A 60447-nucleotide genomic window follows, 5' to 3' on the forward strand; every position below is an offset into this window, starting at 1 on the left:
CACTCAGACCAGAATTAGTGAGATGTATGGGAAAGGGCAGAAGCTTTTCCAGCTTAAGACACTTTCATGTTGATATTCAGACTGTCCAAGTACATCTCTGTTGGTTAAAAAAGGAACACCTTGAGTTGACATCATTTGCCAGTACAAGCACTAAGCAAAGAAAAGGCCAATATCTAATATGAGGTTCCAATACAGTATGAGGTTTCTACTCATTAACAGAGGTCACTACACAGGTCTGAGACTTCAAAGGCAAGTGCTAAGATTTTGTGTGCGTTTGTCAGCACAGGCCACCATACCTCTATTTTGCAAACATTCCAGAGAGTTGCAGAGCTAAATAAATCTCATACCTAAATGCTCAGTCCACTGAGCCTCTTTGCCAACATGACCTTTTGGAGACCTGCTGTGCTGGTTACTCAAGCCTTCAGTTTTGCCCTGCTTTCCAAGAGATCTGCTGGTCCTGAAAGCTGATCTGGTTACCTGACTCCTGGGACCCTAGAGCTGGGACGTGATTGAGCCATGGTTTCTTCCCCAAATTCCTCTCAGGTGGTGTAGTCCTGGTCTTCTCCTCCTTCTTTCATGAGTATCTAGTGCCAGCGGAGTGCAGTCAGCCACAACATGCCACCGTAGTAATAATGGATGATGGGAAACAGCCTCAACAACCCTGCTGTCAAGCTATGCCATTAGGCACTTACAAACATCCTAGCTCCAGGAGCACACAGAAAAGAATGTATTGGAAAAAACCAAAACAAAACAAAAGAAAACACAAAGCCACAAACCCACAATGATAAGATCAGAACTTGAACTTCTTTATTTTTTCTCCTAAAAAAAGAAAAAAGAAAAAGAGCAGGTTCTGATATTTGTAAGTTAATTTTATATAGTTGTGATCTTAACCGTGGTGTTTAATTGGACAGACTGTATAGTGAAAATTGGAGTCAGGTTTATAAAAATGTGTTCACTCAGCCAACAAAAAACACAATTAAGAAAGAAACCTATAAGGTGGTATGTTTCAGGGTTATTTGTATTGTATATATTTAAATACCCTGGCTGCGTACTTTTCTTTACACTTGTATATAAATCTTTCCCCCTACATTTTTTTACGTGCTGTTTCAGTCATTAACAGGATAACTGGAGGTTAGTTAGCAAATTTAATTTCACTGTTAGCGCTGCAAAGTATGGTGTGTTCTCTGGATTACACGAAGGAGGAAAGGCTCCTTCCTTGGCCTGCTTCCCCATTCTCTTTACCTCACCCACCAGTGTGCCTTTCCCTCCCTTTGTTACTCAGCAGAGCTGAGCAGAAAGCTGTCTGTCAGCAGCCTGTGGCAAGACAAATTCAGAATCTTCTGGTTTGCGCAGCCTTCCCGAGGCTGAATTCACAGTTCCTTTCATCTTTTCAACTGTAATGGGAAGAAAGGGTGGATAGAAAAGCTAAACAAATATTATTGCTAGTTTGTCTTAAGGTAGGGCAGGGAGGGTAGTTTGGCTGACCCTTTGTAGGACATGACTGTCCCTTCTCTTAAGGGATTTCAGTGTAAAAAGTGATAGTGGAAGAAATAAGCATTATGTGAAATGACCAATAGTTGATCGAAAAAAGATTTGGGTTTATTTTTAAGCCATACAGTATTATCTCTGCCATACAGTAATGTGTCACATCCCAGAAAAGGAAGTTAGTTATTAACAGCTAGTGTTCTTCATGGTTTATATTTCGCGTGTTCATATATTTATGTGTTCCCTATGTACTTTTTAACTGTAGGGACACATAGTCCACAAAGACCTTAGCACTGAGGTTTTTTTCATTCCAGCAACTTCCTTTCTTCAGGGAGTATTTATGATTCATACACACTACAGGTACCGTACTCCCTTTTTAATCCATCTGGAGAGGAAGGGTATATCTCAGAGTCTTTAGTGAAAGGCAGCTGAAAGAACTTTCTATCGAATATTGTCACGGTGATCTGAAAAGACGCACTACTGGGTAAAGTGAACTAAAAGTCTTAGTGTTAATGATATACTTGTACATCATTGAGAACTTCTATAGGAAAGCCTCAGAAGTATCCTGGCCTCTTCTGCAGTGTGCTGTGGCTGCTGGTTACTGATACAGCTTAGTGGATCCATAGCAAGTGAGTATGTCATCCAGTCTGATAGTTTGAATATAGAGATAAATATCTGCACGGACACAGTCATGAAGATTCTCTGTTGTGTGAGTAAAGGATATGTGCCTTTCCAACATGCAGGCCTGCAGTGATATCCTGGCTCTGGATGCAGAAACCAGTGAAATGTTTCTTAGGTGCAACTTTTGGAACTTAAAGTGCATCCTCAAGGAAACCATGTCTGGAAAGATGTTTTCCAGGCATCATTTCCAGATCATATCTGAAAAGAAGAGGGATCTGCTATCAATACCTGTATTTTTCCTACTTTCCTTGCTGGAGAAATAAATTCCAGAAAGGCAACTAAATGAAGAGAAAAAAATATTAAAAAAAAAAACAAGAGTAGCTTAGTGTTCTCTGAAAGCCAGGAGCTCTCGTTTTAATCCCACGTTATCATTACCCTTGGGAAGACTTTGCTGAGAGTGAACTGATGTCAGACCCATCAGTGGTCAGTCTCCCTGCACTGGGGTGGAGGGCATATACTGGCTGCTAACTTTGTTATGGTGTCATCCATTGTAATCTGATAATCTGATTAGTTAGAAACTGTGGGGTCTCGAGTGAAATTCATGTGTCACGTAATGTCCAGCAAAGGATTCCTCTGTCTCCTGTTAGTGTAACCAGATGCCTGTAGAGCCAAGGTTCATAACAGTGCTTACAGAAATGCCATCCTGACCTTACATAAGATGCCTGAGAGAAACAGACTCCAGTACATAGTGTAACAGAATACCTGTGCTGGCAGTCATTTAATGAAATGTCCAAAGCTTCAAGTCTTGCAGTGAAATGGCTGGTTCCACACTGTGACTATAACACATACATCATAAGGAGGTGGCACAGCTTTCTTCTCAGAACCAAAAAGGGGACTTAGCAAAGTATTATTGCTAAAGCTTCTCTATCCCCATCCACCTACCACACAGTAAGAGTTTCTACCTACAGTTCTCCCCAGCTTACTCTGTTTGCATTCCTAACGTAGAAATAAACAAACAGGATACATATCTTCACATTCTTTAATGGCTTAAATTTATATAGCTTTTAAGCTTTCTTGAGGGGAACAGAAAGTTTCCCAAGTGTTTGAAATTTCAGCATGCTAGTCCTCCACCTCTCTGTCATACCAGTTGCTTTGCTGCACCCACTCACTTGAACGCTGTCTCTAGCAGAAGTGGACATATTTCTAGACGTTGAGTGGTGGTACTCATAGTCTTCAGGGACTCTTCTGTGTAAGTAAGCTATCTTATGGTGAGGAAGCAATCTAAGCACTCCATTTCTCCGTTAAGAAAATCCAGGAAATGATACTCAGAGAAACCCTCAGGGCAGATGCACTGCAAAATGTAGCCAAATCATGTTTGTAAATTGTTCTGAAAATCTCACATGGCAGGTGCTGTGGAAATCCTTAGGCACCGAAGTCAAACAACTTTGCCAATGTCTGTATGGGTGTGATGTTTGCTCAACTTATTATGAATATTTTTAATGATCTTAATATTGTTTTATTCACTATAGATACTCTTGTCCTGTGCACTCTACACTTGAAATGTTTTCCTGTCTCAGCTTTGTGTTGTCAAGCTGTAATCCAGCAGCCACTAAAGTACCTACTTGATTATAAATACGTGCTCATGGCTTTTGCTCCTTGCTTAAACACTTTTATACACCAGGAATTGATTCACAGAAGGCACCGAAGATGCAACATGACAGTACAGCCATGCCAATCTGATACCTGGGAGCTGCCAAGGACAGTCCCACCCTCTTCTCTAGCCATATGCCCTACGTGCCCAGCACTAGTTTCAAATCCCATGATTTTGTGGTCTCATGAAGAGTCAGTTCAAATCGCACATCCTGTTAAAATGTAACCCTCAAAAAAGATGAAAAAATTTTGAAAAGAGTTTCTGTGGTTCTCCATGGCAGCTATGTCTCTGCATATGTAGAAGGTTTGACATGCTATATAGAGTTACAAGAGTTATGCTACAGAACATAGATCTTCTCCTACATGAGGGGAACTTCTCAGTGATGCTAGTAAGCTCTATTTAGGAGAAAAAAAAATAATAAAAAAGATCTGGATTAGGAGAATGAGACGAAGAGAGAAGCTGACATTGAAACAGTGGGTATCAGTAGCCACATTGACAGGAGCTTGATCTCTTTGTGTCTAACATCAGTCTTCTGTTAGTTTGTGGGAAGGGCATTAGATATCGTGCAGCAAGCCTCCAAGACAGTGTGATTTTCCTTGGGAGTCACTGTTTTAGTTTTGGATGCCAGCTCTATGTAATGAATTTTTATTGTTATTATTGGCAATAATTCCTGGCTGAGCACTGTCTTTTGAATTCTACCCTGGAAACCACAGCTAATTTCTTAATTCTCATCTGTGGTTTATGATTAACATGGATATTTGTTCTCTGGCAATGGGCTATTTGGATGTCTTTCTGAAGCAGATGTTGGGTGAGTGATGCTGCTCGGTGGAGAACTGGACTTTCTTGTTTAGAGTCATTTTCTTTTCTTCCTTTTCCTGGGCCAAACTTACAGGAAGAATTTTTTCTACACAGCTTTATGTGGTGCTGTGTTACAGAGTCCCTGATATAGCTGTGACTGCATTAATGCATCTAATGCACAGCACAGAACAAAGTCAAGAAAAGTTGGTAATCAAGTCACAGCAGCAGCATAGTCTCATTAGCATAATGCTATTTTATTATATTTTTTTTGTCAGGACTAATTAATTGAGATGAACATCAGGGTTTCTTGGGCTTTCCTGATTCTGATTCTAGAGCCAGCTTGGATCGGTATCTTTATGGAGAGCTGCTGGGTGAAGTAGACATATTTTCTGATGATGGTGTGCTTTTTTTGTTTTTGTGCTCTGCCCAAATGCAGAACTTACTTCCCTTCTCTCCAGAAGACATGCCTCCTCTTCCACGTGGAAAGCTTCTCTCTGTTTTATGCTATTCTTATTTCCACAGTAGAGCATTTTGACAAATCCATGATATATCTGTCTGGAAGCTGCAGAGTTTCCAACCTACATTGTGAACTCTGGGTATTGATTCAGCTAACTGTAACTCCAATTCTTTATCTGTGCTGTTCACTATTGTCCTCGTATTTTGTACTTGATTTGTCTTCCATCCGCTCTTTCTAGGATAATGCAATGCAAGTCTGAGAAGGAAAATGTGGGCTTCATCTCGTCAGAGCTAGTTAAAGTACACTCATTACTTCTGTGGCTCTCTACTCAACACCATGCCTCATTAGCCCTCCACAAAAGGTACTATGCTTTGCCAACTTTAACAGGAATAGTTTCTAGGAAACCCATTTTATCTTACTGAAAACCCAATGGCAAATGATTCACATCTAAAATATATGTTTAGATTCCATTTGCTTTTGAAATCAGTACTGCTGAGTGACTTTTTACAGACATGTTCTCAGTGACTTTGCAACAGTGAAAGTAGCCTGTCTGTTTCCATTGCTATAAGGGGTAACTCCTTTCAGGCTTTGCTGTAGCTCTTTGTCTGGGGTGGCAAAAGGTGAGAAAAAAGACCCCACAGGAGTGCAGCCAATATAAAAAGTCCCCATTCAGCTGTGAAAGGTCTCCCTCCAGATTACCCCGCTGCCAGTGTTGAAGATCCAGGTGCACTGAGATACAGCTACTCTAAGTCCCTTAACTCGCAATACAAAATACAGTCTCAACACTTCTTGTTTGATGACATTTGTTTTCCTAAAGCCTCAAGCTCCCATATATAGAAAGGCCTTCAGCATTCCTATTTCTTCCGTCCTAAATTTCTTAGGAATATAAAGGCAGCAAAAAGTATCTCAATGTGAACATCAGAGTTTCCCAAATCTAGGAGGCAAATAAAAGGCATCTCTTGCCCTTGTTTGTTTCCTTTTTTTTTCCATGATAACCATGACTTTTTTTTTAGCCTGATTGTGTTCACTTTGGATAATGAGGTATGGGGAGATGGAAGTCGAATGAGTTCAAGGTTCTTGGGAATTGTTTCTTTGAATTAGGGTCTTTTTTTTTTTTCTTTTTTTGCTTGTTTGTGATTTTTTATGGCCAGAAACTTGTTTTATCCACCTGGGACTGTCCTTCCTCTCCCCTTCCTCCAAATTGCACCAAGCCCCAAATGGCTGGGATGTGTGCAATATGCTTCTTTTTAGTGGATCTTTGTCTTCACAAAGCATGGCTTAGAACTGTCTTATCATCTACTCAATATGCATATGTGCTGTGCATAAAACCCACTGTGTTTCATCATCAATGAGTATTGACTGGTCATTTCGGAGCTGGCAGCATGGTTTAATGCAAGGTGGCCTGAGGACTCAGAAATGACTTTTGTGAGCAGTAGAAAATATGTTTCATATTTGTGTGATTCGAACATCACAATGAATTAGAAATTGATAAATCAGTTGCAAGTAGGAGAGTTGTTGAAAAGAGAACATTCTCTCTGGCACTGAAGTTACTACACGAGAAGGTAATTCTTCCAGAAGTTCTTCTGGACAAGGAAGAACCTCACTTCCATTAGTTATTAATGAGAAAGCAAATACAAAATAAAAAGGTAAGAGACAGTCTTGAGTTAATATATAATAGGCTGGTATTAGAACAAGCACATTGCTTTCCACTGAATAATGTAGATATACATTGTTAAGGTAAGCTGAACTCTTTGAAATGAGGCTCACCCACTAAGTAACTGAAGATAAGTTTGAATAAGCCTGATAAAAACTGAAGATAATATTCAGTGATAAGGCACTTCTTATGAATGTGGAAAGAACAGTTAGTGCTTGGAAGAATACTTTTTCTTTCACTCCCCAAACCCACAGAGCAAGACCATGAAACACATCCTCACAGACAGTACTGATATGTTTTAGCTGGTTCTTGTATATGTTAGTTTGGTATTTCAACATGATAAAAGAAATTAAAAACAGTATTGTATTCTTCCCCTGAATTGTAATTTCCCCCAATAAATTCCATCTTTGACTAGTAAGTGGGCAGGTGAGAATCTGGAAATGATCAGTGATGGCTGGCATTAAAAGAATGAATACATCAAAATGGGTTATTTTTCTTTCACCTGTGAAGTCACTAACATTTCTCCCTAATTTTTGCTTCTAGTGATTCAAGTTGACTGAGGGGCTTAGATGTCCACAAGTATTTTTTTCCCCATTGTGTTAGTAGACTTAATAAAAGATACTGCATTTCCAGTTGCATCTGCTCTCTATATTTCTTTTAACTTCCATTTTATTGGGAAGCTAAGGCCTTGGTAAGTGTAGGTTTTTAACAACATGCTCTTAAACAGATGAAAATTAATATCTGTTTTTTTTTTTTTTTTCCCCAAATTATGTCTAGAGTCTTTGAGCATCTCAAAGGAATGCCAAGGTCTTAAGCAAGTGAAGTCAATGGAGTTGCAATCATGTTATTTCCTTTTGTAGCCTCACCTTCTACCTCTAGGTGTAACATGACTTACTTCATGAGCCTTGAAAGATAAATGTAAGAAGTAGGTGGTCAGTCAAATCTTGAATTGACAGGTGAGTAAGGTGAATCAAAAGGCATTATAAAATTTAAAAAAGACAGCAAAAGACATTACAAAATTTAAAAAAGACAGCAGTTTGATACTGGCAACTCTCATATCTTTAAAGCACGTGGTAAAACTTGCTTTGCATTTTAAACAACTTTTATTTAAACAACTTTTATGCTAAAATGTATAGCAAGCTGAATTAGAGATTAGTTTGCCCTTGGGCCATAAATTGTCACAGGTGTAAAAAGAGAAACTGGAATCCAGGCTGCCTAACAGGGAAGCTTACTTGAGCCTCAGTTCTGGCAACAAATAGCTTGTCTACTTTAACTAGCTCACAAAGAATAGATTTTATTTATCTATTTTTTTATTTATTTTGTTAAGGTAATATCCTGTTTGCTTTATATCAGTAAAAATTGGCTTATACTACTAAATCTAAACTTGGTTTGTTCTTTTGGTTCATAAAGAACTTCCCTTTTAAACAAGTCAAGTGTTATTGTATGCTAAAAAACAGTAGTGTTTCTTCTAAGATAATTAAAAACCTGTTTTTAATAGATAGACTTTGCAGCCAGTTTTCTATGGCTCATTTCATTACACAGATGGTGACCCTGGCTAAGAAAGGTAATGAGGGGCGTACCTTGCCCTTTCCTCGAAAGGACCAGAGGGCTTGTTCACAGATAAGTAGGACCTGCAGAGGCCATGGGAGGTTAGGTACAAACACTACCCTCGCGTGTGGAGTGGTACTACCATAAGTGTCCAAGCAGAGCATGAGCTGAAGAGTGGTGTGGGGCTAATGGGAGTTCAAAAGAGAGAGGAGCCTGAAGACATTGGACTCCTGGGTAAGAGGAAGATGGAATTTCCAATGATTTCTGCGAGAGAAAATAGCTCATATGCATTCTTTAAGCATTTCAGTTGAAACTGTAAACAAGTGATTGCTAAGAAAACATCTGACTGCGTCAGGAGTTCCTACATCAAACAAAGCACAAAACTGAAATCTGCTGCCTCGCACCAAAGAACAACAATACATTTTCCTGGGTTCATTTCAAGGACTGTTTGCCTTGATCTCACCTGCCTGTCAAAGGGAAACCAAAATGAAACTAAGTTTAAAAACCATATCTGCTAGAGCAAAATCTAGGATTAATGTAGTTATAGATGTTCTAGGTCTTGAAAACTTGACAGATCCTCAGGTAGGTAATGGTCTTTCATCAAGTCTGTGATCCTAACCACATCACATAGGGTATTTTCAGTGGAAAGCCAGAGTGAATGTCCCAATAACAGTGAAACAGATTCTGCTACTTTCATTTATATCTTTCATTTCCTCACTCTCTCCTAACAAATGATGAGAAAGCTGGAGAATTAGTGTCCTAACTTGTGTGACGAGGAAAACAGGACCCATATAGTTCTAAAGAAACAAAATAATGAAACAGAGTGAAATCCACCGAGGAAGATGTAGGATAGAAGAAAGACACAGGATATTTTTTGTAATGGAGGCACAGGAGGTTATCAATTAAAGACTAACTAGTACAAGTATATTTATAATACAAGAATCTCCACTCCAAACAGGGAGTTTAAGTACAGGGAAATTTAAGTACTCTTGCTGTGCCAGCACAGGCAGCAGCCCCCAGGAAGGTGGGTATTAAGACCCTCTGAGCTGCAGAGTAAGAGGGAAACATTTCCCCTTGTGAAGCTCCACAAGTGCTCTGTCTGTTTAGCAGCCCAAGTATTTTGTGACTGAAAGCAAACCTGAGACAGGAATGACTATTAAAAATATGAGATAATGTAAATGTTTAAGTCATTGATGAGCTCCCAGGCACACAGAGGTCTGTGGTTTCTGTCATTATTGGTCACTGAAGAGAAGGAAGGTGGGTGAAGATGTGACCCAGGGCAGGTGACAAGCTGTGTCTGTCAGTATCAACTCCCTATAGTTAGGGGGTGCTTACTTGCTAAAGAAAACATGGACAAACTCAGGTAAGAATGAGAGACCTGGTTATCTAGTATTTTCCACCTAGTCCAAAGAGGTGAACTAGCAGAGATTTGTGGCTGCTACAACCTCTTTATAGTATTGGAAAAAACAAAGGGTGATGTCTCTTCGGTGCATTTGTATCAATTTGGCATTCTAATCCAGTAAAAATACATGTTAGAACTGAATACTTCAACATCTACTCTTAAATAATTCAAAATATTGGAAAATGTGGTTGGGGAAAAAGTTGTATCTCTTGATTAGGGCAAGGCTTTTGAACTCAAAACAACAAGGTCTGTATCTTAGTCATGCATTTCCCAGCCCCAAGATTGCTAAAATACCCTCCTGTTCAAATATCGAACAGTGTTCAGGTGTGATACATTGCCCACTGAATTCTGCATTTCTTTCCTTTTGACTCACTAGACTTTGAATCACGTTCAGACTTTGTTCTGTTAAAGAAAAGCAAGCATACCTCAACGGAAAACTTCAGAATTTATTATAGTACGAGTCAGGTGTGAGAATTTCATTACATTGGCTGTGATCCCACCTGTGTGAGGGATTAGCTGAGGCTGAGACGTAACAATGCAGCCTCACCCTATTTAAATTACTGACGCTTTCAAACCAAAATGTCAGTTTCACAAATGGAAAGAGTACAGTAAGGAGGTGAAAACTTATCATGGGGACTTGGAATTACCTTTGGCACTTCATTTTCTCTCTTCTGTGTAAGTTAAAATCTTACTATTTAGCCTTGTGATATATTTAGAGGAGGTCCTGGAGATAGATTTGAAACAATCATCTTGGGAGTGGTGGGGTGGTGGCTAAAAATCAACATAAAATAAATGCACATAATATTTACAGTTACAATTGATTTTTAAATTTCTCTTAAATATGTATATTTCAGTAGGTATTTTAGTGGGGGCATAAAGCTGCAAGTAAATAAAACAATGAGAGCAAAGTATGTGGAAGACTCATCCTAAAAGATGAAACATATAGCATTTGACCAGATTTTCTGATGTTTTTTGGTCTTAAATCTTAAATTTCTTAGTTATGAGACCAGTGAAAGCTCTGTTTTGCCAATCTTTCTTCCCTGAAAGACTCTTTGGGAAAAAATGATAAGAAAATGTGGACAGGGTTATTTTAATTGTGCTGTTCACTCACTGTAATGCATGATTTAGAAACTAAGAGTCCTCCCTTATTTTACTCTTACTGTCTAGCTCCATGTCATTCAATACAGATGAGTGTAAGTTTCTTTAGTGATTATCAGTAGTTGCTATTAAGAATCAAAGGGATACATACAGAGAGTATTGTATTGGGATGCAGCTGTATTGGGATGCAGAAAATTTATAGGTCAGTAGGAGGAATTTTGCAAAATGTGTATAAATTACACACTGTTAAGGATATACTAAATGATACAATAAATGCCACTTTGGTTATACAGATATGTTAGCCAAAAGAAGTTAACTAGTATAGTTCTTTGGTTTAGCTACTTTAGTACACATGGTGCGTGGATCCTTTAAGATTCACACACCTGAAAATAAAGAGCTAGGATATTAACTAAGTGTTGCTAAGGAGCATTACACTGAGGGGAAAAAAACAAAACAAACAAAAAAACCCACCAACAACAGAAAAAAAAACACAACTATATCTGTTTTAGAAGGAAAAAAAAAAACAGAACTCAAAATCAAGATAGAATAAGTAGGGCAAGTAAATGAAATAACTGAACTAGTCGGTATATAATCACAACAGAAAAAGGATTTGATTTTCCCTTTAAAGAAATATGAGGAGGCTAATAAATGTTACAGTCTTCATGCTTGCAAACAACAGTAGTTACTATTGATTAATAATTAGAGGTAAAGGTAAAAAAAACAAAACAACAACAAAAAAAGAATTATGTCCAAAGACAATTAATGATTTGGGATATATAAAAAAATACATTCAGGATAAATGTTATACCATGCCGGAGACAAACAGTGTAGTGAAGATATATTTGGCTAAAAAAAAAATAAAATAAAAAGTCTAAAGAAGACAAAATATATTAAAAATGGCAATCTTTGGAAAACTCATTTTCCTAGTTAATTCTCTAAAATTTTATCATAGAAAAATGTACAAGAAATGCAGAGAAGCAAAAGAACATAGAAAAAAAAGACCACAAAAAATCAGTATACAAAAAGTTGATTAAATTCTATTAAATGACATAGAATAAAAAAAAATATTTTGAAATCAATAAAATAAAAAAAATATAAAAAAGAGAAAGCTGATAAAAATGGAAGGATGAATAGAGAAAATAAATGAAAATGAAATGAAATAATTTCAAATTCCCTCCCCCCCACATCTTTGTCAGCTGCTTCCGTGGTAACTACAGCAGCCGGAGAAGAGAGGACACAGACGGCGTCCACTGTGCCATCCAGGACAGGGAGCTCCCTCAGGGTGTCTGGTGTAAGTCAGGCCACCACTGTTGGCTACACATCCATTAGTCGGGACAACAATGCGACCAGCATGGTCACAGTGACTGGCAGTGCGAGGTCCACTTCTCCGATGTCCAGCATGGCAGGAGGCAGTGACTCACCTTCCCTTGCTGGCACCTCAGCTGCACCGTTCAGCAGCGGGTCAAGCAGCAGCAGCAGTAGCGCTGAGCCGAGCTTGTCAGCCACGTCCCAGCCATCCACAGGCCTCCCGTCCCCGGTTCCCTGGTCCACTGCTGGCACCATGAGTGCTGGGCGGGACACTGTGACGGTGCTCACCACGACTGTCTTCAACCAGGAGCATTCCACACCACATTTTGTGTCCACGTCTTCTTCCACGGCCAGCCCGTTGCCTTCTAGAGCTGTGGCCTCTGCTGGTAGCCCTTCCACGACTCGTACTAGCTTAGGCGAAAGTCCCACCATGGCCCAGGTGAGCGGCACTACGTCTGACGCACGTGACGAGACTTCCATTGCCCTCCTTCCCACATCTTTGTCAGCTGCTTCCGTGGTAACTACGGAAGCCAGAGAAGAGAGGACGCAGACGGCGTCCACTGTGCCATCTAGGTCAGGGAGCTCCCTTGGGGTGTCTGTCGGGAGTGAGGCCACCAGCGCTGCCTACACATCCATGAGTCTTGACTCTAGTGCAACCAGCGTAGGTACAGTGAGTGGCAGTGCCAACTCTGTTTCCATGACAGCCATATCAACAGCAGGCAGTGACTCTCCTTCCCTTGCTGGCTCCTCAGCTGCACCGTTCAGCAGCGGGCCAAGGATCAGCAGTGGTAGCACTGAGCCGAGCTTGTCAGCAACGGCCCGGCCATCCACGATCCTCAACTCTGTTCCTGGGTCCATGGATGGCACTACGACCACTGAGCGGGGCACTGTGACGGTGCTCACCACGACTGTCTTCAACCAGGAGCATTCCACACCACATTTTGTGTCCACGTCTTCTTCCACGGCCAGCCCGTTGCCTTCTAGAGCTGTGGCCTCTGCTGGTAGCCCTTCCACGACTCGTTCTGGCTTAGTCGAAAGTCCCACCATGGCCCAGGTGAGCGGCACTACGTCTGACGCACGTGACGAGACTTCCATTGCCCTCCTTCCCACATCTTTGTCAGCTGCTTCCGTGGTAACTACGGAAGCCGGAGAAGAGAGGACGCAGACGGCGCCCACTGTGCCATCTAGGTCAGGGAGCTCCCTTGGGGTGTCTGTCGGGAGTGAGGCCACCAGCGCTGCCTACACATCCATGAGTCTCGACTCTAGTGCAACCAGCGTAGACACATCGAGTGGCAGTGCCAGCTCTGTTTCCGTGACAGCCAGATCGACAGCAGGCAGTGACTCTCCTTCCCTTGCTGGCTCCTCAGCTGCACCGTTCAGCAGCGGGCCAAGGATCAGCAGTGGTAGCACTGAGCCGAGCTTGTCAGCCACGGCCCAGCCATCCACAGGCCTCCCGTCCCAGGTTCCCTGGTCCACTGCTGGCACCATGAGTGCTGGGCGGGACACTGTGACGGTGCTCACCACGACTGTCTTCAACCAGGAGCATTCCACACCACATTTTGTGTCCACGTCTTCTTCCATGGCCAGCCCGTTGCCTTCTAGAGCTGTGGCCTCTGCTCCTAGCCCTTCCACGACTCGTTCTGGCTTAGGCGAAAGTCCCACCATGGCCCAGGTGAGCGGCACTACGTCTGACGCACGTGACGAGACTTCCATTGCCCTCCTTCCCACATCTTTGTCAGCTGCTTCCGTGGTAACTACGGTAGCCGGAGAAGAGAGGACGCAGACGGCGCCCACTGTGCCATCTAGGTCAGGGAGCTCCCTTGGGGTGTCTGTCGGGAGTGAGGCCACCAGCGCTGCCTACACATCCATGAGTCTCGACTCTAGTGCAACCAGCGTAGACACATCGAGTGGCAGTGCCAGCTCTGTTTCCGTGACAGCCAGATCGACAGCAGGCAGTGACTCTCCTTCCCTTGCTGGCTCCTCAGCTGCACCGTTCAGCAGCGGGCCAAGGATCAGCAGTGGTAACACTGAGCCGAGCTTGTCAGCAACGGCCCAGCCATCCACGATCCTCAACTCTGTTCCTGGGTCCACGGATGGCACTACGACCACTGAGCGGGGCACTGTGACGGTTCTCACCACGACCAACCTCAACCAGGAGCAGGCCACACCAAATTTTGTGTCCACGTCATCTTCCATGGCCAGCCCGTTGCCTTCTAGAGCTGTGGCCTCTGCTGGTAGCCCTTCCATGAGTCGTACTGGCTTAGGTGAAAGTGCCACCATGGGCCTGGTGAGCGGCACCACATCTGACGCACGTGACGAGACTTCCATTGCCCTCCTTCCCACATCTTTGTCAGCTGCTTCCGTGGTAACTACGGAAGCCGGAGAAGAGAGGACGCAGACGGCGCCCACTGTGCCATCTAGGTCAGGGAGCTCCCTCAGGGTGTCTGTCGGGAGTGAGGCCACCAGCGCTGCCTACACATCCATGAGTCTCGACTCTAGTGCAACCAGCGTAGACACATCGAGTGGCAGTGCCAGCTCTGTTTCCGTGACAGCCAGATCGACAGCAGGCAGTGACTCTCCTTCCCTTGCTGGCTCCTCAGCTGCACCGTTCAGCAGCGGGCCAAGGATCAGCAGTGGTAGCACTGAGCCGAGCTTGTCAGCCACGGCCCAGCCATCCACAGGCCTCCCGTCCCAGGTTCCCTGGTCCACTGCTGGCACCATGAGTGCTGGGCGGGACACTGTGACGGTGCTCACCACGACTGTCTTCAACCAGGAGCATTCCACACCACATTTTGTGTCCACGTCTTCTTCCATGGCCAGCCCGTTGCCTTCTAGAGCTGTGGCCTCTGCTCCTAGCCCTTCCACGACTCGTTCTGGCTTAGGCGAAAGTCCCACCATGGCCCAGGTGAGCGGCACTACGTCTGACGCACGTGACGAGACTTCCATTGCCCTCCTTCCCACATCTTTGTCAGCTGCTTCCGTGGTAACTACGGTAGCCGGAGAAGAGAGGACGCAGACGGCGCCCACTGTGCCATCTAGGTCAGGGAGCTCCCTTGGGGTGTCTGTCGGGAGTGAGGCCACCAGCGCTGCCTACACATCCATGAGTCTCGACTCTAGTGCAACCAGCGTAGACACATCGAGTGGCAGTGCCAGCTCTGTTTCCGTGACAGCCAGATCGACAGCAGGCAGTGACTCTCCTTCCCTTGCTGGCTCCTCAGCTGCACCGTTCAGCAGCGGGCCAAGGATCAGCAGTGGTAACACTGAGCCGAGCTTGTCAGCAACGGCCCAGCCATCCACGATCCTCAACTCTGTTCCTGGGTCCACGGATGGCACTACGACCACTGAGCGGGGCACTGTGACGGTTCTCACCACGACCAACCTCAACCAGGAGCAGGCCACACCAAATTTTGTGTCCACGTCATCTTCCATGGCCAGCCCGTTGCCTTCTAGAGCTGTGGCCTCTGCTGGTAGCCCTTCCATGAGTCGTACTGGCTTAGGTGAAAGTGCCACCATGGGCCTGGTGAGCGGCACCACATCTGACGCACGTGACGAGACTTCCATTGCCCTCCTTCCCACATCTTTGTCAGCTGCTTCCGTGGTAACTACGGAAGCCGGAGAAGAGAGGACGCAGACGGCGCCCACTGTGCCATCTAGGTCAGGGAGCTCCCTCAGGGTGTCTGTCGGGAGTGAGGCCACCAGCGCTGCCTACACATCCATGAGTCTCGACTCTAGTGCAACCAGCGTAGACACATCGAGTGGCAGTGCCAGCTCTGTTTCCGTGACAGCCAGATCGACAGCAGGCAGTGACTCTCCTTCCCTTGCTGGCTCCTCAGCTGCACCGTTCAGCAGCGGGCCAAGGATCAGCAGTGGTAGCACTGAGCCGAGCTTGTCAGCCACGGCCCAGCCATCCACAGGCCTCCCGTCCCAGGTTCCCTGGTCCACTGCTGGCACCATGAGTGCTGGGCGGGACACTGTGACGGTGCTCACCACGACTGTCTTCAACCAGGAGCATTCCACACCACATTTTGTGTCCACGTCTTCTTCCATGGCCAGCCCGTTGCCTTCTAGAGCTGTGGCCTCTGCTCCTAGCCCTTCCACGACTCGTTCTGGCTTAGGCGAAAGTCCCACCATGGCCCAGGTGAGCGGCACTACGTCTGACGCACGTGACGAGACTTCCATTGCCCTCCTTCCCACATCTTTGTCAGCTGCTTCCGTGGTAACTACGGTAGCCGGAGAAGAGAGGACGCAGACGGCGCCCACTGTGCCATCTAGGTCAGGGAGCTCCCTTGGGGTGTCTGTCGGGAGTGAGGCCACCAGCGCTGCCTACACATCCATGAGTCTCGACTCTAGTGCAACCAGCGTAGACACATCGAGTGGCAGTGCCAGCTCTGTTTCCGTGACAGCCAGATCGACAGCAGGCAGTGACTCTCCTTCCCTTGCTGGCTCCTCAGCTGCACCGTTCAGCAGCGGGCCAAGGATCAGCAGTGGTAACACTGAGCCGAGCTTGTCAGCAACGGCCCAGCCATCCACGGTCCTCACATCTGCTGTTCCCGGGTCCACTGATGGCACTACGACCACTGAGCGGGGCACTGTGACGGTTCTCACCACGACCAACCTCAACCAGGAGCAGGCCACACCAAATTTTGTGTCCACGTCATCTTCCATGGCCAGCCCGTTGCCTTCTAGAGCTGTGGCCTCTGCTGGTAGCCCTTCCACGAGTCGTACTGGCTTAGGTGAAAGTGCCACCATGGGCCTGGTGAGCGGCACCACGTCTGACGCACGTGACGAGACTTCCATTTCACTCCCTCCAACATCTTTGTCAGTTGCTTCCGTGGTAACTACGGCAGCCGGAGAAGAGAGGACGCAGACGGCGCCCACTGTGCCATCCAGGACAGGGAGCTCCCTCAGGGTGTCTGGTGTAAGTCAGGCCACCACTGTTGGCTACACATCCATTAGTCGGGACAACAATGCGACCAGCATGGTCACAGTGACTGGCAGTGCGAGGTCCACTTCTCCGATGTCCAGCATGGCAGGAGGCAGTGACTCACCTTCCCTTGCTGGCACCTCAGCTGCACCGTTCAGCAGCGGGTCAAGCAGCAGCAGCAGTAGCGCTGAGCCGAGCTTGTCAGCCACGTCCCAGCCATCCACAGGCCTCCCGTCCCCGGTTCCCTGGTCCACTGCTGGCACCATGAGTGCTGGGCGGGACACTGTGACGGTGCTCACCACGACTGTCTTCAACCAGGAGCATTCCACACCACATTTTGTGTCCACGTCTTCTTCCATGGCCAGCCCGTTGCCTTCTAGAGCTGTGGCCTCTGCTGGTAGCCCTTCCACGAGTCGTACTGGCTTAGGTGAAAGTGCCACCGTGGGCCTGGTGAGCGGCACCACATCTGACGCACGTGACGAGACTTCCATTTCCCTCCTTCCCACATCTTTGTCAGCTGCTTCCGTGGTAACTACGGAAGCCGGAGAAGAGAGGACGCAGACGGCGCCCACTGTGCCATCTAGGTCAGGGAGCTCCCTTGGGGTGTCTGTCGGGAGTGAGGCCACCAGCGCTGCCTACACATCCATGAGTCTTGACTCTAGTGCAACCAGCGTAGGTACAGTGAGTGGCAGTGCCAACTCTGTTTCCATGACAGCCATATCAACAGCAGGCAGTGACTCTCCTTCCCTTGCTGGCTCCTCAGCTGCACCGTTCAGCAGCGGGCCAAGGATCAGCAGTGGTAGCACTGAGCCGAGCTTGTCAGCAACAGCCCAGCCATCCACGATCCTCAACTCTGTTCCTGGGTCCACGGATGGCACTACGACCACTGAGCGGGGCACTGTGATGGTGCTCACCACGACTGTCTTCAACCAGGAGCATTCCACACCACATTTTGTGTCCACGTCTTCTTCCACGGCCAGCCCGTTGCCTTCTAGAGCTGTGGCCTCTGCTCCTAGCCCTTCCACGACTCGTTCTGGCTTAGGCGAAAGTCCCACCATGGCCCAGGTGAGCGGCACTACGTCTGACGCACGTGACGAGACTTCCATTGCCCTCCTTCCCACATCTTTGTCAGCTGCTTCCGTGGTAACTACGGAAGCCGGAGAAGAGAGGACGCAGACGGCGCCCACTGTGCCATCTAGGTCAGGGAGCTCCCTTGGGGTGTCTGTCGGGAGTGAGGCCACCAGCGCTGCCTACACATCCATGAGTCTTGACTCTAGTGCAACCAGCGTAGGTACAGTGAGTGGCAGTGCCAACTCTGTTTCCATGACAGCCATATCAACAGCAGGCAGTGACTCTCCTTCCCTTGCTGGCTCCTCAGCTGCACCGTTCAGCAGCGGGCCAAGGATCAGCAGTGGTAGCACTGAGCCGAGCTTGTCAGCAACGGCCCGGCCATCCACGATCCTCAACTCTGTTCCTGGGTCCACGGATGGCACTACGACCACTGAGCGGGGCACTGTGATGGTGCTCACCACGACTGTCTTCAACCAGGAGCATTCCACACCACATTTTGTGTCCACGTCTTCTTCCACGGCCAGCCCGTTGCCTTCTAGAGCTGTGGCCTCTGCTCCTAGCCCTTCCACGACTCGTTCTGGCTTAGGCGAAAGTCCCACCATGGCCCAGGTGAGCGGCACTACGTCTGACGCACGTGACGAGACTTCCATTGCCCTCCTTCCCACATCTTTGTCAGCTGCTTCCGTGGTAACTACGGCAGCCGGAGAAGAGAGGACGCAGACGGCGCCCACTGTGCCATCTAGGTCAGGGAGCTCCCTTGGGGTGTCTGTCGGGAGTGAGGCCACCAGCGCTGCCTACACATCCATGAGTCTCGACTCTAGTGCAACCAGCGTAGACACATCGAGTGGCAGTGCCAGCTCTGTTTCCGTGACAGCCAGATCGACAGCAGGCAGTGACTCTCCTTCCCTTGCTGGCTCCTCAGCTGCACCGTTCAGCAGCGGGCCAAGGATCAGCAGTGGTAGCACTGAGCCGAGCTTGTCAGCAACGGCCCGGCCATCCACGATCCTCAACTCTGTTCCTGGGTCCACGGATGGCACTACGACCACTGAGCGGGGCACTGTGACGGTGCTCACCACGACTGTCTTCAACCAGGAGCATTCCACACCACATTTTGTGTCCACGTCTTCTTCCATGGCCAGCCCGTTGCCTTCTAGAGCTGTGGCCTCTGCTCCTAGCCCTTCCACGACTCGTTCTGGCTTAGGCGAAAGTCCCACCATGGCCCAGGTGAGCGGCACTACGTCTGACGCACGTGACGAGACTTCCATTGCCCTCCTTCCCACATCTTTGTCAGCTGCTTCCGTGGTAACTACGGTAGCCGGAGAAGAGAGGACGCAGACGGCGCCCACTGTGCCATCTAGGTCAGGGAGCTCCCTTGGGGTGTCTGTCGGGAGTGAGGCCACCAGCGCTGCCTACACATCCATGAGTCTTGACTCTAGTGCAACCAGCGTAGGTACAGTGAGTGGCAGTGCCAACTCTGTTTCCATGACAGCCATATCAACAGCAGGCAGTGACTCTCCTTCCCTTGCTGGCTCCTCAGCTGCACCGTTCAGCAGCGGGCCAAGGATCAGCAGTGGTAGCACTGAGCCGAGCTTGTCAGCAACGGCCCGGCCATCCACGATCCTCAACTCTGTTCCTGGGTCCACGGATGGCACTACGACCACTGAGCGGGGCACTGTGACGGTGCTCACCATGACTGTCTTCAACCAGGAGCATTCCACACCACATTTTGTGTCCACGTCTTCTTCCATGGCCAGCCCGTTGCCTTCTAGAGCTGTGGCCTCTGCTCCTAGCCCTTCCACGACTCGTTCTGGCTTAGGCGAAAGTCCCACCATGGCCCAGGTGAGCGGCACTACGTCTGACGCACGTGACGAGACTTCCATTGCCCTCCTTCCCACATCTTTGTCAGCTGCTTCCGTGGTAACTACGGTAGCCGGAGAAGAGAGGACGCAGACGGCGCCCACTGTGCCATCTAGGTCAGGGAGCTCCCTTGGGGTGTCTGTCGGGAGTGAGGCCACCAGCGCTGCCTACACATCCATGAGTCTCGACTCTAGTGCAACCAGCGTAGACACATCGAGTGGCAGTGCCAGCTCTGTTTCCGTGACAGCCAGATCGACAGCAGGCAGTGACTCTCCTTCCCTTGCTGGCTCCTCAGCTGCACCGTTCAGCAGCGGGCCAAGGATCAGCAGTGGTAACACTGAGCCGAGCTTGTCAGCAACGGCCCAGCCATCCACGGTCCTCACATCTGCTGTTCCCGGGTCCACTGATGGCACTACGACCACTGAGCGGGGCACTGTGACGGTTCTCACCACGACCAACCTCAACCAGGAGCAGGCCACACCAAATTTTGTGTCCACGTCATCTTCCATGGCCAGCCCGTTGCCTTCTAGAGCTGTGGCCTCTGCTGGTAGCCCTTCCACGAGTCGTACTGGCTTAGGTGAAAGTGCCACCATGGGCCTGGTGAGCGGCACCACGTCTGACGCACGTGACGAGACTTCCATTTCACTCCCTCCAACATCTTTGTCAGTTGCTTCCGTGGTAACTACGGCAGCCGGAGAAGAGAGGACGCAGACGGCGCCCACTGTGCCATCCAGGACAGGGAGCTCCCTCAGGGTGTCTGGTGTAAGTCAGGCCACCACTGTTGGCTACACATCCATTAGTCGGGACAACAATGCGACCAGCATGGTCACAGTGACTGGCAGTGCGAGGTCCACTTCTCCGATGTCCAGCATGACAGGAGGCAGTGACTCACCTTCCCTTGCTGGCACCTCAGCTGCACCGTTCAGCAGCGGGTCAAGCAGCAGCAGCAGTAGCGCTGAGCCGAGCTTGTCAGCCACGTCCCAGCCATCCACAGGCCTCCCGTCCCCGGTTCCCTGGTCCACTGCTGGCACCATGAGTGCTGGGCGGGACACTGTGACGGTGCTCACCACGACTGTCTTCAACCAGGAGCATTCCACACCACATTTTGTGTCCACGTCTTCTTCCATGGCCAGCCCGTTGCCTTCTAGAGCTGTGGCCTCTGCTGGTAGCCCTTCCACGAGTCGTACTGGCTTAGGTGAAAGTGCCACCGTGGGCCTGGTGAGCGGCACCACATCTGACGCACGTGACGAGACTTCCATTTCCCTCCTTCCCACATCTTTGTCAGCTGCTTCCGTGGTAACTACGGAAGCCGGAGAAGAGAGGACGCAGACGGCGCCCACTGTGCCATCTAGGTCAGGGAGCTCCCTTGGGGTGTCTGTCGGGAGTGAGGCCACCAGCGCTGCCTACACATCCATGAGTCTTGACTCTAGTGCAACCAGCGTAGGTACAGTGAGTGGCAGTGCCAACTCTGTTTCCATGACAGCCATATCAACAGCAGGCAGTGACTCTCCTTCCCTTGCTGGCTCCTCAGCTGCACCGTTCAGCAGCGGGCCAAGGATCAGCAGTGGTAGCACTGAGCCGAGCTTGTCAGCAACAGCCCAGCCATCCACGATCCTCAACTCTGTTCCTGGGTCCACGGATGGCACTACGACCACTGAGCGGGGCACTGTGAGGGTGCTCACCACGACTGTCTTCAACCAGGAGCATTCCACACCACATTTTGTGTCCACGTCTTCTTCCACGGCCAGCCCGTTGCCTTCTAGAGCTGTGGCCTCTGCTCCTAGCCCTTCCACGACTCGTTCTGGCTTAGGCGAAAGTCCCACCATGGCCCAGGTGAGCGGCACTACGTCTGACGCACGTGACGAGACTTCCATTGCCCTCCTTCCTACATCTTTGTCAGCTGCTTCCGTGGTAACTACGGAAGCCGGAGAAGAGAGGACGCAGACGGCGCCCACTGTGCCATCTAGGTCAGGGAGCTCCCTTGGGGTGTCTGTCGGGAGTGAGGCCACCAGCGCTGCCTACACATCCATGAGTCTTGACTCTAGTGCAACCAGCGTAGGTACAGTGAGTGGCAGTGCCAACTCTGTTTCCATGACAGCCATATCAACAGCAGGCAGTGACTCTCCTTCCCTTGCTGGCTCCTCAGCTGCACCGTTCAGCAGCGGGCCAAGGATCAGCAGTGGTAGCACTGAGCCGAGCTTGTCAGCAACGGCCCGGCCATCCACGATCCTCAACTCTGTTCCTGGGTCCACGGATGGCACTACGACCACTGAGCGGGGCACTGTGATGGTGCTCACCACGACTGTCTTCAACCAGGAGCATTCCACACCACATTTTGTGTCCACGTCTTCTTCCACGGCCAGCCCGTTGCCTTCTAGAGCTGTGGCCTCTGCTGGTAGCCCTTCCACGACTCGTTCTGGCTTAGGCGAAAGTCCCACCATGGCCCAGGTGAGCGGCACTACGTCTGACGCACGTGACGAGACTTCCATTGCCCTCCTTCCCACATCTTTGTCAGCTGCTTCCGTGGTAACTACGGCAGCCGGAGAAGAGAGGACGCAGACGGCGCCCACTGTGCCATCTAGGTCAGGGAGCTCCCTTGGGGTGTCTGTCGGGAGTGAGGCCACCAGCGCTGCCTACACATCCATGAGTCTCGACTCTAGTGCAACCAGCGTAGACACATCTAGTGGCAGTGCCAGCTCTGTTTCCGTGACAGCCAGATCGACAGCAGGCAGTGACTCTCCTTCCCTTGCTGGCTCCTCAGCTGCACCGTTCAGCAGCGGGCCAAGGATCAGCAGTGGTAGCACTGAGCCGAGCTTGTCAGCAACGGCCCGGCCATCCACGATCCTCAACTCTGTTCCTGGGTCCACGGATGGCACTACGACCACTGAGCGGGGCACTGTGACGGTGCTCACCACGACTGTCTTCAACCAGGAGCATTCCACACCACATTTTGTGTCCACGTCTTCTTCCATGGCCAGCCCGTTGCCTTCTAGAGCTGTGGCCTCTGCTCCTAGCCCTTCCACGACTCGTTCTGGCTTAGGCGAAAGTCCCACCATGGCCCAGGTGAGCGGCACTACGTCTGACGCACGTGACGAGACTTCCATTGCCCTCCTTCCCACATCTTTGTCAGCTGCTTCCGTGGTAACTACGGAAGCCGGAGAAGAGAGGACGCAGACGGCGCCCACTGTGCCATCTAGGTCAGGGAGCTCCCTTGGGGTGTCTGTCGGGAGTGAGGCCACCAGCGCTGCCTACACATCCATGAGTCTTGACTCTAGTGCAACCAGCGTAGGTACAGTGAGTGGCAGTGCCAACTCTGTTTCCATGACAGCCATATCAACAGCAGGCAGTGACTCTCCTTCCCTTGCTGGCTCCTCAGCTGCACCGTTCAGCAGCGGGCCAAGGATCAGCAGTGGTAGCACTGAGCCGAGCTTGTCAGCAACGGCCCGGCCATCCACGATCCTCAACTCTGTTCCTGGGTCCACGGATGGCACTACGACCACTGAGCGGGGCACTGTGACGGTGCTCACCATGACTGTCTTCAACCAGGAGCATTCCACACCACATTTTGTGTCCACGTCTTCTTCCACGGCCAGCCCGTTGCCTTCTAGAGCTGTGGCCTCTGCTCCTAGCCCTTCCACGACTCGTTCTGGCTTAGGCGAAAGTCCCACCATGGCCCAGGTGAGCGGCACTACGTCTGACGCACGTGACGAGACTTCCATTTCCCTCCTTCCCACATCTTTGTCAGCTGCTTCCATGGTAACTACGGCAGCCGGAGAAGAGAGGACGCAGACGGCGCCCACTGTGCCATCTAGGTCAGGGAGCTCCCTCAGGGTGTCTGTCGGGAGTGAGGCCACCAGCGCTGCCTACACATCCATGAGTCTCGACTCTAATGCAACCAGCGTAGACACATCGAGTGGCAGTGCCAGCTCTGTTTCCGTGACAGCCAGATCGACAGCAGGCAGTGACTCTCCTTCCCTTGCTGGCTCCTCAGCTGCACCGTTCAGCAGCGGGCCAAGGATCAGCAGTGGTAACACTGAGCCGAGCTTGTCAGCAACGGCCCAGCCATCCACGGTCCTCACATCTGCTGTTCCCGGGTCCACTGATGGCACTACGACCACTGAGCGGGGCACTGTGACGGTTCTCACCACGACCAACCTCAACCAGGAGCAGGCCACACCAAATTTTGTGTCCACGTCATCTTCCATGGCCAGCCCGTTGCCTTCTAGAGCTGTGGCCTCTGCTGGTAGCCCTTCCACGAGTCGTACTGGCTTAGGTGAAAGTGCCACCATGGGCCTGGTGAGCGGCACCACATCTGACGCACGTGACGAGACTTCCATTTCACTCCCTCCAACATCATTGTCAGTTGCTTCCGTGGTAACTACGGCAGCCGGAGAAGAGAGGACGCAGACGGCGCCCACTGTGCCATCCAGGACAGGGAGCTCCCTCAGGGTGTCTGGTGTAAGTCAGGCCACCAGCACTGCCTACACATCCATGAGTCGGGACAACAATGCGACCAGCATGGTCACAGTGACTGGCAGTGCGAGGTCCACTTCTCCGATGTCCAGCATGGCAGGAGGCAGTGACTCACCTTCCCTTGCTGGCACCTCAGCTGCACCGTTCAGCAGCGGGTCAAGCAGCAGCAGCAGTAGCGCTGAGCCGAGCTTGTCAGCCACGTACCAGCCATCCACAGGCCTCCCGTCCCCGGTTCCCTGGTCCACTGCTGGCACCATGAGTGCTGGGCGGGACACTGTGACGGTGCTCACCACGACTGTCTTCAACCAGGAGCATTCCACACCACATTTTGTGTCCACGTCTTCTTCCACGGCCAGCCCGTTGCCTTCTAGAGCTGTGGCCTCTGCTGGTAGCCCTTCCACGAGTCGTACTGGCTTAGGTGAAAGTGCCACCATGGGCCTGGTGAGCGGCACCACATCTGACGCACGTGACGAGACTTCCATTTCCCTCCTTCCCACATCTTTGTCAGCTGCTTCCGTGGTAACTACGGCAGCCGGAGAAGAGAGGACGCAGACGGCGCCCACTGTGCCATCTAGGTCAGGGAGCTCCCTTGGGGTGTCTGTCGGGAGTGAGGCCACCAGCGCTGCCTACACATCCATGAGTCTTGACTCTAGTGCAACCAGCGTAGGTACAGTGAGTGGCAGTGCCAACTCTGTTTCCATGACAGCCATATCAACAGCAGGCAGTGACTCTCCTTCCCTTGCTGGCTCCTCAGCTGCACCGTTCAGCAGCGGGCCAAGGATCAGCAGTGGTAGCACTGAGCCGAGCTTGTCAGCAACGGCCCAGCCATCCACGATCCTCAACTCTGTTCCTGGGTCCACGGATGGCACTACGACCACTGAGCGGGGCACTGTGACGGTTCTCACCACGACCAACCTCAACCAGGAGCAGGCCACACCAAATTTTGTGTCCACGTCATCTTCCATGGCCAGCCCGTTGCCTTCTAGAGCTGTGGCCTCTGCTGGTAGCCCTTCCACGAGTCGTACTGGCTTAGGTGAAAGTGCCACCATGGGCCTGGTGAGCGGCACCACATCTGACGCACGTGACGAGACTTCCATTGCCCTCCTTCCCACATCTTTGTCAGCTGCTTCCGTGGTAACTACGGCAGCCGGAGAAGAGAGGACGCAGACGGCGCCCACTGTGCCATCTAGGTCAGGGAGCTCCCTTGGGGTGTCTGTCGGGAGTGAGGCCACCAGCGCTGCCTACACATCCATGAGTCTCGACTCTAGTGCAACCAGCGTAGACACATCGAGTGGCAGTGCCAGCTCTGTTTCCGTGACAGCCAGATCGACAGCAGGCAGTGACTCTCCTTCCCTTGCTGGCTCCTCAGCTGCACCGTTCAGCAGCGGGCCAAGGATCAGCAGTGGTAGCACTGAGCCGAGCTTGTCAGCAACGGCCCGGCCATCCACGATCCTCAACTCTGTTCCTGGGTCCACGGATGGCACTACGACCACTGAGCGGGGCACTGTGACGGTGCTCACCACGACTGTCTTCAACCAGGAGCATTCCACACCACATTTTGTGTCCACGTCTTCTTCCATGGCCAGCCCGTTGCCTTCTAGAGCTGTGGCCTCTGCTCCTAGCCCTTCCACGACTCATTCTGGCTTAGGCGAAAGTCCCACCATGGCCCAGGTGAGCGGCACTACGTCTGACGCACGTGACGAGACTTCCATTGCCCTCCTTCCCACATCTTTGTCAGCTGCTTCCGTGGTAACTACGGTAGCCGGAGAAGAGAGGACGCAGACGGCGCCCACTGTGCCATCTAGGTCAGGGAGCTCCCTTGGGGTGTCTGTCGGGAGTGAGGCCACCAGCGCTGCCTACACATCCATGAGTCTCGACTCTAGTGCAACCAGCGTAGACACATCGAGTGGCAGTGCCAGCTCTGTTTCCGTGACAGCCAGATCGACAGCAGGCAGTGACTCTCCTTCCCTTGCTGGCTCCTCAGCTGCACCGTTCAGCAGCGGGCCAAGGATCAGCAGTGGTAACACTGAGCCGAGCTTGTCAGCAACGGCCCAGCCATCCACGGTCCTCACATCTGCTGTTCCCGGGTCCACTGATGGCACTACGACCACTGAGCGGGGCACTGTGATGGTTCTCACCACGACCAACCTCAACCAGGAGCAGGCCACACCAAATTTTGTGTCCACGTCATCTTCCATGGCCAGCCCGTTGCCTTCTAGAGCTGTGGCCTCTGCTGGTAGCCCTTCCACGAGTCGTACTGGCTTAGGTGAAAGTGCCACCATGGGCCTGGTGAGCGGCACCACATCTGACGCACGTGACGAGACTTCCATTTCACTCCCTCCAACATCATTGTCAGTTGCTTCCGTGGTAACTACGGCAGCCGGAGAAGAGAGGACGCAGACGGCGCCCACTGTGCCATCCAGGACAGGGAGCTCCCTCAGGGTGTCTGGTGTAAGTCAGGCCACCAGCACTGCCTACACATCCATGAGTCGGGACAACAATGCGACCAGCATGGTCACAGTGACTGGCAGTGCGAGGTCCACTTCTCCGATGTCCAGCATGGCAGGAGGCAGTGACTCACCTTCCCTTGCTGGCACCTCAGCTGCACCGTTCAGCAGCGGGTCAAGCAGCAGCAGCAGTAGCGCTGAGCCGAGCTTGTCAGCCACGTCCCAGCCATCCACAGGCCTCCCGTCCCCGGTTCCCTGGTCCACTGCTGGCACCATGAGTGCTGGGCGGGACACTGTGACGGTGCTCACCACGACTGTCTTCAACCAGGAGCATTCCACACCACATTTTGTGTCCACGTCTTCTTCCACGGCCAGCCCGTTGCCTTCTAGAGCTGTGGCCTCTGCTGGTAGCCCTTCCACGAGTCGTACTGGCTTAGGTGAAAGTCCCAGCATGGCCCAGGTGAGCGGCACTACGTCTGACGCACGTGACGAGACTTCCATTTCCCTCCTTCCCACATCTTTGTCAGCTGCTTCCATGGTAACTACGGCAGCCGGAGAAGAGAGGACGCAGACGGCGCCCACTGTGCCATCTAGGTCAGGGAGCTCCCTTGGGGTGTCTGTCGGGAGTGAGGCCACCAGCGCTGCCTACACATCCATGAGTCTCGACTCTAATGCAACCAGCGTAGACACATCGAGTGGCAGTGCCAGCTCTGTTTCCGTGACAGCCAGATCGACAGCAGGCAGTGACTCTCCTTCCCTTGCTGGCTCCTCAGCTGCACCGTTCAGCAGCGGGCCAAGGATCAGCAGTGGTAACACTGAGCCGAGCTTGTCAGCAACGGCCCAGCCATCCACGGTCCTCACATCTGCTGTTCCCGGGTCCACTGATGGCACTACGACCACTGAGCGGGGCACTGTGACGGTTCTCACCACGACCAACCTCAACCAGGAGCAGGCCACACCAAATTTTGTGTCCACGTCATCTTCCATGGCCAGCCCGTTGCCTTCTAGAGCTGTGGCCTCTGCTGGTAGCCCTTCCACGAGTCGTACTGGCTTAGGTGAAAGTGCCACCATGGGCCTGGTGAGCGGCACCACATCTGACGCACGTGACGAGACTTCCATTTCACTCCCTCCAACATCTTTGTCAGTTGCTTCCGTGGTAACTACGGCAGCCGGAGAAGAGAGGACGCAGACGGCGCCCACTGTGCCATCCAGGACAGGGAGCTCCCTCAGGGTGTCTGGTGTAAGTCAGGCCACCACTGTTGGCTACACATCCATTAGTCGGGACAACAATGCGACCAGCATGGTCACAGTGACTGGCAGTGCGAGGTCCACTTCTCCGATGTCCAGCATGGCAGGAGGCAGTGACTCACCTTCCCTTGCTGGCACCTCAGCTGCACCGTTCAGCAGCGGGTCAAGCAGCAGCAGCAGTAGCGCTGAGCCGAGCTTGTCAGCCACGTCCCAGCCATCCACAGGCCTCCCGTCCCCGGTTCCCTGGTCCACTGCTGGCACCATGAGTGCTGGGCGGGACACTGTGACGGTGCTCACCACGACTGTCTTCAACCAGGAGCATTCCACACCACATTTTGTGTCCACGTCTTCTTCCACGGCCAGCCCGTTGCCTTCTAGAGCTGTGGCCTCTGCTGGTAGCCCTTCCACGAGTCGTACTGGCTTAGGTGAAAGTGCCACCATGGGCCTGGTGAGCGGCACCACATCTGACGCACGTGACGAGACTTCCATTTCCCTCCTTCCCACATCTTTGTCAGCTGCTTCCGTGGTAACTACGGCAGCCGGAGAAGAGAGGACGCAGACGGCGCCCACTGTGCCATCTAGGTCAGGGAGCTCCCTTGGGGTGTCTGTCGGGAGTGAGGCCACCAGCGCTGCCTACACATCCATGAGTCTTGACTCTAGTGCAACCAGCGTAGGTACAGTGAGTGGCAGTGCCAACTCTGTTTCCATGACAGCCATATCAACAGCAGGCAGTGACTCTCCTTCCCTTGCTGGCTCCTCAGCTGCACCGTTCAGCAGCGGGCCAAGGATCAGCAGTGGTAGCACTGAGCCGAGCTTGTCAGCAACGGCCCGGCCATCCACGATCCTCAACTCTGTTCCTGGGTCCACGGATGGCACTACGACCACTGAGCGGGGCACTGTGACGGTGCTCACCACGACTGTCTTCAACCAGGAGCATTCCACACCACATTTTGTGTCCACGTCTTCTTCCACGGCCAGCCCGTTGCCTTCTAGAGCTGTGGCCTCTGCTGGTAGCCCTTCCACGACTCGTTCTGGCTTAGGCGAAAGTCCCACCATGGCCCAGGTGAGCGGCACTACGTCTGACGCACGTGACGAGACTTCCATTGCCCTCCTTCCCACATCTTTGTCAGCTGCTTCCGTGGTAACTACGGAAGCCGGAGAAGAGAGGACGCAGACGGCGCCCACTGTGCCATCTAGGTCAGGGAGCTCCCTTGGGGTGTCTGTCGGGAGTGAGGCCACCAGCGCTGCCTACACATCCATGAGTCTCGACTCTAGTGCAACCAGCGTAGACACATCGAGTGGCAGTGCCAGCTCTGTTTCCGTGACAGCCAGATCGACAGCAGGCAGTGACTCTCCTTCCCTTGCTGGCTCCTCAGCTGCACCGTTCAGCAGCGGGCCAAGGATCAGCAGTGGTAGCACTGAGCCGAGCTTGTCAGCAACGGCCCGGCCATCCACGATCCTCAACCCTGTTCCTGGGTCCACGGATGGCACTACGACCACTGAGCGGGGCACTGTGACGGTGCTCACCACGACTGTCTTCAACCAGGAGCATTCCACACCACATTTTGTGTCCACGTCTTCTTCCATGGCCAGCCCGTTGCCTTCTAGAGCTGTGGCCTCTGCTCCTAGCCCTTCCACGACTCGTTCTGGCTTAGGCGAAAGTCCCACCATGGCCCAGGTGAGCGGCACTACGTCTGACGCACGTGACGAGACTTCCATTGCCCTCCTTCCCACATCTTTGTCAGCTGCTTCCGTGGTAACTACGGCAGCCGGAGAAGAGAGGACGCAGACGGCGCCCACTGTGCCATCCAGGACAGGGAGCTCCCTCAGGGTGTCTGGTGTAAGTCAGGCCACCACTGTTGGCTACACATCCATGAGTCGGGACAACAATGCGACCAGCATGGTCACAGTGACTGGCAGTGCGAGGTCCACTTCTCCGATGTCCAGCATGGCAGGAGGCAGTGACTCACCTTCCCTTGCTGGCACCTCAGCTGCACCGTTCAGCAGCGGGTCAAGCAGCAGCAGCAGTAGCGCTGAGCCGAGCTTGTCAGCCACGTCCCAGCCATCCACAGGCCTCCCGTCCCCGGTTCCCTGGTCCACTGCTGGCACCATGAGTGCTGGGCGGGACACTGTGACGGTGCTCACCACGACTGTCTTCAACCAGGAGCATTCCACACCACATTTTGTGTCCACGTCTTCTTCCATGGCCAGCCCGTTGCCTTCTAGAGCTGTGGCCTCTGCTGGTAGCCCTTCCACGAGTCGTACTGGCTTAGGTGAAAGTGCCACCATGGGCCTGGTGAGCGGCACCACATCTGACGCACGTGACGAGACTTCCATTGCCCTCCTTCCCACATCTTTGTCAGCTGCTTCCGTGGTAACTACGGCAGCCGGAGAAGAGAGGACGCAGACGGCGCCCACTGTGCCATCTAGGTCAGGGAGCTCCCTTGGGGTGTCTGTCGGGAGTGAGGCCACCAGCGCTGCCTACACATCCATGAGTCTCGACTCTAGTGCAACCAGCGTAGACACATCGAGTGGCAGTGCCAGCTCTGTTTCCGTGACAGCCAGATCGACAGCAGGCAGTGACTCTCCTTCCCTTGCTGGCTCCTCAGCTGCACCGTTCAGCAGCGGGCCAAGGATCAGCAGTGGTAGCACTGAGCCGAGCTTGTCAGCAACGGCCCGGCCATCCACGATCCTCAACTCTGTTCCTGGGTCCACGGATGGCACTACGACCACTGAGCGGGGCACTGTGACGGTGCTCACCACGACTGTCTTCAACCAGGAGCATTCCACACCACATTTTGTGTCCACGTCTTCTTCCATGGCCAGCCCGTTGCCTTCTAGAGCTGTGGCCTCTGCTCCTAGCCCTTCCACGACTCATTCTGGCTTAGGCGAAAGTCCCACCATGGCCCAGGTGAGCGGCACTACGTCTGACGCACGTGACGAGACTTCCATTGCCCTCCTTCCCACATCTTTGTCAGCTGCTTCCGTGGTAACTACGGTAGCCGGAGAAGAGAGGACGCAGACGGCGCCCACTGTGCCATCTAGGTCAGGGAGCTCCCTTGGGGTGTCTGTCGGGAGTGAGGCCACCAGCGCTGCCTACACATCCATGAGTCTTGACTCTAGTGCAACCAGCGTAGGTACAGTGAGTGGCAGTGCCAACTCTGTTTCCGTGACAGCCAGATCGACAGCAGGCAGTGACTCTCCTTCCCTTGCTGGCTCCTCAGCTGCACCGTTCAGCAGCGGGCCAAGGATCAGCAGTGGTAACACTGAGCCGAGCTTGTCAGCAACGGCCCAGCCATCCACGGTCCTCACATCTGCTGTTCCCGGGTCCACTGATGGCACTACGACCACTGAGCGGGGCACTGTGACGGTTCTCACCACGACCAACCTCAACCAGGAGCAGGCCACACCAAATTTTGTGTCCACGTCATCTTCCATGGCCAGCCCGTTGCCTTCTAGAGCTGTGGCCTCTGCTGGTAGCCCTTCCACGAGTCGTACTGGCTTAGGTGAAAGTGCCACCATGGGCCTGGTGAGCGGCACCACATCTGACGCACGTGACGAGACTTCCATTTCACTCCCTCCAACATCATTGTCAGTTGCTTCCGTGGTAACTACGGCAGCCGGAGAAGAGAGGACGCAGACGGCGCCCACTGTGCCATCCAGGACAGGGAGCTCCCTCAGGGTGTCTGGTGTAAGTCAGGCCACCAGCACTGCCTACACATCCATGAGTCGGGACAACAATGCGACCAGCATGGTCACAGTGACTGGCAGTGCGAGGTCCACTTCTCCGATGTCCAGCATGGCAGGAGGCAGTGACTCACCTTCCCTTGCTGGCACCTCAGCTGCACCGTTCAGCAGCGGGTCAAGCAGCAGCAGCAGTAGCGCTGAGCCGAGCTTGTCAGCCACGTCCCAGCCATCCACAGGCCTCCCGTCCCCGGTTCCCTGGTCCACTGCTGGCACCATGAGTGCTGGGCGGGACACTGTGACGGTGCTCACCACGACTGTCTTCAACCAGGAGCATTCCACACCACATTTTGTGTCCACGTCTTCTTCCACGGCCAGCCCGTTGCCTTCTAGAGCTGTGGCCTCTGCTGGTAGCCCTTCCACGAGTCGTACTGGCTTAGGTGAAAGTCCCACCATGGGCCTGGTGAGCGGCACTACGTCTGACGCACGTGACGAGACTTCCATTTCCCTCCTTCCCACATCTTTGTCAGCTGCTTCCGTGGTAACTACGGAAGCCGGAGAAGAGAGGACGCAGACGGCGCCCACTGTGCCATCTAGGTCAGGGAGCTCCCTTGGGGTGTCTGTCGGGAGTGAGGCCACCAGCGCTGCCTACACATCCATGAGTCTCGACTCTAGTGCAACCAGCGTAGACACATCGAGTGGCAGTGCCAGCTCTGTTTCCGTGACAGCCAGATCGACAGCAGGCAGTGACTCTCCTTCCCTTGCTGGCTCCTCAGCTGCACCGTTCAGCAGCGGGCCTAGGATCAGCAGTGGTAGCACTGAGCCGAGCTTGTCAGCAACGGCCCGGCCATCCACGGTCCTCACATCTGCTGTTCCCGGGTCCACTGATGGCACTACGACCACTGAGCGGGGCACTGTGACGGTGCTCACCACGACTGTCTTCAACCAGGAGCATTCCACACCACATTTTGCGTCCACGTCTTCTTCTACGGCCAGCCCGTTGCCTTCTAGAGCTGTGGCCTCTGCTCCTAGCCCTTTCACGACTCGTACTGGCTTAGGCGAAAGTTCGACCATGGGCCTAGTGAGCGGCACCACGTCTGATGCACGTGACAAGACTTCCTTTTCCCTTGGTCCTACATCTGTTTCAGCTGCTTCCGTTGTCACGGTTGCAGTTGGAGAAGGGAGCATGCGGACTACTATCTATAAGGCTAAATTTAGTCTACCTGCATCTGTTCATCCACCTTTGTCTGGATCATGTAGTGAGTATTTCTCGTTGTAACTGTAAATTTTTTAATCTATTGTTAGGATATTTTAATTTAATTATATTTTTTGTATATATTTTTTTTAATTGCATGTTTTTTAATTTTATTTTTTAATTTCATTTTTCCCTTATTATGAAGTATATTTTAATATATAACTGCAACTTGTTTATTCTCCAATCCTCATTTAAATTTCTTGTTTACTACTGCATTCAGTTTTTTATTTTTATTTCATTTATAACATATTCCTTAGATTTATTGCATCTTTAAATTAGTGTTACATAGTACTCAAGTTCTTCCTTCAGTTTACTTCAGTTCTCTTTTTATTGTAGTGTACTGTATCTGAAATCCCTTTCTTGTTGGAATTTGTCAACAATGTTTTTGTCCTTTCACAGCTCTTTTTTCTTGGTTGTTGTTGTTCCCCCCCCCCCCCCGGGAATATTGTTCTAGTTTTTATTTATTGTTTGCCCAATGTTTACCTTTCTGCTTCATATAGTATGCCATAATTAATCTCTTTTTGCTTTTAATCGATGGAAAGGTTATCATGGAATGAAATTTGGAGAATAACTGAGCTTTTTTCCTTCAGAAATAAAAAAGACATGGTATTTTGTGTTTTATTTGGTTTTAATCTTTATTGGAAAATAATCTTCTTGTTTGAAAACAAAGCTATTGGGTTAATCCTACCCTAATTTGTTTTCATAGTGCTGTCATAGTATTCGTGATGGCATATGCATGTGTATGATGAAGAACTTGGTTTTTCATACCTTTATAAAAGCATTTTTTCGTGCTTTTTTTTTTTTTTCCGTAGACAACGAGTTTTGCAGTAATACTTCATTCCTAGGAACACACATACTATAAGAACATGTCTTACAGTGATTTCCTTTTTCCTTTTTAGCTCCAGTCACTCTCTCCATACGGCTGGAGAATGTGACAAGCACAACGATACAGTTCAGCTGGAAACCTCAAGGTGGCACAAGAGACAGTCCTTATCGCGTGCGTCTGTGGGAGGGGTCCAGAGAGATGGAGAACAGGAACATAAATGAAACCAGCATTGCATTTGGAAACCTGCTTTCTGATTACGAATACAGAATATCTGTGGATGTTTTAACTTGCTCTATGAATATCAGTACCTCGATGACAGTTCGGACAGGTATTTTATCAGGATCTTTTCCTTTTTTTTCATTAGTAGACTGACATACACATGGCCCGACAGTGAAGACCTTTTCCATTGTGCACCTTCCTGGACATGAATAAGCTATAAACTGAAACGAATAGGAAGAGGAAGGCCAAACTTTCAGACACTAAAAACCAATCTTCAGATTTTCAATGGAGCTAAGATCCAAATCTTCCTTTATCTTTCTGCCATATTCAAAACATCGCTGAATTAGAAACACTGTTCAACATGTCTGTCTCTCACAGCTCCCTTCTCAACAAGCCTGCCCTGCTCTTGTATCTTCACATGCAAGTTTTGCCCCCTTTTGAGTTCCTGGTTACGTGGTAGACAACAGGTTCAAACACACATTTGTCCTGTAGCCATGTAGCCTAGGAAATCCTGGAGTCCTGCAGCTCCTACTTCCCACTTCTCAGCTTCTTCTTGTGAGCAGCAGCTCTATGGCAAATGCTTTCAGTAAGATCTGCCAGTGCAGTTAGGTTCCCAGCTGAAATACCTGGAGTCTTGCTCTGTCCTCCCATGGGACAGCATGATTCGTGATTCCAGGATTAACTGTCTGGTACATGAATCAACATCTTGGAAGGTGCAGAGTCAATGGGGTGCAGGTCAAAGGGATGCCTCTCGCATTTTATTCAAAGCTGCCTTGCTGTGAGGCACATAGCCCAAGGGTATGGTGGACCATCCCTTCTCATAATGTCTTCTTGTCCTCTTCTCTCAGAGACACATCGAATAAAAGGTGAGGAATACAGTGGTCAGTGAGTGGCAAAAAGTGTTTAAGAGTTATGCTTTGGCCAGCTGGGGTGCAGGGAATTAACCTGTCCACATACACCTCTGGTTTGCACTTTTCCTTAGAGGTGTTTATCTGAGGAAACCTTTTTAAACAGAACCTATACTTTGGCTGGTTATTCTGTTTTTAATATCTCCACAGCTGCTAAAGTCTTAAATGGAACCACTAGGATTACTAATGAAGATTTCATACCTGAATATGAGAACAAATCAAGTAAAGCATTTAAGGACTTCAAAACTCGCTTCATTATGCAGGTATTTTCCTTAGGAATTTTAACTCCAAATTTATTTTCTGTTGGGCTCTTTTTCATGTCAACAGTCACGAGGGTCCAGGTATGAATAATCTTAAGTGTGGTTGTGAAAGAAGGTATGATGATTAGAAACAAAGCAGTACTTATCGAGGCCTTACATCTCATTTATATTGTTGTTGTCCTCTGAAGCCCTGACTTAAATGAAAATCTGTCTGGCAGTTACACATACTCCCACCCTATGGTGGATATATATAAATAATATAATTTATGTATATATAATATATATAAATGAATTATAGGCAGCATATTGCTGTAACAATTCTTAGTTTTAAAGGAGAAAAAAGATAATAACTTAAACTTTTTACCTTGCAGATAAAAGAACATCTGCCAATGGAAATCCTAAAACTAATAGTGGAAGGAAAAATGCGTATTGTAATTAATAGCATCAGGAATGGAAGTGTGGTTGTGTTCTTCAACATTGTGTTGAATGTAGGAGAAAACATAACAGTGACAGAGATTTCAGATGCTTTTACGAAGTCCCTTAACATGAGTACAGTATTGAAAGCTGATCTTAAAAGGACTGTTATAGAAGGTATGAATGCACGCGAGACTACGAATTCAAATAGTGGTGTATCTTTCATTAATGATATCATCCAGTGAAATGGGATTTAGGTGGGATTCGGCAATTGCAAATAATGTTCTGTTTATCTCTTTTTCATAGCTGATTAAAAATTTTTCTTCCTTTTCCATTTTATTTAACTGTACTGTAGCAAGGAATAGTTGTCAGCCAGGATTAAATGACTGTTCGCAACATGCTACCTGCACTGCTGAAGGAGCAAGTTATTCCTGTCAATGCAACAAAGGATTCACAGATAACAGTCCACAAGTTCCAGGGAGAGTGTGTCAACAAAAGCAGAATCCACCTTCACGTAACTATTTTTTATCATATATAAATAATAAATAATATTTTTAAAAAGCTTAAAAATTTGCATATAATTCTTATCCCTTCCTGACCCTCTCTCGGATAATAGTTTATTATGTTTCCTTATACTGGCTTTTGATGGATGGGATTTTATATGAGAAAGGGTACCATAGCTAACTATTCAGACAAACAATGGAAGCACATTTTCTGGGCTTGTTTTTTGAAAGTTGTTTATGAAAATAAATCACATAAACTTGGTGAAACTAAAAGAAATTCTAGTCATTGCCTCCAAATTGCTATTTTACAGAACAGGTGACTACAGTCCCTCCAAAAAGTGCTACAGGTATATTTACAGGATCCACAACTAATTCCAGTTTTGCTGCCACATTTGCATCAGGAGCTTGCAGTAAGTAAATATTTTATATTGAATACTAGTATAAAAATGTTCTGAGATCAGTTATTAAAATCAGATATGATAATCTTTTTCATCAGTCATATCAGCTGTGAAGTAAATTTTCCAGATATAACTTCAGAAAGAGAAGCCTGAGATAACCACTGCAAACATATAATTATACAAATATTAGCCAAGGAAGTTTCTACATCTTGGTAAAACCATTCCGGACCCAGTGAGGTTCTACAAGGTCAAAAATGCCTACCCCTACCTCTAGTGGTTTATCACTGTGATGTGTGATTTTTGTAATGTTATTATGAAGCACAGTTGTTGTATTTCTGTCTACTGCTTCGAACTTAGGGTTTCATGGTAGCTTTTTAGTGAATCCATCCTCCTGATTATATCAAACATCACTATGAGTCAAATAGCAGTCCACCTCAGAACACTCATCACAGCAGCTGCCTTGCTATGGTGAGAAAGACTAGAAGCAAGCAGAATGCCACCCATTTATGCTTTGGAGCCATCAAATAATATACATTAATATATAATTTATCTCTATAGAGCAAACTGTTTCTTTCTGCTCTTGCAGGAGAATGGGATGAAAAGCTGAAATCAGCCCACAGAAAACCAACAAAAATTTATATTGGTTAAATTTGTACTTTTTTGATTAAATATTAAATGTTTAGAATTACAAAAGTGAAATGAAGTCCCTCTCAGCTGCATGAAACATTTTCACTTTGCAGTGCCAGTGTCCATAAACGTTGAGAATGTGACTGGGGAAGCAATACAATTCAGCTGGACCACAGAGGGTGGCAAGAGAGGCATTCTGTACACCATCTCCCTTGTGGATGGAAACCGAGAGAGAAATAGAACCACCAACGAGACAAAAACTATATTCAAACATCTGCTCCCTGGTCGTGTATATACAATATCTGTAAAAGTATTATCTTGTGCTGAGAATAGCAGGACTTCAGTGAGTGTCCGAACAGGTAATTCCTTGATCATACTGTCATTTCTTTTTAATGAATATACTCTCAGAATATCTTTTTACAGTATAATTTGGATTTGATTCCGTAGACTACTGTTCCTGTAAGTTGTCTTTATTTATCTGATTCATCCCATTACTTGGACAGAACTGCTTGGATTAAACAGGAGTTTGCAAGACTAAGTGTTTATTCTGTAAAATTTCTGTCCGTGCTGTATTGTTGAACCAGATAATTTTGTACAAAAGTCAAGATATTTTGGTTGCAAATTTAACAGTAAACATTGTGGTAATGCAAAGCTTAGATTGCACATTCTTTTATGAATGCAGGAAGTCTTTAATTGCTATTGTTATCATTTCAATTTTATCCTAGGATATAGACATTAAAACAAACTGTTTAGTTTTGTCTCTACTATATCACAAAAAGTAGAATATATGCTGTATTTTTTTCTTAAAATTTGAGATACGCCTGGAAAGCATCTTTTGGGAAGTGTGCAATTCTGAATGCTTACATCCTTTCTCTACATCTAATGCTTTTGGCTAAACTTTTCATATTATGCATATGGCCTCCCAAATGACGCTGCCTTTCTTACGAATCACTTAGGGACTGTATGTATCATCTGGATCCAACAGTTTAGCTTCCAGGGCATTCAGAAGGACCTTCTCCGCTGTCTGTGCACTGATAGTTACCACATCATGGGTAAACTATCTCTACAAAAAAATTATTGCAGGCAGACAGGAACTTTCTTTAATTGAAAAATACTCCTCTGCCTGCCTCTGACCACACAAAAGCTGTGCAGTGCCCTTAGAGCAATGCTGAGCCATACGTGTCTCTTAACAAAGTTTGCAACAAGTGGTCTGTTAAGTATAGGTATTTATTTATAAGGTAAAAACTATCGAGGTTTCTTATCAACTCATTTATCAGTTGTCTTGAAATGCACTGGGTATTTTTCCTATACTATTACAAATAGCAAGCAGTTCCAGGGTTGTAATGCTCTGATGTTCTGAAAACACTACCAACTTGCCAGCCTAAAAGTCCAGGACAAATCCATAGCAATGTGCTTTTATGCCAGCATTGTCCTCTAATTTAAATAGTTCCTCTCTCTTCCTTTCACCATATGATGCTCTCCTTCCCTGCCATATTAATAAACTTTTCTGTGGACAGTGCTCTCAACCTTTGTTTGCTAGACAAGCCGTTCTTTTATAGTTTCCTTTCCTAAGAAGAGTTCTTCTTTCCCTTGGAGGGCCCCATCATTCTTCATTTCTTTGAAATGGAGGTCACCTTTCTTGAATGCGAGTGACTGGGATTACACACAGCAATCCAGACAAGGTTGTACGAGTGCGCTTACCACATCGTTAACATTCTCATTTCTACTGGAATTGTATTGAGCGATGCATCAGAGGGTGACGCATAGCTGTGATCAGCTCAGCCACTGAACCCCTTTTCAATGCCTGTAATCCCAGGTTAGAGTAGACATTTCTATTATTAATCCCCAAATGCCCAACCTTCAGGGAATTTCATCCCAGCTTTCAGGAAATGTCATCCCATTGCTCTTAGCTTCATCCAATTCTTTCTGGAAGGTATCTCAATTCTCCTTTGTGTCAATGATGCCTGCTAATCTTATGCCATCATCACATTTTATAAGCAAACTCCTGTATTTTCTGGCAAGATCTATAATGGAAATGCAAAGCAAGTTATATGCCTGCACTGATTCTCAAGGAACAGCACATGTAATAGCCCTTTAGAGCAAGATTTCTTCTTTTAAAGCTACCCATTTACATCTTCCCATTAGCCTATTCCTTTAGGCACATTTTTTCCACTAAAAAAAATTACTTGGCACTGTATTGGAAAAGATTGGAAGATATCTTAACCAGCTTGTCAAAGGAACCTATTAGGTTATTTTAGCACAGTCCCCTTTTGATAAAATTATATTGCACTTTATCATACTTTATCAGTGGCTGAGAAAATTCTCGTGATTTCTTCTAATAACTTTTGAAATATCTGATTTTGACTTTTTGCATTTCTTACTTTCTTCCAGTATTTCTTGACCTCTAAATGTAACTCTCTTTCTAGCAACCTTTTTTTTCAGGTCTTTCATAGGTTGTCTGATTTTTTTCAAAACCCTTCTAGGGCTATTATTCTAGCAGTTAAATGTGAGGTCCCATCTTATGGACTTCCCTTCTATCATCAGCTTTAGGAACACAGAGCCAAGAAATTGTCAACATAATTTCCATCCAATTTGTTTCAGTGCTTCAGTCCAGTAGCTTTCGTTTATTAGCTCCCCTATTTTCTAAACGACAACAAAACTGCTTCCTTTTGCAGTCTGAACCCTCACTAGAAATATGTTTGTGAGGTAATTGAAAAGATTAATCTTGGCAATAAACACCAAGTCATCTGAATTTTATGTGGAGTTACAGATTACATTACACAGTTCTGTGAGGGGAGCTAGAGTTGCACAGTATGAGCTAACCATATAAAAACTGCAGTACCAGCCTTTACTACTATTTTGAACCATTATAAGTAATTCTTATTAGCCAATCTAGATAAGCATTCTGGGATTTCGAATCTCCATGGTGCATATTGTTTTCGAATGAAATTGCAAATGACTTTTACTTCTGAAAATTCTATCTGCAGCTTACCCAAGTAGTACAAGCACATAGCAAAACATGTATCTTTATCCCCCATAAGAACTTAGAGTTCTCAGTGTTATCTCAATAAAGTTCTCAACTACCACCTACCCACCCACCACCTGCCTCTTTTCTGATATGCTCCATTTTTATAGTCTGCAGTTCTAAATTCTCACTGGGCAAAGGGCCTGTTATGTCAGTGATTCCTTGGTTATGATTAAATCTCTTTCACCTGTTTCACTTTGGAGGTATGATGGACTAGGTAGAGTGAAGAGAGGGTTTTTCAACCCATCATTTTCTTACTAGCAACAATCATCCATGCACAGAGGAAATTCTCTTTTTTTTTTTTTTTGTTATTTGTTTTACAGATCCGGTTTCCTGTTTCAACAGAACTGGGTTTTGCTTACCACAGAATCATGGCTGTCCTGACTTAAAATATGTTATATGCTCAAGTAAGTTTTACAGAGTTTTAAAATTTATTTGTTCATAAATATAGGGTATCATTTCACAGTATAGTATCTTTCATGAGTATTTTATCATCTGTTTTGTTATCTCAATTCACATAGCATCTGAAGTTCACACTTCTTTGGTAAGGAAGCTGCCTTCATCAAACTTCAGTGTCAACTTCCATCTCTATTTTTAGACTGGACTTTTCTATGTAAAGAAGACTTCTTTTGGTTTAGGGCTTATCCACCTACTCAGGAGGATAGAAACATACTCAGTGTTTTCCAGAATCTAATATCCTGTTCTTGCTTCTGCTGAGATCAGTGGGAGAATGGCTGTTGAATTAGGAAGTAGGATGTGCCCTAAATTATAATAGAAATGACTAAGAAGTCATGAGGATTGCGATGGCGGACAAATTTGAAGAGGAAAAGAATTCAACTCTGAAGGTTCAGAAGCCAGTACATTAGACGCAGTGACATGATATACTTCTTTCCTTCTATTTGATTAGTTTCTGTTTCTATTGATTAGTATTATAAGCTGATAGCATGAGATAACAAAGTCCATAAAGCAATTATAAAGTGACATCTCAAGATTCACCTAATATACATATTTTTTCAGATTACCAAGTATTTGCCTGCAGTGCTTTGTTAAAAAGCCAGACATTTAATCATACACTTTATGACTCTGACAGTGAAGACTACAAAGCAATGTCTGAAAGTATCAAAACAGAAGTAAGTTCCTGTAATCTCCTTTGCCACTTTAAATGTGCTAAGAATTTTTTATTCAATTAGTAGCATCGGTCACTTAGATTAATTATTAAATCAAGATTGTGACAGGAGAAAAAGATAATACCGCCTTGATAAAACAGCATATGAATCACTTGCTCAACAAGGACAGCCTTGACCAAAGCGTGTTGTCTGATGAGGAGTATATTACTTTCCTAGTACTCAAAACTAAAATATTTAATGAGAAGCAGTTTAAAATTCTTTTCTTATAAGCACAAAGAACTTCCCATTCTCTGTCAAAATTTTATTTCATATTTTCAGTCACAGACTGCATTGTTCCCAAATCCTCCTTCTGTAAATATTGTAGTGGTACAGACAAAAATTACTATCATTATTCAGTTGTTTGTTATTCCAAAGAGATAGCCCTGAAAGAATGATAAATGCAGAAAGTGAATATCCTGATGTGTGTATGCAATAATTCTTGCTCTGTCTCATTTGACTGACACAATGGAACAAATATCAATTTCCATTTACACAGATTGTTAGAGAAATGCGCATCAAACTTAAAGATGACCACTTTGATATCGTGATGGTTGGATTCAGACCTGGGAGTGTGATTGCTTATTTTATTTCTCTACTGCAAAAACAAGAGCCCGTTGGTGTGAACGTTGTGCGGGAATACCTAAGTCAAATATTGAAGAGAAAGTTTGGTGACCAAGTTGAAGTAACTGTACAATGTAAGTGATGTTAAAACATTTTTTCTGTGATGGTTTGGGGATTAGAGTCAGATCTCCTACCCTGCATAAAAACTGATAAATTAACTTCTTCCTTTTAAGAGATTCACATATTTCAGATAACCTATTTAAACATTCATAGAAAACATATTCCAGCTATCATGTAGTTTATAGAGCTATTTTAATGAGCCAATGCATGTACCTAGTTCCAGACTTAAAGGATGGATTCTCATCATGTAGAAGGAGGGCTAAGAGAGCTTCTTGTCATAGTGTGTAGTCATTTTTGTGCTATCCAAATGGATCCTAAATGATGGGCTTTTGATGGAGAAGGGATGAGGAGAATCTATGTTTCTTCTGTAGTGGCATCTGCAATACTGCTCTCTGGGTATGGATTTCTTCTTGTCTGATGGGCAGCCCTCAAAAACCATTGGCACCTGCTCCCCTGACCAGAGGCAGTGTGTATTTACCAACTCAGAGTACTGCAGAGCTGCTGAGAGGCAGAGAGGGAAAGTAGAAAGTGTGCAGAAGGGTATTTGTCCAAAATACAGTATCTGTCATACTCAAAGTAGTGGTAAAACACTTATTACCTTGAGCTGCTATGAGCTGGGGGGGTTTCATACAACACAGTTGCTCTTTCTACCTAAGTTAATATACTCTCTTTGTAACAGGCTGGCTAGCACTTTTAGTCTAGCACTATTAGTCTGTGTGCCTTTCCACCATTACTACATGCATCTTTACTACAGTGATGAGGTACGCTTACATGGGTTACAGGCCTTTCATTGCCTTTATCTGGAGCCTTTATCATGGAGTAAGACATGCAGGTGTTAGTATGGATGGCAGACTACGTCCCAATTAATTTTACAAAGTTGCTTGTGCACGTATAAGGAGGACTGTGAGGGTTACATTATGTACAGTTCCATTTCACACCCCTTTTTCACACTGTAAAGAGACTTTTTACTGAGAACTGGAGTTCTTCCAGAACCTTCCAGACACTTTCCACCAAGCAAATCCTCTGATCTGCTGATAATGGATGTCACCAAGAGAGCTCAAGGACCATCAGAGAGAGAGGCATCCATAAAATTTCCTAGTTAACAAATCTTTGCTATATACAAAAATATTTTTATATTATTCAAAAACTTCACAGCTATCCAAAAGTGAAATGCAGCTGTCACTCAGGTCTCCATGCTGTCTTATGCCTACTTTTTATTGTTTCTAGCTAACGTACCTGAAATATGTTTTAAATTTTCAGCTCTGTCTTCTCAGTCATCAACAGAAAAAACTTCCTCCTGGAAAGTGGCAGTGATTGTCCTTGGAGTTTTACTTGGAATTGCATTAGTGGTAATTTTTCTGGTAATATCAGTTTATATTTGGACGAAGAAAAGATCGGGTAAATACCTAGTTGAACCTAGAGAACTCCTAGGAAATTTTGTCTACAAGCACTTGTAATATAAGCCACCAGTTTGACTTACATATTTTGGACGGAGGGGTGGGGGGGAATTAATATATTTGTCTTAAAATCCTTTTGTCTTTGTTAATGGTTTATGTTAACCTAAGAAAACTCTACCCTTTCCTTCTCAATGTCCATTCCTGAGCTCCTAACAACCTCTGTTGAATTAGCCTTTTGACATTGCTCTTGGGTATGGAATGGGGAATTTTCCTCGTTGAATGTGTGGGAGACTGAGGCACAGAGAAACTTCCGTTCTGACAATCCACTATAAATATTGCAATGATTCCTAACCATTGGCTATAAAGAGAATCTGAACTGCTCAATACTCTCTTATATTTAGGTGACACAGCAAACTGACTGATCCTAGTACCTGTAGCACATCACTTGATTACACATCGGAGCCCAGAGTCATAGTGTTGACCTTTATGCACTTAGCGAAGGGTGATTCACCTCACCTGAGATTTTTATTACCATATGAAGATGCCTCTTTCTACCTCCAGTTAGCAGAATGAGCCAGCCCAGGACAATTCAGCATACGCAGTTTAGTTTTGAGTCTGAAAGGAAGAGGGATAGATCTGGGCTATATGGACTTACCATAGGAATCTCTGGCAGAACAGACACCTGATCCAGAGGCTTCTGAATTCAAGGCTGGTTCCTTAATTCCTGGGCTGTGAAGAAATAAATGCCCGTATGTGACAAATGTATAGCATGTTAGATGCAGGTGTGGTTTAACAGGAAACCAGTAATTTTATACCCTTAACATGTTACCAAAAGATGGGGGAGGAGAGACAAACGCTTCATCTAGTTTCACCTGTCAAAAACAGCTGAGCAAGCATGTATCATATAACGCCATTTTGCCTTGCTCCTGAGAATCCCAATGTGGAGTCCACTGAAAGCAGCCCAAGGGATCCCGTGGCGTGGCTTGAGACCCTGTGTACTAGAGAAATTGAAAGAAACAGACTTTGTCTGTTTTCATGGCTCTCAGCTGCAGTCCCAATGAGGTTGCAGTCTGTTTCTTCTATGGAGTATTTTTCTCCTTGGAACATGTTGAACAAATAATAAATGACAGTGTATTGTTGTACATATTTTCAGTAGGATTTATGTATTTCATCTCAAAGCAGTTCTCCCTGTGTCTGTGTATTTTGTCTGTATGCCAATGCTCACCATTCACGCTGAAGCACTGAATATCCTGTGATGATGTTCTGAGACCGTGGCTCATGCCCCTGAATAGTTTGTGCCCCCTGTCTTTTCAGATTATGTTATGTTTAGTTGGCATGGCTTAGAGTAAGGAGATGCCCAGAACAGGACATCAGCACACAAAGGGCCTCAGTAGAGCAGTGGAGTGCTCTCCTTGGGGTGCAGCCAGGTTTTTATACTTCCTTTCCTGAGCTACAGCTTGGCCCCTGGATGAATCCTGCCAAGGGCCTTGGTTAAGCAGAAAGGTGAAGCCGTCTATGTGCTGGCCTGACTGCATGTAGGCTGATTTAGTTCAGGTTGTATCAGCACCCAGATGAGGGAAGTCACACCCAGCCATGCTCCTCTCCCCTTGGCTTAGCAGCACTGTCACTGTCTGAGGCCAATGGACGCTGCTGGTTGAGAAGGGAAGGCTGTGTGTGTACCTAGGGGATCTTTGCACACAAGGTTGTGTTGGTGATTTACACTCCTGTCTGGATTTTGTATTATTTTATTTATTTCTATTTTATTTTATTTCATTGTGTTGTAGGGATCTGTGAAAGAGGGTTCTTGCATGAATTGTTCTCCCTTATCCTTCCATGTAGTATCAGCTTGGCTGTCCTTTTGCTTAGATCTGGGGTATGAAGGCATGGCCCAGCTCTGATGGAAATTCAGTATGCTTAATATTTATTAAAATTCTTTCATGTAGGTTTTAAACATAGCTGGCTTTGCTGTTATACTCACTGAGCAGTCATTTGACAATGTATTCTGTCAGTAAATACCAGTTCTCTGGTGAGCTGTGTGTTGAAAACACAAATGAACACTCTTGTTTATGTTAATACTTTTTTTCCTTCTTTTTTGAGGGGTGTACTTTGAACAGCAATCTCTCATTGTTAATAAGCCTTTTGGATATTTTTGCAAATAATGTTGAACTAAAGACCATGTACAGCAGGGTTGTACTATGGAACTCTGGGACTTGCTCCTGCAAAATATCTTTGTATCTGAAGAAAAGTGGTATTTCAAATGATTTTTTTTTTCAAAAATGTTGTATAAATAAAATCTCTATTTTTACAATTTTGTATTTTGAAAGCACCTGCTCTTTCTGCTGTGTACACTGGAGCCTCTTCTGGCTGCAGGAGGGGAGGGTGGCCGGTACTATCAACAGCTCTTGAGCTTCTCCGTAGCGCAAGCAGTATTAAAAACCTTTGATTTTCACCAAACTTCAGTAACCTTGGTGTACTTGAGCCTGTCTTTGGAGGCATCAGCACAGCTTCAAGTTTGACCAAGAGCTGCAACATTTTTGGAGGGGAAACAACTGAATAGACAGATGGGATGGTAAGCTGATGGTCAGCCCAGTCACACAGGTCTCATCTCCTTAGAAACTTATATTAAGCAACACCTGGCTAAACATTATTTTGGGAGTTACACTCTATTTCCAAACACTCCAAATGGAGCTCCCATGCTGCGGATCTCTCATGTGACTGACAGTAGGGCTGCTGTGAAGGCTGCTGGGCAGCCTGGCTCCTTGGTGAGAGGAACAGAGCCAACAAGAGTTACTGGGGCCATCATCTGGGATATAGCACCATACTTGGCCCTGGAGCTCTCCTGCCTCGTGTTTCACTGAAGCCTGGCACAAGGAGCTAAGCCCTCTATATGAGGGTTTTATTACTTCCCTTTGATGAAGTTGGAGTGGTGAGGCACTGGCACGGGTTGTCCAGAGAAGCTGTGGATGCCCCATCCCTGGAGGTGCTCAAGGCCAGGCTGGATGGGGCTTTGGGCAGCCTGGTCTCATGGGAGGTGTTCCTCACCATGGCAGCGGGGTATAATTAGATGATCATTAAGGTCACTTCCAACTCAAGCCATACTATGATTCTGTGATGAAGTTTGTCCCCTGCTATGATACAGGTGGCTGGAGTGTCTCACCACTGTTGTACAGTCTGTCACACAGGAGGAGAGAAAATATTTTCAAACAAAGGAGTTCTGCAGATTGTGGTGCAGAGGCAGAAAGGTTCTGGGACAACTCGTCTATGGTACTGACAGGATTTCCAGCCCAAAAGGATTCTCTACAAAACAGGAAAAATTAGAAGCAAAATACTTAAGGTTATAAATGTTGAATAAAATAAACTAAGCAGTAAGTGAAAACTTGACAACGTTAGAAAGCAAATGTTACAGGACAGCACGAAGTATGTTAGAAATATGAAAGTAGAGCACTGACCCAGCATACATCAACCATCACTTAATGTATCACACCTTTTTTTTGTAGATACAGGAGGAATGTAGCCAGACAATGATAATACATGTTTTACTCATGAGAACCTCTGTAAGATGTGCCCTCTAAAGTTTTTGGGGTGGCATTCAAATGAGAACATCAGAGAAGGTTCACCACAACCGTCAAGATGCTACACTCTTGCAACAATTGCAAGGTTTGGATGCTCCCCTTTTCAGCAGCATTTGCCTTCTGGCCTCTAAAGAGGCTCATGACGTGGTATTTTTCCCATGGGTGTCAGTAGTGTAAGTATCTGGAGAGTTATTTCAGCTTCCTGTGTAAGTTTTACTATGCTGGCTTAGAAGACAAGGCCGACCTAACCCGGTATTCCATCTGCAGGTAGAAGGCAATCTCTCTTTTTAGTGGGTCTTACCCTATCGTGGGTGGTATTAGCCTCTGCCATTCAAATTTTTAGCTACCTTCTAAGTGCTAGTCACTTGATCTGCCATTCCCATTATGTATGTTGTGATCAAAGCCAAGGTTTTAGGACAGTGGCTAGAAAGCCAGTTTCTACTTCAAAAACAGAGTCAAACAGCACTGATGCTAAACAGTGCTTAGGTTTAAACATTTTTGCTGTCTAAACATGCCTGTTTCCAGTGTTAACTGGTTCTTTAAGGACTCCACTATCAAACATTTAAGAAATAATAGTGCTATGGTTAGAAAGCCTGCAGCGAAAGACTCAATGTGGCCAGCTCACATCCCCTTGGCTGCCTCATGGCCCCAGCTAAAAGTATGCCCTGAGCAGCTGAAGCTGCTTTGTGCTGTGTGGCCTCAGTCACACCTCCCTTCAGTAGCTCTTGCTAGCAGGGGAAGATCTGAACTTTGCATGGTCAGATATATGTGAAATCATGCTAGAACATGTAGCAATAAGAGATATTTGAAATACAGAGAAATAAGAGCTTTCTTTACTTGTGTGGAAAATACCCTTTTCTAAGCTCGCAATGATCCTTTGCTGGCAGCAATGTGAATGCAGGTTAGGTGGGACTCTAAAAGAATCGTGATCCTTTTAGGAGGACTTGGTCCTTCCACAGAATCAACTTATTGCCTATGTGGCCACTGAGATAGCTTAAGCCAAGTACAGCTTATTTTTTTTTTCTGCAGTTCCGTGCTCTTCCAGATTGGTTCCACTTGTTGCAGAGTCAGTGTAGCTGTGTGATCCCACGGCAGATGTGCACAGTCAAGCAAACAATGTAAAAAATCTGGGGTTAATGAAAAAAGGGAATGGGGGGCCGGGGGGGGACCAACTTCAAAGTTACTTTAGTGGCAATTATTCCCTCTCCTATATATGCTTCCAACTTCATAAAGAAAGGTGTTTTTTCTTTGTTTGGTTTTGAGACTGGATGAGCATAAGACTACATCTGCGCTTCCAAAAATCATACAAAATCAAATACATTGATTAGACATGGACAGAAGACTATTCATGAAGATATCAGATCGAGGAAATGCTGCACTGTGCAGCCGTGCCCACCAGATGGTGCTCCCTGCACCCATACCAGCTGCTCCAAGATCTGTTTAAGTCAAATCTTCCAAGAACTCCAGATTTATTGCATGTAGCCTCTCCTTTTCCCCACTCCCCAGTGCCGATGTGCAGATGGGCTGAGCAGGCAGTTCAGAGAGGCTGAGCTGCCCGTGCTGAGCCCCACGAACACCGGAGGAACACCAGTGAGAGGACACAAAGTTGATGCCCAGAGTGGGAGTGGGTGGTGGGTGGCACTTCCCTGGTAGCCCTCTGCACAGTGGGAGATCCCCCCTGCAATTTGAGTAAGTCTGTTGTCTAAAGGATAGCATACCCCCAGCAGAGCCAGCTGTGCGATCTGTGTTTGGGAGGGTGGCTGGCACAACCTGGTGAGCTGCTGTCCCTGCCTGTGACCCCGTTGCCTGTGCCTCAGGTATTCCCCTCACCGCCAGAGGGACCTGGAACATGAATACATTTCATCTTTATGTGATGAAGACTCTGTGGCCGGGCCATCACAGGCATGAAGAGCCATACGTCTCTCTAGTTACACAAGCAGTCACTAGATTACACTAGTTAAACTGTGGGATTGCAGTCCAAAAAGCAAGGGATGAAGGTGTCTGTGGAAGTCTCAGCGTGATCCTACCTGTCTCCTTGAGTGCCTAAATACCAGTTTAAAGCCTGGCCCTGAAACCCATGAAAACAATCAAAGAAAAAGGGTTAGATTTGTTTCCCCACTCTCTACTCTTCTGCTTACTTCTGGGTTGGTGCACGGTGGCATATCAGCAGCAGGTGAAGGACTCACTGCCAGCCTGAGGCAGGGACTGCTGTGTTTGCTGAACTTTGCCACCGCTGTTGTGGCATCATCTCTGTGGTCTGATAGCAGCTCCCAAACTTCAGTTCATCTCATTTCACCATTAAACATCCTGTTCTCCCGATTAAAATGTTAATTGTACGTCGAGTACATTCAAAATGTTAATTTGTTTTCTGCTCTCACATTCAGAAGCCTCACAGAACTGAAAGGATCTTTACAGCTGTTTCTCGTGGGGCTTTTTGCATTGGATTCACTGAGTCAGCAGCTTAAGTAAATAACTATTAAAAAGATATAATTTTGTGAGTGTGGCCAAATTATCTGTGTAAAAAAAACACCCTATAAATCAAAAAATGTAATTAAATATTAGCTCTCAGCTAATTAAAAAGTCTGATATTCCAAGTGTCATTTTCTTTAACTATTATACTAAGGTCATTTCATCTGTCTAATCGTTCCTCTTGTCTAGGGAAATGGATGGCTGCAGAGTGCCAGCTACCAGTAAGTTCTCTTGCTCTTCAGTGTCACATAGAAGAGCCTGAATATTGTGCTTTGGTTTCTAAATCCTAATCGGTGTTTAAAGAAAAGATCCTTTTCCTTCCCTCCTGCTGACTGGGGCCTAAACCCGCGGGGCACAGCTCCCCCAGGAGCTGCCCGGCTCAGGGGCAGCGGGTCTGATGTCCCCAGTGGGTGGCAGGGATTTGCTGTGTGATGTTGTGACGGGTATGAGGGCATTTGTGGTGGTCAGCAGAGAAAAGTGAGCATCTTTGGGCCATGACTCATCCGCCCTTGTTTTAGGTGTCTATTTCAGATGAGCTGGAACCACCCAGAAATGGCTCTTTCTCTCCATTGACTCTGAAGAGAAACTAGACCAACACTAACTCACGGACCTCCACATTAGGAGACAGCTGCAGCTCTCAGAGGAAACCCCTTCCCAGCTTGCATGCCTTAGCAGAAGGTACCGGCCTTGCCCGTCATGCCAGCACCTCGCGGGGTGGGTTAGCAGGTCTGTGGCAGTATAGGCCTGGGTAGGGCTCTATATTGGGTGATGGAGAACAGCAATTTTTGCAAGCCTGGGGAGCTCAGCCTCAGCAGCATCCAACTGGGAGCCTGCAGCTCTAAGAGGCACCACTGGCACAAGATTTTTTCACTCCTTTAGTCGTAAATCTAGGACTTGTCAGTGCATACTGACAGAGCTAAGGAAACTGGCAAAGGAGAATTGTGACTGCTTCACTCCTTCATGACGAATCACCACCCAGCCTTGCAAACTCATTGTGCCTACTGCACGGGGCTCTCAGGGTGGTGAAGAAGCAGGGACGTGCTATTGCTGTGCAAGCCTGACAGGAGATGCCTGCTCTGATTCTCGCTGCTAGCAACCCGCCTGCCTCAGACAAGCAAGCTGGCAGCAGTGGATGTCTCATCCGATAGCATAATGGAAACTGGATATACCCCTCCTCCCCTTCTTTCGTATTTTTTATGGTCGTGGAGCCTTGAAGTTGACCTGCTATTAAAGAGTGTGGTCATACTGCTCTGTGAACAATTCCCTTTATTCTAACAGAAAGTGCTGAAAGTCTTATTTAGAGGAGAGAGAGTTTCCAGCTTATGCCATGCTTGAATTCTCCGTTCACCTCAAGTTTTTCAGTCTCACGCTAACAACTGGTACCTGCTTCGCTATGATAACTCCGTATTTGCTGGGATGTCCTTAATGCCTTTTGCAAGTCAGTGGTGCAAATGTACGGAAGGTGTATTCACAGCTCAGGAAAACAAGGGCCAGTCTGTCACTGCTGAAAAAATTCTAGCAAAGGAAGTTCTTGGGTCACTGTAAAGGGTAATCCGATTTTATTTCGCTTGTGCAATGTCAGAAGTGATCGGTATCTTAAATATGAGGAAATAAGGTTTCCTGCTTTGTCCTACAGCCTGTATTGCAATTGTCTCATTCCCTTTTATTAAATGATGTCTCCACGGGTAGCTGGGAACAGTCTCCCTTTTCATTCTTTATGTCGTACAATGCAGTATGTAATTATTTCATGATGACTTTAATTAGTCATTCTTTCATTAAGGTTACAAGCACAATATTTAGTGATTTCTTTTTTATTTTAGTTGATTTCTTGGCTCTTAAGGGAGGTGGGGGAGTTGAGGGGCTTAAAAGAGAGTGAAATGGCTATTCAATTTTGGAATTACCTTTGACACAGACTCAAAGTACAAAATTGCTTGTCATTTTTTCAGTCCAAAAGCATTACACTGGAAAACTGCCAGAGTCAAACAGCTCTGCAGGAACCTGCTTGTTTTCCTGTCAGCTTGCTCAGGCTCTGGCTGGGGAGGCTGCAGGTGCTGGTCTTCAATCTACAGCGCCAGCCAGGCTGGCGGGAGCTGGGAAGTGAAAGCTTCCATCCATGATTTGTCTGTGGGCTCCTTCTTTCCCTCTCTTCTCCTCACCTTCCTTTCCCAACAAAAAGCTAGTAGGCTGCTACAAACCTGGAGGGGCATCTTCAATGAAAGGCGTCTCCATTTTCATCAGGCATTTCCATCAGATGTGGGGTTACCTTGTCACATCCCTCCGGCACATCTTCTTCTCAGAATAGTGGTCTGAGCTGAGTTCAAGGAATTGCAATGTCAGCATGGGGTGTTTGGACATGTGGTCCTGCCCTTCATGACACATCCTTCTGCCACTGAGCACCGGTTATACTGGGGGTATATGTGTGTGTGGTTGCAAGGAGCTTCTCACCAAGGCCACTCTACATCTGGAAACTCCGGACGTCCACAGTGCATGCACAGATGATGTGGAAAGCAGATCTGAATTATTTAATTCAGAAAAAGAAGAAAAGAAGGAAAAAAGAAAAAGATAATGATGCTTACTGTTCATGCAGAGTGCAGCTTGATGGAAATAAAAGTAGTTTTTAATATGGAAGAAAGTTCAGTAGTGAACCATTGCTGGAGATCTACAAGTACCAGTTTGGTAATGTTTAAAAGCACCGTGCCTAACACAGGGAACCAGCTAGGGACTTTCTGTCTCACTGGACTGGGATCCAGTGGTTGCTGAGGGACCACTGGTGCCAGTCTGCCTCTGTGCAAGCAAGACAACAAGAGTCCCAGTAGTGCTCTGCGTGTGGGACAGACCTGCTATGAACCTGACGTGCCTGATAACACCGCAGAAAACAGCAGAGTAATTTAACAAATATTTCTGTTTAGTGTTCAGAAAGGAGCTGCATGGCACAAGTAAGTCAATAAATTCAAAGAAGTATTTTCCAGGCCCTTAGGGTGGAAGGAGATGCTACACAGCACTTGCTGGCACTAAACTTTTAAATCACTGACCTGGACAGTTTACATTCTTTTACACAAATATATAACATATCTCATTAGAGAACCTCTATGAAGTTGTACGAAACTTGTAGTCCTGAAGAAATTTCATTATTCCTAAAAATGTTGCACCAGAATTTAAAAAAGGCCAGAGAAATGGCTAGACTGGGTTTGGGAGTGTGACAGCAGCTTGAGGCAAAAAAAAAAAAATTATTTAATGGCTTTAATAATGAACTGTACCATCAAACATAATACATAATACTACGCATTGAGAATACTGCCCTTTTCTGAGTCTGCCCTAGACAGAACGTGGCTCCATTTTTTATGAGCAGGCACCACACTGATTTATGAAAATATATGCACACTCACACATGATGCAGCTACATTCTTGCGAGGTTTGACTTGGTATCTTATGAGAACCTGTCCAGTACTGTACAGTATTATAAAATAAGCGAAATAGTTTACCAACTGGTAAACTAACATACCTTAAGGCAGTCATCATTGGAGAAACTTCTAATGGATGTGTTTTGATTAAGATTCCTCTGGTGTTAGGCTTGAAGTGATTAAATATTTGCATCAGTGATTCGGAAGTAAATATAACTCCTTTACTGATTAAGGTGTGTGACTTATGCAGAATGGTAAACAAAGAGGCTAGGACTGTTGCACGCAACGATCTTGACTTCTTGATAAGCTTGGCCCATTTAAGTGAAATGCATTTCAGTAGTTGACTGCACAGATGCACTTTTAGGAATAAAGGAAGAAGGTCGTACCTACAGAATAAGATGCTGTATCCCAACAGGAATGGACTCAGAAAAGGATTTGGTAATCAAAGGGTAAGCAAATCAGCGTAATCTCCCACAGTTATGCTGTGGCCAAAAAAGGTTAATGGGATGCTTGGGTTAGCAGTGCATGAACAGGGCCGTAAGGTAATGCTACCTCTGGATATCGCATTAGTGAGATTGTCGCTGGAATGCTGCAAGTTTTGGCATCAGCTGTTTTAAAGAGAGGCTGAAAAGGTGTAAAAAAGCACCCCAAAGATTAGATAGCTGGAGAAACTGCCTTACAGAGAGCTCTAAAGAGTTCAGCCTGTTTAGCTGATCAAAAAGAAGATTGGATGCAACTTATTATGTCTAAATATCCATCTTTTGGGGATCAGGGAGGGAAAAATAAGAAACTGTAAAGGTTTTTTTAACCTGATTAATTACACATGTAAGCAAACAGCTTGAAACCATGGTAGGCACACAAATACTGTACAAATTATTTTACAGCAAATGACAAAATGGTGGAATAAACTATAAAAGATAACCTTCTCCTTCCTTGATTTCATGACTTCAAATCAAACCAGAACGCTTGTCCAGAAGGTAGCTGAACGTTGCTGTCTGCCATACAGGGTCACTGAGCGTGACTGGAGGACTGGTGATGTACAAGGGGTCAGACTAGCAGATACGGGCGCTTAGTTTGATGTTTATCAGTATATCAGTGAATTAGTAAACGCTCATTGTGAAAGGTTTTCACGTCAAGCCTGTGGTATGACCAATACCAAACGTTATGTCTGTGAGGTCTGACACAAGCTCGCTCTGCAAACCACGACAAACCTGGTGCAGTTCAGGGCCCGCAGTCTGGCTGCCTTACAGGTAATGACAGCTCTGCTTCCCTGGGAGGCTTCCCAGAGATCAGGCACCTCTTGCAAAGTGAGGGCATCACGTGCATTTCTTGTTCTGAGATGTAATCTTGGACAAAAGCATTGCCAAGTACATGTAACAAGCAAATAAACTTGTACTAAGCTTCCCAGCTCCTGCTATGCTCCTTTCTTCTGCCATCCTGGTAGGTGGATGATATAAGTGCTCTGACTCTTTGTTCCCCTGTCAGTCTCACGTGGGCTACTGGGAGTGAGTGGGACAACTTTCTCAATACATCATTGGTTTTGAGGTGCCTTTTTTTTTTTTCTTTCTTTCTTTCCCCTAAGCTAAAGCAGAACATGCAACTTCTCCATGAGGCTTAGACTCCAACAGCCTGGTTTTGTTGCCTGGGAATCACGCTTATTATCTCCCAGGGACTTTGGTACTGCAGGAAATAAATGTATACATTTCCATTGATAAGGGAAGGAGCTTTATGTCACTTATAAAATGATCTTTGAGATGTGTCAAATACCATGGCCTTGCAGAATAATTAATGTTTGTCTGCTGAGTCTCATATGTCTCAGAAAGAGTCTACAATCCCAAATCTCCTGTGCTTCTGCTGCCAAGCCTGTAGAAAACCAGGTGAGGGTGACAGGACTGGGAAAAGTGCTGTCTCCCCTTAGGATGTCCATGGTTAAAGTGTTTTTCTAGCAAGCACCATATCTGCTCCACCTAACCTAGAGCAGGAAGTTTGAATCTGAGTCTCCTGTCCTTTGTAGAAAATCTGTATACCCTGGGGTGAAACCCCTGACTTCTTGAAGTTTTTCCGCTTCACACTGAAAGCAAAGGGGAGGGTTGCATTCAGTTAGTGTTTAGCAACATTTTCAAAGCAGAACAACAGCAGTGGGAGTGACACCTACTGCTTTCCCTGGAGAATACTTATTTTAAGTGACTCAGACCTCGTCCAGTCCCACAGGCCTGTCCATGACCTTTCTTGGAACTGAGCAGAGGCTGAATGTGAAATGTCCTTTTCAGCACCAAGAAGAACGTGCAGCAGCAGGGTAATTGGGTGTAGTGGGATAGGTGCTGGTTGGAGCTTTCTGTCAGACAAACACGAGGCAGTACCATGGCTGAGAATCCCCTTTGGAAACAGCTTTCAGAGACTCATCCAAGTCCTCCAGGCATGAGTCTTTCCTTGGCATTTCCTTTTGCCTAACGTTTGCTGCTGACTTCTATGCATTCCTTCCCCAGGTGCCCAATGCTCTCTTTAGGCGTTATACAGGGAGCTTAAGCTGGAGAAAAGAGTTTCAGAAGACTTGTGCCATGTCTAATTGTCGAGTTGCCTTGTGAATTGAGTCTGCAGCCTTTTCGTCAGGCTGTGAGAATATTGTCTTCACCCAATCTGCTCATGACAGTGTTGCTGAAGTTCCTCCCCTTGGCCGTTACTGCATGAGTGCTGTCACTTGCTCCCTAGTGCTCAAACCCTGGGGCTACGGTCTGTGCTGCCTGCCCCTAAAGGTGCAGTCTAGGGAGATGCGATGCTTAAAATCCAGCTGCTCTTAGCTCTGACTTACAGCCACCGCGCCCACATGTCTGGTTATGATGAAGGTGACATGGGGCTTGGAGAAGAGGGTGTTAAGCATCATGGAGGTTTGTTAAGATAGCGTGCAGGACATGATGAAGCAGGCAGCTCAGCCTCCTGGCTGCACATGGGGGTATGAAATGGGTCTTGGGTCCAGTTTACAAGGAAATGTGTGCAGTCCTGAAGGCCTTTTTAGAGAATATGGTCCAAGACATGTGAAATCATGGCAAAAGCAGAGGGATTGTGAAAGGGTTACTGCTGCTCCTGGTATGGATTTGTAGCTTACGCCCATCCCTAGAGCACACTGATTGCTTAGGCAATTCCCCTTCTTATCCCATTTCCTTTCTGAGGAGAACTGCCATGTGGGGCAGCACCGTAGGGTTGCAAAGATATGTCTGATATAGCCTCTGTACGGGGAACTTTTTCCCCAGAGGTATTCAGCTCTTATCTGCTTCCAGCACAATGTGTGGGAGACATTTTGCTATTTCTCCTCTCATGAAAACTACGGGAGTGTACTATGTCGACATCAACTGAAAGCACCGAGTTCTTATAAATTATGCTCCATCTCTGACAAGATAACTATTTGTTTGAGCAGGAAGAAAGACGATGTGCTTTCCTGTTCCCTCCTAGCCTGTCTTGGGATCAACTGGCTGTGGTAACTGAGGGCTACTTAGATACAGAGTAATGGATCACCGTCGTCTGCAGGGCTGAGCTAATCCGTTGCTCTTAGTGTTACTTTTTTCCAGTGTTCACCTCAGTTTGCTTGAATGAAAAAGCTCAGACAAACAAAAGCAAGTGCTGTATGCTCTACTGATTCCATCAGTACAATAGACAGTAGAAATAGACACAGAAATGAATTTCAACTGCAAATGTTAAGAAATAAGTTGGTGTTTTGCTCTTGAATCTGTTGCCCTTGAATTTCAGAAGAAGGATGTTGGAGTACTCAGATAGAAAAACAGGAATAAAACCTCACATAAAATAAATGTGTGAAGCTTCTCTTGCTATTCCAGGAAATGTTAGTTTAAGACAAAAGTGGACTAAGAACATAGCCTGGGTGTCATCCATCTCTATAGCACTGGCCATAGCCATTCCAGGTTAGGTGTCTGGAGCCCTTCCCAGTTGATTGGGAAGCCAAGATGATCTAGAAGCCAATTAATCCCAAATCAGGGTAAATATTTAAGAAGACTGAATTTTCCTTTGGGGATGCCCATTTCTCTCCACTGACTGAAAGAGAGTCTGCATGACTAGCTTAGATACCAATTTTCTAGGCAGCTAAAATTAGAGACAAATCCCACCCATTATACAGAGTATACCTAACATGAAAGGAATGACTGATTATGTTCTTCAATATTAAACAGATCTGAAGGCAGATCTGTTTAAACTGACTGACTGCGTTCTTCTCAAATAGCATTATGTGAGTATTACCAGTATAGATAGGGAAGTATTAATGTCATGCACAAAAAGACATGAGAAAAAATGAGAGGGTTTATGATGATGTTCCACTAAATAGGGAAAGTAAACAACAGAAAGGGAAAGGGAAATCTGGCCTAGGTCGGAGCTTTACTGTGTTTTTGTAAGATCCTTCTTGAGATTTCCAGCCCACTTCCAAAAAAATACTGGAACTTTTTAGTTGGATACTCGCTGCAGAGATCCTAATAATTTCTTAGTGTTATAGGAAAATTCAATGTCACTGGTGGTTTGTTTGATGTATCCTCTGAAAGTAATATATGTGTTGATGTCTTCCAAGTCTTATCACATGGGAACTTATATAGAAAACTATCTCTTTAGTTTATATAACTTCCTTCCAGTACGACTGCTTCTTCTTTTTTTTTTTCTTTTTTTTTCTGTTTCTTTTTTTCTTTTTAGACTATGTTTTCCTTCCCAGCTTCACTGACAGCATAGTGAAGACTCCCAGCTCCTAGCTTCCAGAAATCCAGGCTCCCAGCATTTCTCATGATTGGACCATAAGCTTTTTCTCAACTTCATCTTCAGGCTGTTCAAACTTACCGATATTCTTTCCACTCATATTTCACTAGACCTACCAAAATATTTGGGGCAGGGCACAGGAAGAGAGAAAGCATAATTCAGAAATCATCCAAAACAATGCATATTTTGAAGTGGCAAAGTGACATTCTGTCTGGGATAAACTGTTTTTATTGGGTTTTAATTTGGGTCAATAGTTGTGTGAGCATTTTACACTGGGATATGTTTCTTTGTTCTTTCAGATCCTTTGACTTTTAGGTAGATTTAGAAACAGTTCTGAAAGGAAAAACACAAATGTTTTTCTCCAGTAAATATTAAAACAAAACAAAAAAAAAAGTTCTCAAAAAATCCCTAAATCTTTTCCTCAGTGTTCCTTACACTCTGGCCAAACCACTTAAAATCAACAAGTAGCAAATTGTTAAAGTCAAGGAATTTTTTAAAAATGAAAACTCCATGTAAAATATTTTGCCTTTTGTATTTTACACTTCCCTTTTCTCATCTGCCTATTCCACATTTCTCAGTTGAACTTTTCCTACGTTGTATCTTAGCAGCTACATCCACGCTGGCCTCTGTGTTCCCCCAGGCTGTATTGCTTCTCCATGTGAACTAGTTCTTGCACAGAGACACCAGAGCTATCAATAAAACACTGAAAATACTCCTGTGAGTGTACTGTAAATCTGCCCTCTCCTGCTGCTCATATGCTTCCACTTTAGCCTGCCCTTCCCAGCTCATTTCTTCTTGTGCTGTCCTTTTTCTCTCCTGTGGGTTACACCAATCCACCGCCTGTAATGCTTACCCTGCTGTAAAGCCTGGAAGCTACTACTGTTTCCTTGTCTATTTTAGGAGTGAGAGTTTTGTCCCTGCCTGGTTGTCCTCACCTTCATTTGTAGCTGCCTTTTTTTTTTTTTTTTTTGTCCTGGATTTTTTTAATCTCTCTCTCTCTCTCTCTCTCTCTCTCTCAATGTGTGTCTGTCTTTTTTCTTCTCAGAGTTGTGTGCTTGATATTTTTTTGTCTGCAGGGACCAGGGGATCACCTGTGAAGTTAATGGAAGAGTTAATGAGGGAATGTAGGAATGCAGGAGATTGCTATTTTTAGCAGGCTTCATCTTATGTAATCATTTTTTTCCCTGTGTGATATCAAAATAGATACCAAATTTAGTTGGTAGGTAGAATTTAGTTTCTGTGAAACCTGTTTTTACGTCTCAGTGTTTTACAAGAAGCTCTGTTAGATACTGATACAGCAGCCACTGTGAAAAAATAGTTCCTTGGGATGGGATTGTGTACTCGTGCTCAGGCTAAAGTGGACAGTAACAGGAGTGGTGCTTGAGTAAAGGCTGCAGGTCTGAGCCCTCAGTTGTCTTCACACCATGCCTCACCTGAAGAGGGTTTGTGTCTCTTTGCCACCTCATATGAAATAATGCGACCTGTCTGGCCGTGCTGGGGTGGCTCAGGTGGGCAGCACAGGCTGTCCCAGAGCTGGCAAGCCACACGTGCCTTTCTCTGCAGCACCCTTTTGTAAAAGGCACAGTTTAGCCCTTAGTACCATAAGCTGCTTACAGCCTGAGCTAAAACTTTTGTTTGTGCAGCAGATTTCAGTACTGTAAATTTACATTGCGTCACAGCCTTCTTTCTTTTTATCTTGCTTCTTCCCAAGCCTTTAAGAAGTTGAAACAGGTGAGAAACAGAGGAGAACAAGCATTGTGAAGGGTCTGGATCGCATGTGCACTAAGATGAGGATATCTCATGCACCTTCTCTGCGTCTCCTTCTACTTGGCAGTTAAAACATCTGATGTCTTTAAGCAGTTGGTTTAACCCCATAAATGCCTTAAATGTAGTATTTCACAGCCATTTTCAGGTCTTGTGGGAGATAATTCAGCCTATGTTTCTAAGGGAAAATAGAGGAAATAAAGACTGAATAAATTTTAGATGCTATGGATATGTGTTCCAAATCAAGCAAAGTAAAACCCTGGACCCTCACTGGAACAATAGTTCATAATTTCTCTTTATTTCTAAAATTAGTGTTAATTTTATTTCAAATCTCTTTTCAAACACAGTTCAGGTCTCTGGTGAAGACTTCTGGATGGGCCTATCCATGTTTTGTCTGGTACTCCACAACAGGTACAGATTTCTTCCCCAATACATGAGTAACAAGTAAGTAATTTTCTGCAATATCTGGTGACTGAATCCAAGGTGAAGAGCAGTGAGTCTCAGTGCTCTACTCCTTGGCAACAAGATGTAGTGGATGTAAAAGATCACAGCTGTTCAAGGGGAAACCTGGCGTAGTTCATGTAAGAGACATCTTCTGAAGTTTATTAGCACATTCAGGAGTGACAGCTATATGTCAAGAAGTCCTTGAGCCCAGGATGTCTTTGGGTTGGCAGAGTATCAAGGAGACATCTGACACACACTAGCCTTGTGCTTGTGCTCTTCTTTGATCATCCATCTCTTGGCCCTGACATGCTGGTAGGCATCTCCTCACAGCTCAGGAAGGACAAAATACTCACCTTTCTTCCAGGGGCTTTGTGAGGATTATAATCTCGGCATCTGTACAATGCTATGTGAGTGCCAAGCATTATGGCAAGCTCCCTTTAGCAGACTCCTCACGGGTAATAAATTCATGTATAAAATGTTCTGTAGACATTTGGAATCCATTTCTCAGATCCCTGCTATGAATTAGCTACCCATATATTCCTTCTGATGCTCCCTGAGGAAAGGGAGCCCCTTAGCATATGGAAAATAGGCCCAGTGGGCACACAACTTCAGAGGCCCTGGAGAAGGCTGGTGGGTGTTTCAGCATTCA

The 60447-nt window shown here is 46.7% G+C and overlaps 1 protein-coding gene across 2 annotated transcripts; it reads left to right on the plus strand.

The window, feature by feature from the left end:
• Positions 1–10147: 10147 nt before the first annotated feature.
• Positions 10148–45954, plus strand: LOC308198906 (uncharacterized protein). Of its 2 annotated transcripts, none has more exons than XM_080602142.1 (11): positions 10148–10291; positions 33881–34135; positions 35085–35197; positions 35566–35785; positions 35964–36122; positions 36423–36521; positions 37250–37495; positions 40485–40568; positions 41179–41291; positions 41824–42022; positions 43269–45954. In XM_080602142.1, the coding sequence occupies exons 1-11, from the start codon at positions 10246–10248 to the stop codon at positions 43463–43465; spliced, it is 1731 nt and encodes a 576-aa protein (XP_080458268.1). In that variant the 5' UTR covers positions 10148–10245; the 3' UTR covers positions 43466–45954. The 2 variants fall into 2 exon arrangements, with proteins under 2 accessions (XP_080458268.1, XP_080458267.1); XM_080602141.1 differs by lacking the exon at positions 10148–10291 and adding an exon at positions 32656–32985.
• The last annotated feature ends 14493 nt before the right edge of the window (positions 45955–60447 follow it).

This window comes from Anser brachyrhynchus (genome assembly GCF_964034855.1).
Source record: "Anser brachyrhynchus genome assembly, chromosome: 1".
NCBI lineage: Eukaryota > Metazoa > Chordata > Aves > Anseriformes > Anatidae > Anser > Anser brachyrhynchus.

Bases quoted from the DNA above. Each gene is read 5' to 3' on its own strand.
- LOC308198906 (XM_080602141.1), top strand. From the start codon at position 32,799: ATGGGCCTAGTGAGCGGCACCACGTCTGATGCACGTGACAAGACTTCC. The intron at 35,786-35,963 runs GTATGAATGCAC...ACTGTACTGTAG, and splicing joins TAAAAGGACTGTTATAGAAG to CAAGGAATAGTTGTCAGCCA. The intron at 41,292-41,823 runs GTAAGTTCCTGT...CCATTTACACAG, and splicing joins CTGAAAGTATCAAAACAGAA to ATTGTTAGAGAAATGCGCAT.